At 31.4% G+C, this 72,089-nt stretch overlaps 2 protein-coding genes, 2 long non-coding RNA genes and 2 pseudogenes across 17 annotated transcripts; all 6 read right to left on the bottom strand.

Annotated features, from left to right (window-relative positions):
• Positions 1-14,156: 14,156 nt before the first annotated feature.
• Positions 14,157-15,015, bottom strand: LOC114381079. Its single transcript, XR_003659937.1, has 3 exons — positions 14,906-15,015; positions 14,654-14,734; positions 14,157-14,507 (listed from the first exon to the last, which is right to left on the bottom strand). It is a non-coding gene; the product is annotated as an uncharacterized LOC114381079 (long non-coding RNA).
• Positions 15,016-15,398: 383 nt separating this feature from the next.
• LOC114381889 lies at positions 15,399-20,745 on the bottom strand. Of its 2 annotated transcripts, XR_003660113.1 has the most exons (5): positions 20,251-20,745; positions 18,669-18,801; positions 18,370-18,542; positions 16,494-16,762; positions 15,399-16,038 (listed from the first exon to the last, which is right to left on the bottom strand). It is a non-coding gene; the product is annotated as an uncharacterized LOC114381889 (long non-coding RNA). The 2 variants fall into 2 exon arrangements; XR_003660112.1 differs by lacking the exon at positions 18,370-18,542.
• Positions 20,746-23,392: 2,647 nt separating this feature from the next.
• Positions 23,393-24,409, bottom strand: LOC114381680 (ATP-dependent DNA helicase PIF1-like). Its single transcript, XM_028340915.1, has one exon. It carries the CDS (start codon positions 24,407-24,409, stop codon positions 23,393-23,395), a length of 1,017 nt encoding a protein of 338 aa, XP_028196716.1.
• Positions 24,410-32,423: 8,014 nt separating this feature from the next.
• On the bottom strand, positions 32,424-36,891 carry LOC114381219 (annotated as a pseudogene).
• Positions 36,892-46,354: 9,463 nt separating this feature from the next.
• LOC114380909 lies at positions 46,355-51,301 on the bottom strand. Of its 12 annotated transcripts, none has more exons than XR_003659889.1 (13): positions 51,032-51,301; positions 50,674-50,699; positions 50,345-50,441; positions 50,204-50,263; positions 49,863-50,072; positions 48,869-48,991; positions 48,726-48,783; positions 48,514-48,587; positions 47,984-48,072; positions 47,828-47,900; positions 47,028-47,418; positions 46,850-46,922; positions 46,355-46,590 (listed from the first exon to the last, which is right to left on the bottom strand). XR_003659889.1 is itself a non-coding variant. In XM_028340025.1 (11 exons), the coding sequence occupies exons 1-10, from the start codon at positions 51,131-51,133 to the stop codon at positions 47,831-47,833; spliced, it is 909 nt and encodes a 302-aa protein (XP_028195826.1). In that variant the 5' UTR covers positions 51,134-51,301; the 3' UTR covers positions 46,355-47,418; positions 47,828-47,830. The 12 variants fall into 12 exon arrangements, 2 of the variants coding, with proteins under 2 accessions (XP_028195826.1, XP_028195828.1); XR_003659892.1 differs by having other exon boundaries at positions 46,355-46,922; positions 47,028-47,086; positions 47,258-47,418; XR_003659893.1 differs by lacking the exon at positions 46,850-46,922 and having other exon boundaries at positions 46,355-46,845; positions 47,028-47,086; positions 47,258-47,418.
• A 1,708-nt stretch (positions 51,302-53,009) lies between these two features.
• On the bottom strand, positions 53,010-59,118 carry LOC114382567 (annotated as a pseudogene). The gene is made up of 10 exons (XR_003660266.1): positions 58,497-59,118; positions 57,483-57,621; positions 56,562-56,803; positions 56,220-56,447; positions 55,971-56,109; positions 55,826-55,893; positions 55,644-55,743; positions 54,599-54,665; positions 54,046-54,117; positions 53,010-53,463 (listed from the first exon to the last, which is right to left on the bottom strand). The product of XR_003660266.1 is annotated as an aspartic proteinase-like protein 1 (transcript).
• Positions 59,119-72,089: the final 12,971 nt, after the last annotated feature.

The raw sequence follows: 72,089 nt of genomic DNA, 5'->3' as shown, positions 1-72,089 counted from the left end.
GATCCTAAACCTTAATTCTAATATGATTTAAGAATTCAGTTGATCCAAGATATCTAGAAAGAAAATTCTTACATCGTGTCATATCTATAAACATACAATGAGATAATAAATGATTTACTTGATCCACCTCAATAAAATTTGAGTCAAGGATGGATAAAAAATTTTATGTGGAAAGTAAATGTCATTATCATCATAAAGAACACACAATTATTACTGACATGCGTAAAGATACTAAATTAGACACCACATACCACCTAGAGTTTCGTGCCTCATGAGAGTTATTGATACAATCATATTGAAGAGGTGGTAACATAGATCTTTCACTAGCCATGATTTGTGTATTTGCTTTTCTTATGTCAATTCTTGCTCTTTCCTCTGCCTGCTTATGAATTACAATGAATATTAGAATACCAACGTGGTTAACAAAGAATAATACAATAATGGTGTTAAGTCCAAAATGATTGAAACTTTTAAAAAATTATAGATAAGATATCATTAAAATATTAGTGAAATAACAAAGTTGATATCACTTTGGTTAACATAAGAGATTTTCTGGGTTGAGAATTGTGTGTTTTAAAACTTCTTAATTCAACAAGTTTCATAAATCTACCATCTAAGTTTTGCATTGCCACTTTTGTTAAACCCATTTTCATTGTTTTCTAGAAAGGCTTTTAAACGAAATAAAAAATCAATTAATCTTTATTGTTATGTTTTGTAATAACCGTTTTTCAAATGACATCACTATTTGTAGAAAAATATTTTAAATAATTGTAGTAATTGGAAATATTTGAATTGAAGACAAATGGATAGACGATTGGTGGCTAATGTCACTCAAAAGTATTGTTTCCGGTGATATTTAGATCCAATACCTGACTACTTGATTGGTTTTCATTTGATATAGCCAAACCTTGAAACCTATGTACAACAAAGAAATGTAGAACATATATTATACGTAAGTTACAATAAATGAGAAAGGATAACACATGTATCGTACATGTACAAAAACTAGTTCATACAATGACACAAGAAAACTTACATAGGTGGATTGTTTAGAAGTTGATTAATAAATGGATCATAGTGTGTGGCTAAATCTTGCTGTTGAATTTGTGATCTGGTTTCTCCTGATATTAATCCCACCTAACAAATATGAACAAAGCTATATATTAAATAAAAGAAAAAAAATATTAAGATTTAATTTAAGTAAAATAATCTTGATTCCTCCATGTATGTGTATGGCCAAGATTTACTCTAATCATGTATACGCATTACATTGTTTGTGCACACATGTATCTTTTTTATATGCTAAGGGGATACAAATAATATGATACAAATCATCTATCCCAATCAACTAGTATAAGCCATCCACAAAAAGGTAAAACTAACCACAAAACAAAACCCCCCAATGCTTAAAAATAATAAACAGGACCTCTTACATGTTGTATAGGAAATGGCAAGAGTTACAATGTTGTTGTCAATAATCTTATGTAGCACCCACCTAAGAAGGCCACTCGGTGAACATTAGTACCTGTACAAGAATTCCTTCTCCTAAACCAAACTCCTTTGCATCCATGTGACAACCAACATAACAATTCCAATTCACAACCCTAACTATGTATGTAAACACACATTATATGTATGAAAGAAACATAACTACATCTATGTGCATTGCACCATATCTAAACTCCTATGTTACTAATTGCATGAAAAAGGCATCCTAATCATTCACACATAGCTTGTTGTGATTAGCACGAGATACCGATCCACTATATGCTAGTGTAGAAATGCTCAAGCTAGCTTGTAGAAATATACATGCAATCACACCTTACATCTATATTTACTTCTGCCCAACCATACTTCTTATTCTTCACTTACTATATTCCAAACATGTTTTAATTTGGGATTTAAAAAACAACTCGAATGAGAACAATTCAATCCATATCTAGCATTAATCCATTGCCAAGATTGTAATTTAACCGTTTCCACAATTTGATGAATGTCTTTCTAGTTGTGAAAAATTTGAGCATTTGGAGGCAACCAAATAGACCAAGCACTCTCACCAGACCATAGAAAGAAATGACATTCCAAAGACAAATTTCTTGTACTTTCCTCTGTAGTACCACAACCCTTACATATCCATCATGAACCCCAACATCTAATGAGAATATATATTTCCTATTGATTATAAGTTTGATTTCAAAAACCTTTTGTTCAACCTATTTAATTCTACAAAGTAAGCAAATGACATGCATATACGTGATATAAAAATGGAAACACATCTACATGCATTCAAATTTATATTATGTGTGATAAATGCACATTAATGAAGACATGTGATCAATATTTATCAGGACATGCAAATGGCTAAGTAATAATGTTAGAATAGTTTTATATTATGTGTTTCATTAATTGTTAGAGGTGAATATTTTTTTGTGTGTGTACAATGACAATAATAACGTTAGAATAATTTAGAATATCAGATAAAATACCTAAATTCCTACTATTAAACCAACTCTTGTGGATTAGAGGTGAAGAGTTTAGTTACTAGCAAGGTCATCCAAATAAGAAATAGAACCACCAGGTTTCAATAGATAGAAGAGTTAATTAGAGCTTGGTTGTTTCCTATATCTACTAATCCCAATGAGTTTTGAAACTGCACATTATTATAAAAGGAAAAACATGTACATTATATTTGCTTAATAAGTGATGAAAAACCCTAACAAACAATTGCATCGTTAAGAAAATGATGGAAGCTTCAACGAAATCAATCATTAAAACCCTTCCACACCCAAGTCTGGCTAGAGGTCAAATATCTAAGTTTGGGAGCCAATATCCCACTTTATTACGTTATGTAATTCTTTGTGCAATGTGCATAATGCTTTAGTTACATTATAAAAAACAAACAACTCAATTAATCACATCAGTTATCTTCCAAGAAATGGTTATCATCACAATATAATGAGGATATTTGCACAACTCACATACTCTGGATATATTCATGTTAGTAAGAAGGCCACTAGACTTTAATTCTTTTACTAGTCAATCAATTAGAAAATACATTATCATGATAATTTTTAAGTTATAGAAATCATAATTTGGTGCAAAACACACACACACCGCACACACATATATTTAAAGGGTTGTATTACAAGAATGAATAAAAGCTTACCTGGTTCTCTGTAGAGAGAGGAGTAGGTAATGCAACTACATTTTCCTCCGCATATTGGGAATCAAGAGTTTCATTGCTGATTGATTTGAACTGATTCAAATAAAAGGCATACACTTAGGTTTAGATTCGAAGGAAAGGGAATTTGAGGATAATAATTGTATCACATTATTATAAAAAGTATAAAAAAAAGTTTTGATTTCCTATAAATATAGCTTCACTTGATTTTAATCTTTAAAAAATCATTAGACTTAATTTCTTAAAATTATTTAAAATAGGCTTACTGTTATTAAGTAATGATGATGTGAGATACAAATACTTATACCATGCATGATTTTAAATGACTTTTAAATTTTCCATAACTAAATTATGATCACAATTTTAATTGCATCTATTTAGATTTTTCCAAAGTACAAATGTGATTGAAGTCTCTAACTACAACCACATTAAAACAAGATGTATAAGGAAATGCCGATGAAATAACTATCTTTATACTAAGACATAATTACTAATGGTTAAAATTTTGTAAGTTAACTAGAATTAAAACTAATAACTTTATGTCTTAGAACTTTTAAAAATATTAATTTTTTTTATCATTTTAGATAATTACAAAAAAACAATCATATATTCCTTACATAGTGTAAAAATGATTTATACTATATTAAAAATGTAAAGTAAATGTTTATTTCATTATCATTTAATCATTTATTATTATATAATTGAAAATTATTTAGTTTTATTTATAATAACTGTTTTTAAAAGTCACATTTAAGGCCATTTGTATCTAGTTAATAGTGTAAACATAATTTTTATACTAACAGTATATCAAAATCAAACCATTTTATTATCATATCTTCTATTGCTATGTATATTGGTATATATAATGCTCAAGAGATTTTCCTGGACTCCTTTATTTACTTTTTTTGAATCAACCTTGACTAGTTAATTTTCATTGCTAAAGAAAAAGGAATTGAAAATTGGGTAAGCTGAAATTTAAAAGAAATTCTAATACAAGGGGACACATCCATAATAACTTTAGTATATTATTTATCTTTTCCCTCTACATATTGAAATCTCTCTCTTATCCTTCCATTCCCCTGCTTTTTAAAATTAAACATTAGCCAACAATCCGTTGCTAATAAAATTTAATTTTTGAAAATTTAACGTAAATTCTTCCAAAATAATTATTTTCTATGATACTTGACTATTGAAAATCAAGACCTGTAGTGATGATCCATTACAACACATACTTACCGTACTTGAGGAAAAGTTGCAACAACAACATTCTAATATATGTACAATTTTTTTTACTAAAAACCAATAAAACATATATAAATACATTATACGTATATAATTTAAACATGCAGACCATATTAAAAAGAGTGAGGAAACTCTTACCAGATTATCCATAGGAAATACCTGAAGAACACAAAATATAGATCGTCAAACGTGGAAGACCGTGGAGTTGTTTCATACATATATATGAGACTTGAAGGAATTTCTAAATTTTTTCAACTAATGTCAACAAAAATGAATACTGATTGGATCTTACAAAAGTAAATTAGTTTAGACTTGTGGATATGATCCAATTTTTTGATTAAAAGTAAAACCATTGGATTTAACCAACACTCAGCAAACAAAAATGAAATATTTTGTTTGAGTCTCGTTAATAATTTTTTAGGGTAAATACTAGAGTTTTGAATTTAACAAATGCTTAAACATATCTTAAATTAAACAATACTGTTATTCAGTAAAAAAAAATGTTACACAAAACATACGAATTATTGTGTGGCGGGATTGATTGTAACCTGTGCGTTAGTACTAGACTCTTGCATTGTGTGTGGGAAATTTTACACCGTTAGATTTATTTATATTTATATCATTGACTGATATTTTTTATTTTTCTTTCCCAATTTTTTCTCTCACACCTCTTCTTTTTCACAACGTGCTCACTCTAGATTATTTTTGTAATCCTAGATTCTATGTATTTTGTTCCAAATTTGATTTTGATCAGGTTGTTCCAAATCAGAAGCGGTGGTGGGAGGGATTAGAAATTAGCAAGAGGAAGATGAAAGGGCAATGGAAGAGTAAGGAGAGACAAGAAAGGATTGGATAAATCGGGAAAAAGAGGAAAAAAGAAAAATAAAAAGAAAATTAAATAATCATTTGACGTTAGTGTGATGCATTCCCGTGTGTTTGTTTCATTTTAAAAGAAATTTATATTTCAAAATTTTCTTAATAAACATAATTTTAAAAGAAGAGAGATTATATGTGTTGTGCAATGATATTATACAGTTCAATTCAATGTTAGTACTAACTCAAAAAGATCGTCTCTTGTTGTGCGGCCTCTCCAATCCAAAAAAACAAAAAAAAAAGACAGAAAATAAACAAGCTATTGGCAAAAAATGAGAGAGAGAAAAAAGTAGAGAGAATTTAGAAAAACTAATTACATAGGATTGATGTCGAGGTAGGTACTAAAAAAAAGTGACATGTATGAGTATGTTATGAAAGATATTAAATCTCAGCATTTAATATTGAGTTTTATATTGACTTTTGAAAATTATGTTCAAAAAATGTTTTGAAAATAATAAAAAATATTTTCCAAAATAAATGTTTTAAAAACTAAAAAACAGAAACAACAAGAAATGCTCTCATTATTATTTTCGTATTTTATTTTGTGGGCCAAACTCAAAGGTTTAGGAGTCCATCATGTGATGAGTGTGTCTATTTTCTTTGTTTTTTAAATTAAAACAATTTTTTTTTTAAAAATCAAACACACTCTTAATATATATATATATATATATATATATATATATATATATATATATATAAAAGAGCTAACGAGTCCCTATGTCTCTTCCTTCTTTCATCAATAATAAATATTAAAAATTTATAGAATTTAACGGAAATTATATCATATTTTTCTTTTTTTCATTTCTATTTAAATATAATTGTCTATAATGAATTAATTTTTTCTCTCACTTTTTTAGTTTTTCACAAATACTATATTTAAAAGAAATTAGTTTGAGAAACACTAAATATAAACATGTTTTTTTGAAATATAATCTTCTGTTTGATAAGAGTGTTATTTGTATATAAATTTGTGTTATCTATGGTTCCTCTTACAATACATTCTAACACATTTAATTATTATGAAGATGCAGTGACATAAAAATTGATGATAGGGAAAAAGAATTAGACTAGAGTATATATGTTAGTAAAGGATTTTGGTATGGACACAAATAGATCCCCTCACACAAAATAAATCAAAACTGAAATGTTTGTCTATTGTAATGGAAACTAATAAGGACGAAGGAAAAACAACAAATATAGAATTTCAATCTATAAATACTATAAATGCAAAAGTAATACCTGATAAGAGGAGCTACATGTCAATACAACTTAAAGTATTGGATGAAGGGAAACCTTTCAATATGTTGATTTTCTTATGAAGTTGCAGAGTTAAAATAACAAAGATTATTACTTAAGAAGACAAAGAAGATAAAGATTTCCTCTAGAAGGCACTTTTTTCGAACTGGCTAAAAAAGAACTCACTTGCTCAATGGCTGACAAAAGGGCTTACCCTACGACTGCTAGAGAAGAAGCTCTTAGGGAATCGATCTAGACTAGATGAGATGCCGGTGCCATTAAACTAGCTGCCAGAACGAGTTCAAGAGATTAGGATCCAGGTAGTTCAGTCACCCTCGGGGGAAAAATCATTCCATTCACTTGTTTAACTGCTAAGAAGAATAGCTTTTTTCGACTGGGAACTGCTTACCTTTGGTGCTTTATATTTATATAAGTAGTAGTTGATCCCGTAGAGGCAAGGGCGAATCGAGTTAGCATCCCGCCATTCATGCCATGCCTTGTCAGCTAGGCTAGTTAGCTAATTCCTTCCAAGACAATCGATTCTGCGATGATGCGCGTAATCGATCTCTTATTAGCTTATTCAAAAGTCATTTCTAGAGGAAATCTTTATTCAAAAGTTATATATGGAGCCAACTTACACAAAAAAAAACTATGCCTAACCTTGATGTTCTCATGACATCTCATAATTTCTACTACTTTTCCCTTGGTTAAATAGGAAAAAATTAACAAGAGTGAATTACTTTTTCCTTTGTTTATATATATTTTTTAAATATTAAAAGATTGGTGTTGATTAGTGTTTAAAACTCATTTAGTAAGGAATTACAAAATAAAAGAAAATATTCTTAAATGTTACCTTTTTATTTAATATTTTTTTTATAATACGAAGTTATTGTAATTTGAAAACATTCAATATACAATGCATTCAAAAGATGAAAAAGACAATGTACTTATTTATTTCTAGTAACTTATTCATATTTAATTTTGGTGTTTAGTATTTAAGAGAGCTACAAAGGGACAAAGTGACACTATATATCCTCTCTTATATGTCCCACTATAATTTGTCTCACTATGAATTAAATATAAAGTTTTTCATTCTTATCAACACAATATTGGTTTTTGTTAATAAACTTAATAAATTTATCATGTATACGTCAGAGTCGTCATTAATTAAGTCAAACATTAACGCTTGATTTTTCACAAAAATTATGAGTAACGTTGATTCTTATCTGTATTCAGCATTTTTTTCCGAGAGCAAATTCTCATCATGAGGTTGTTTCTACAAAAGAGAGGTAACATCTATGAAAAGTCAATCCCCTATTAGTTATATATACATTTTTATTATGAAACTTTGTAACTAAATAAGAAAAAAATTTATTATCTCTTTGATTTCTTTTTTTTGAAATCCATTTAGATGAAACAATTAAATAATAAATTAATAACATTATTTGCAAAATATTATATTAAATAAAATATTGATTATTAAAGTAATGGAAATATTTAATGAAAACACAAATTGAGGCATGTTTCATGAAAGAATACTAAAATAGTCAAACAACCGTTTTATGTCTTTATTAGGTTCAATTTTTTCATACTAAATATCTAGATCAAGTAAAAAAAAGTTAACATCATCAAATATAGATAATTGATTAGATAAATTTATTTCCAAAATAAATTAAAATAATATATATATATATATATATATATATATATATTATTTGAGTTTATAACAAAATAAATTCATATATTCATATGATCCTTTTTATAATAAGCAAATAACTAATTCATTACTACCAATAAAAAATAATCATGTGTTAATTTTAATTAATGATGTCTTAAATTAAATTTTTATGTTAGGATTTGTAGGGATCAAAATACTCTTTTTAGACTCAGCCATTAGCAACAAAATATATGAATAAATAAATTAGTAGAATCAAATATAAGTAAATTTTAACTATTTCTATCATGTTTAATGATGTCATTCAATTAGTTGAGATTCTATATGGACTAATTTTTTTTATTCTTGATATCAACTTCTAATGAATGACTATTTAGAAAGACAACTTACTTTTTAAAATGTGATTAGTATTATTACATGATACCAACATACTTTAATTAGCACAATTTTATTTTGGCTTATATTTAATGCTGAAAAGGAGTATAGTTTAAGTGATAAGGGGGATTTAGTTGAAGAGGTAATAAAAAGACCTATTACTGAAAATTAAAATTTGAGGGACTTCATAATATATATAAAAAATAAATCTAATGAGTTAAAATGACTTATTATCATTGATCATTTTTAGTGATTTACTATGCACCACTTATGAGGTGGTTCATCCTATCTTAAACCGAGTCTTGAAGAAAACGTTGAAAACAATAATATTTTAATTTCAAATTTAAGCTTGTCTATAAAAATAGTTTTTAAAAAATGTTGTCAAATATTTAACCAAAGATGTTTTCACTACTATTTTTTATATTCATTTAAATAAAAAATAGAAAATGAAAAAAAAACAAACAATGACTCTTATTTCCTCACAATTTGTTATTGTCTAATCATTTATTCAAGCTGTACTTTATATAAAAAGTTAGAATAGTAATTTCATATAAAAGTTTTGTCAACTAAGAGTTTTATGGTCTTAAAATTCAATATGGGATGCACATGAGATGCATTTATAATTATAAAGTTGAGACAAGATCAAATTTGATCCAAGGACATGCAACTAAAAAAAACCATAATCACACAGGAACCTTTGAATCTTAACGGTAAATTTGGGTATATGGACTCAAGTCCATGGGCATGCCCATTTAATCTATAGCTTGCAGGAGCCTAAAACAATTGATTCATTTATGATTCTGAGTTTTTAAGCCCAATCTATTTAGCCTGTGGCTTAAACTAATTTACTTACTAGCTAATGGCCCTACCACTTTTTAATAATTTCTTTTAAAGAAAGTAATTTCACAACTTAAGTCATCAGGATTTTTTTAATCCATATATTCACTATTTTGTAACTGAGGATGACCATACCCAATAGAAATTTTGTGTCTAACATTCATAATTCACTGTCCTACATACATAATTATATTCCATTGCAAGTTTCTACTAGTTTAGCCACAATTAGGGGTGGAAATGAGTCAAGTCAAGCCAAGTTTTACTAGGCTTGAACTCGACTTGAGTTGAATACGTAAGGCTTGAGCTTGGCTCATTACCTGTCATAGGCTTTTTTTTAAGGCTCGGCTCGGCTTACATAAAAGTCTGGCTTGACCCACGAGCCTATTTAAAAGCTTGCTTAAAGACGTCTTTGATTAATTAATTATTTTAAAACCTAGTGAAATATTAACTAAAAAAAGAAACTTATAAAATTTTGTATAAGTAATGTACAAATCCAAAAATAATTGATAAACAAAATCATATTGAATTCAAGTCGTTAAAGTACAAAGTATATCAAAAGAAAATAAAAAAAGCATAATATTAAAAAATGTATGGATTAGAGATGGTTTACACTAATATAGCCAAACAAAAATTATTATTAGTTAAATTAACAATTTTTAATCCAATTTTTGAATATATAATTATATTAAATATTTTTTTAAAAAATATATCTACAATAATTTCATCTTAATCTACTCAAGTCATATCTTATATACTATTGATCGAGGTCGTACCCGAATCAAATAAACATTAAAAGTGCAATATCTAGGAAGTGATCCTAGGTCATCTCCCAACAAGCAATGGTCAACCAAACGTTTATAACAAATAGTAATAAAACAGTAATGAATTGGGGGGTTGTTTGTTTTTGTAAATTAAACAGCAAGTAAATTTGAATTAGAAAATAACATAATTAAAACATGTTTCCCCTTGATTCACAAGCAAGTCTCTTATCCTAGGTTAGGAGAATTTATCCTTAATCAGTTCAACCACTTAATCCAACCCTAAATTAAATTACTAAGCGAAAATTAACATAAGGCTGTCATTATGTGATTAAACAACACATACACTAATTAATCATGAACGAAATTGATCATTAAGCATGAATGTAAATTAAGCGCAGAGACAATTAATCAAGCACTAAGCATGCATCAATTAATAGCAACAAATACAAAGTAATTGGTAAAGTGGAAAAACTGACCTGTACTCAATAGTAATAACAAAACATCAAAGAGAGTTGTGCTTGATCCTCAAGAGAAAACAATGTTGGAGACTTAGCCTTCCATTAATCAGTAGAAATGAAATTGTAGATTGAAGCCGAAACGAAATTGTAGAAAACAAATTTTATTCTACGTGAACAGTGTGCATGAACAGTAATAAAAACTGGAATTCTAAAATCCTAAAATTATTCTCCTCTCCGAAAAAAAAAACTCTCTAACCTAAAACCTTGGTGTTGTTATATAGGTCTTCAACCCCAAAGCTCACAAATCTATTTTAAGTCCAAGCCCATAAACAAAATAAAATAAAATATGGACAAGATAAGATAAGATTGGATAAAATAAAATCTAGATGGAATAAAATCAGGATAAAATAAAATCTAGATAGAATAAAATCTGGATAAGATAAGATTTGATAAAATAAAGTTATTATTATTATTATTGTTAGTTAAACAAGCCGATTTGTCAAGCTTAACAAGTTTTTTTTTATAGTTTGAGCTTGGCCTTTTTTTTATCTAAAAAGGCTTTTTAAAAAGCTTAAGCTTGACCTTTATAGTAAACAAGCCGAACCGAGCCGAGCCTTACATAGGCCGAGCCAAAGGCCCTCGACAAGCAGCTCGGCTCATTTCCACCCCTAGCCACAATAGAGTGTGACCATATAAATAATAGAAATACAAATCTGTAAATTTAATTAAAACATTGTAAAGTAATGCATGCATGAGTTTTGATTGGTGCATTGTGTGGGATCCACCAGTGTTTAATGTTGAATTGAATTGAGAGTGAAAAGAAAAAAATATAATAAACAAAAGGCGAGTAACTTGTGGGTGCACAACAAAGCATTCCTTATTTTTTATTGTGTTTTTCTTTTAAGAGTGCAACATATCCCCTCTTATATCCCCCACTAGAATTTTTTTCACTGTTGATTAAATAAAAGGTTTTTTATTCTTATCAACATAATATTGATAAACTTATCCTACACATGTCTGAGTCATTGATTAAGTCAACCTTAAGGCATGATTCTTCACAAAAAGTATGAATCAATGTTGATTCTTGATTATATTTAATCTTTTTCAGAGACCAAATTCTCATCATAAGGTTGTTTCAACATAAGAGAGATAACATCTATGAAAAGTTAATCACTTTAGTCTTATATACATTTTTATTATGAAGTTTTTATAACTAGATAAGAAAAAATTTACTATCTTTTAATTTTGATTTTTTTTAAACCCATTTAGGTGAAAAAAGTAAATAATAAAATTATTTGTATACTATATTAAATACAATATTGATTATTTAATATTGAAATAATATAAATATTTAATGAAAACAAAAATTGAGACATGTTTCATGAAAGAATACTATAATAGTCAAACAACTGTTTTAAATCCTCTCGCACAACTAATTTAAATTTGGCAATATATACTCAACAAAGTGAAACATAGAAAAAAAGGCTATTTGTAGCCACATTTTTTATTGACAAGTATTCAATATTGCTACAAAAATTACTTTTGCCAAGGAGAAAATTGATGTTGCTACCACTCTAATGCTTTCACAATGAAATTTTCTGTTGCTACTACTAGCACTTTCGCAACAATTTTTTTTGCTGCTATTACTTATACATTTGCAACGAAAATTATCGTTGTCATGTTTTCACAATGTAAATTTTTGTTGCCAATACATGTTTTTACAACAAAAATATTTTTTGCCACTACTTTGGTTTTCACAACAAACATTATTGCTACCACTACTTCTACTTACACAATGAACACTACCGTTGTCACTCAATCTTTGCACAACTCAAATTTTCGCTGCCACTACTTAAGGTATCACAACAAAAATTTCACCGGCACAACTTTTACTTCCACAACAAAAATTATTGCTATCACTACTTATGTTTTCACAATGAACATTATCGTTGTCACTTTATGCTTTCACAACTAAAATTTTCATTATTACTACTTATGCTTTTACAACAAATATTATTATTGCAACTACTTATATAAATAAAATAATTTAATTATCATAAGTAATTAAAACAACATCAATGTAAAAGTAATAAAAACATATAGACTAATGATATCAATAAAAGATAAAGACAATGTATGTAAACTTGATTGAATATCATGAAACATCATTCTACATAATTTAATGATTCAAAAAACTCATTATTAAGAAATAACGAAGTTAAAAAAGAAATAACTTAAATTTCAAAAAAAGAAAAATAATTTGTCCAAGTAGTGCAACAATTATTCCCCTTTTAAGCTTTACTTTGAATATCCCATTATGCAATAGTTGAGTGACCAACAATTGACCTCCAATTTTAACATAATAAATTATTAATTCAACATAAAACTAATTATTGCTTTGAAAAAATAATTATTCACAACTTAGTTATGTTGCGTCGTCACATTAATAATAACTTCAACTCTGTGCATTATCCATTGTCGGGGAAGATTATCCAACCTATATAAATCAATAAAACATCTATTAATTAATAATTCAATATATTGAGCAAACTTTTAAAATGTAAAAAAAAAAATATTGTAACTATATACTAGTTAAATATTAATCATACTTACCGAAACAGTACGCATTTTTTAAAATATATGTCATTTTTTCTTCAATTTGTTTTTCTAATCTTTCTTCAAATGTCATTTGACTTTCTTCCAAATGCGCTGCCATTTCTTCTCTTATATTACGCTCTTCTTGAAGTTGTTCACATAACCCTGTAATAGATTTTCCCTTAGTTGGTTGAATGCCCGCACCAACACCATGACAATACCGTGACTGTTCTTCTACAACTGATTGAAAAGTTGCATTAACAATGTGGTCTTTATCGGTCTCCTCATTGTCTTGTAACTTCTCAAAAATAATTTCTTGAACCCTCATCTTTGTCTTGTAACTTCTCAAAAATAATTTCTTGAACCCTCATCTATTAATTCAATAAAAAAAATAAATATATCATAATTATAATTTGTAGTTAAGAATAATTCATCAGGTATAATTATGAGTCATTTTCCTTAAATCTCAAAAATTAGGTGCCTTTTGAGTTTCGGGATTTCTCTAACGAAAAAAATTAAACAATCAAAAATCATTATCAAGACTAATTTAGCTATGCAATGAAAAAATCACAATTAAATAATAATAAAATTACCGCATCAAAGCTAATAGCTTGAATTGACTTCCTTCCACATCTATGATTAATAATTTGCTTTGATTTATTTCTTGTGCTCATTTCCTAAAAATATACAATTTAATATCAAACATACATTGAACTTAGAACTTGAATAGTAATTTACGAGATATTCTTAATCTTGAACACTTAAATCATTAGGCTTATTCTCCAAAGTCAATTGCGTTGTTTCATATTTTTTGAAATATTGGTGAAGTCTACATCTGTGAATTCGGTATAGTCTTTCTGCCGAAAAAAAATAAAATAATATCTTTAGTGTGCTTTGCATCAACGCCATCAACATCAAAAGTATCATGTACATGATAAATAAATTAAACTAATTAATGTCAAGTTAGGCTAATAACACGAAAAAAATAAAATAAAAAAAATTATGTGTACAAAAATTAAATTTACCAAAACTTTTGTAACTATCTTTTCTTTTGCAACTTCGGGAACTTGCTTCCACTTGTCAATGTTAAAAGGAGTATGCTTTTGAACAATAATAAAAATTTCAGTGACAAAATCTGCAACTCTTGGTCCAGCAGCCACCATCTTATCAAGTAGAATGAAAACACACATTTTGTTTGTAGTACTCATCTTTTTTATTTGCAACACTTAAACCATAAGTTACTCCCCTTCCAACTTTTCTTGTATTTGTACGTCCTTTTGCATTTTTCACCGAAAAAAGTTTATAAGAAAACCACCATTATGATATGAAAATTTAAGAATATATATAGAAGAAATTCATAACCAATAAAAGGAAATAGAAAAATAATTTAAAATTTGAAAGAAAATAAAACTATAGGTACCTTCTTCTTCTTCTTGAGTCATGGTATGATTTGAAGAATTTGGAAATTTTGAACTTTAAACGTAACTTGAGTGTGCCATTACTAAATACAAATAGGAAAAAAAATAAAAATAAAAACTTAAATTTTACCTTTCATTATTGTTTATTGAGAATTCTTACACAAATAAAACTAGAGGCGAAGCTTGGAAAGAAAACTTATGGGGGGAAAATATGCTACTATAATCACTTTGTTGAGGGAGAGTTATAGAATTACCTTTTGTTGTTGTTGGGGACAAGCCAAGAAATATCTCATTCTTGCACCATTTTTTTTCTTTCTTCTTGTTTTCTTTTGTCAACGAACAAAACATATTGTTTCTCAACTGTAAGCATCAAATATATTAGTCAAAGAAAAGTATGTATCATGCATAAGGAAGATAAATATTGCCGTTTTTATAGATTATATACTAAAATATATTGTTGATATTATCTAAAATAAAATACAGTTAAAAATATATTATTTTTTAGATAATCCTTTTAGAATTTTTTTAAAAAAATTAAAAAATTGAGAATTCTAAGATTACTTTTTTAAAATCCGTCTTAGAATGTAGATTTTATAAGACGATTTTTCAAAAGAAATATTTTAGAATTTATTTTTTTTAAAATTAAAAATTTAAAATAATAAATTATCATATCATGAAAAACAAAAATTGTTATATGTTACCCATAAAAGAAATATTAAGAGACAAAATACAAATGAAAGATCAGAATATGAAAGACCAAATTTTCATTTCATGAAGAAAGAACCTCAAATATATTAACAAGAGAATATTAAATATAGCTTGGACTAGAAACAGAATCAAAGAGAAAAAAATATAATTAAAATTAAAATAAAATAAAGCTTGTAAGTTGTAACAAGGAAAATAAAGGAAACTAAAAACATCATAGTTCATAAGGAGTTCTCTGACGTTTGCCAATTCAATAGGGGTGGCTACTATAGTGTTATTGCACCAAAAAGATTTGTATTATAACCTAAAGCAAGGGCTGCCAAAATACCAGGAACACCACCTGCCTTATGCATGGCAAGAACTGCGGAGTATAAAGCCCCCACGTGTCCAGTCTGACTTGCAAAAAGGTAGTGGATGAAGAAATAAGCTGCCTGAAGAACAGCTACTGAAGCCGGCCAGCTCAAAGAGAATGACCGAAGGTTGTTGGCCACACAATCAGACATCCAGCTCACATAACCAAGGTTTGTCAACTGGCTTGCCATACCTACCAAAATGGCAAACCAAGCTAAGGTATCCCATGCTGATTTTTCATTCCAACAGTTATTCCAGTCAAGGACTCCTAATAGGAGGAGTATTGATAAACCAATCATTGCAGCTACAGCACTTGCTATGCTGATAGTGTCTTTGCAAAATAAAAAAACACAAATAATACAGAATTCAACCAAGAGAAATATTAAGAAAAAACAACAATCTATACTGCTCAACAGACATGTATAATTCTTCATAGTCATCAACAGAAGGTGAAATGACCTGCATATGAATAGTTTGGGTCCGTTGGAAGACATCAAACTAAAGTTACTATTTATCACTAATGACATTACTTTATTTTATTAAGTTCATATACATATGGAAGAGTTCCTAAAGTAGCATCCATAATAAGCCAAAGAGCATGAAGTAGGTGGCCAGAACATTGATAAAAATTAGAAAGTATTATTTAAATAAATATTCTTCAAATTTCTATATTTCCAGCATCTCCACAAGGATCAAGTTCTCCACCCAAAAAGTCAACAAACTTAGAAATCAGTCCAAAAAACATTCATCCATAGGAATAGATATAATAGATGGCAGAAGACATACCCAAAGATCCATAAAGACACTGCAAGAAGCATTGTGCCGACCATAATCCATTCGTTTTTAATGACAAGGCCCATACTTTCCAGTTTCTTGGCAGCCAGGGCAGGAGCCTCTGGTGTGTCTTTGATTTCAGGGGGATAGAGCTTGTACAAAATCAATGGCATAAGAAGACAAACAATGGCAGGTAAACTAGCCGCCTTAAAGCAAGTAACCCATGGGTTAGGAACTATCACCCCAAGCTCCTCTGCTAATTTGAGACAGTAGATTTTGAGCTGCAACAGTTAGGAAAAGAGCACTAGAGTTACCAGCAGACTGTCATAGGTCACAGAGGCAATGCACAAGTCACTTCATTATTCCATGATAGTAATTTGCAAACAAGAGAACATAACTTCATTATTCCATGCTAGTAATTTGCAAACAAGAGAACATAACACATAGAAGAAAATTCAGCAACATCAGAATATACGCACACAATCATAATGACCATGTCTCAAAAACAAAACAAAACCAAGAAAAATAGACCAAGCTGGCAATATCCAAGATAGATTTCAATAAGCACACATGGGTTATGATATTTACACGGGCATGAGTGTGACCTTTTGTCTGGCATGAGATTTACAGATGGTCCACTCCAGTGAATTTAAGTCCATGTTCTAACTTTTCAAATTAAACCATACCATAGCTATTATGTTTAAAACATTCTAGAATCTTCGGTACAGTTAGGTAGCTGTGAACATGCTTAACTACTATTTGTTTGAGCTCTACAGTACGGTTCATTGCTTATCTCATCATTACTATTCTAGCATCTAGCTTACTATTCTAGCAAAGGATCATACTGAAGTGCCACAACCGCAAGCACAAGCACAAGACAAAAGCATATGCATGCCACAACTCATCATATATACAACTATAATATATATGATTGATGCTACTTGTAGCAGAAATTATTACATAATTTTGAACTATGATGTCAATATATTCTATATATGTGTTGCATAATTGAGGATTACTAACTCTTTCTCCTGTATTGAATTGAAAAACTCAAATTATATGTAATTTTGAGATTAACTGTGAATATAAGAATGATTATGAACTATCTAATAATAAGTAATATTCTCAAGTTGACTTGTGGAAAGAGAGAAGAGTATTCTCAAATTCTAGAAGAATAACTAGTTTGCCTACCCTATACCCACATCAGAAAACAAGACAACAAAGAAAAATATTAACACAAACAAATCGAAAAAACATATAAAATAAGACATTACTATTTTAGGTGTCTAATTAAATCTAGAGATTTCAGTCAAGCAATCTAAAGCCAATTGTTGATTCAAGACAGCAGAACATTATAGCAATTATTTTGTAAGTTTTGGACTTTACACACATTTAGAAGTAGAAAATTGAATTTCTAAACATAAGCTTATTTAAAAAAAATAGGTTATATAACTTTTTTATTACATTAGGTTATATAATTTAGTTTGACAATTTTATAACCAAATAATCTATTCATTCTAAAGATGAAGATTAAATTTATTGTAAAATTGATAGATTTAAAAATAAATTAATAAAAAATGGCAAAGTAACCATGAAAGTTGATAAATATTTTTTTTAATTTATAAAAAATTTAATATACCAATTTGGCCAGCTTTGCAATGAAATGACTATTTTTTTTATAGAAATTTTAAATTTTAAAAGATTAATGCTCGTAATATATTCTATTTTATCAGTGTAGAATAACAAAATGTTAAGTAATACTAAAAATACTTACAAATATATTAAAAAAATATTTTTATTAAAACAATATTAATGATTCTATCATGGAATTTTTAAAAAGAAAAGAAAAATATAATCTAAATATTTCTCAAGAGAGAAAGTTATTTACTCTTGTTGAAATGCATTCTTTGCCTCGAAAGCATTTTCCTCCTTGAGCAAGAGGCAAGAGCATTCATACTCTAAGAACTCCCATGTACTTTGTCTTAACATCTCCAATGTTTTGTTTGCTCAGCAAGCATATCTAGTTTCCCAATCATGACCAGGGGGTCTATCACATAGCACCTCAATGAATGTCACAAAGAAATTATCAATGTTTGGAGCGGCATGAAAATTATCTCCCCTACTCTTGTTGCACCTTAATTCTGTTACTAACTGAGCAATAATTCAGAAGAATTTAAGTTAACCAACCTGAATTAAAGGGAGATGAGGCAGAGAGAAAGGTGAAGATCACTGATTGAAATTGAAGACTTGTTGAGCAGAAAGAATGTTGTTGAAGCTTGTTTGGATTATATTACTTCACAAGTAAAATGCTAAAGTCAAGCTGAAATAGAAAACGTACCACAATAAGGTGTGAACCCCAAATCACATACATGCCAGTGTCATGCATAATTAATAAAAAGAAAATAAATTAAAACAGATCAATGTTTATTTCTAACCATACGATCCATGAATGTTAAATTCAAGTGCGCATGTAATTCGACAATCAGTAATTCATAAGAAGAACGGAGGAGAAAGAAATATATAGCATGAGAAGGTACTGACTAGCATGCAGTATCTAGCAGCTGCTACAAATTAGTATGATATTATTAAATTATTTGACAACTTGCAATGGTTGTGCTTATTCAAAAACTAAGGAGTCCAAAAAGTAAAAAAAAAAAAAAACAGAAAGAAGTTGAATTGTGGTCCATCACAAATAGGTCCAAGAGATAACAAAAAACACTGAAAAAAAAGAACCATCTAAAACCTTTTAAAAACAAAGCAAAATTCATAACGGGTTATTTTCCTACTAGCAAATTACAATGAATTTACTCTAACCTAATCGATAATACAACACTAGCTGGTCAGCACTAGAATTCTCAAACCTCCAGTTTCCATCTGCAAACCACTTAAGTTTTATCTTAACATTACTTTATAGAAAAATAAGGTATATAAAACAAGTTCAATTATCAAATACAATGAATTAGGCAAATGACAGAGGAAGTATCTGAATGTTTATTACCAAAGTAAATGGATCAATTGGAGCCTTTCATCCTTCCAAACTACATCTAAATATGTTCTTAACGACTTGCTAACAAATACCTGATAGAATAATCATGAAATTATAGTACTAACACTTGTTTATCAATTAAAATATGAGCTTGGGGAAAATGATGAGCATTTCAACTTTCTACCAGTTAAATCAATTGCATCTTTCACACTGTTTTGATTTTAATTTAACATAAATAAGTCCTAAGGTCACCTAGTTATATTTACTTTTTTTTTTTATAGAACCTAGTTATATTTACTTGAAGGAATTCTTTCATGAGCCTAAGATACCAATAAAAGAAACCAAATTCTCGGTATAGGTTCACCATAACGGAACATTGAACATCTAAAACATGTTTGTCTAACTTTTCACAAACCCAACTACCATCTCCACCAATTGTCAAAATTCCAGAGAAGTTTTTCACAGATATCACCCATAGCTCTCTATAGAGTAATAAATTGAAATTAAAAAAAAATGAATTCATACTTCAATTATTACAATCAATTGAGGAAGCAAGCCTTACATTAGTAAAATGACAACAAAATTGAAAGGAAGAAAAGAGAGAATATTGTTTGGTGAGAAGAACCATATCAATGCTTTGTCGAGAAGTAGTATCAGCATCGAGAATCTGAAGACTCAGATACACATTTGCTCCGTAGAGTTTCTTAAGGATGAAAAAAAATTGAAATTGATTTCTACTCTAATCGGAAAGGAAAAATGGCAGAAAGAGAGAGTGAGAGAGACCTATCTGTGATGAAGAAAAGAGTAGAAGAATTGGATCCTAGGGTACCACGTCGGAAGCACGCAGCGTAACAGAACACATCCTTTACCATGTCACACAGTAGATTGTGGTATGTTTTGGGAGTCGGGACAAGCACAAGCTCTTCCGCTATTGAGGGCGGCGGTTCTTGGGGGGGGGGGGGGTACAAAGAGTTGGAGCGTCAATGTAGATAAATGGGACACAAGCGGGATAAGGAGGTGGCAAGGTCAATGATGGTTACGCGACAGTCACGTGATTCGGGCATGGCTAAAGGGAGGAGAAGCAAGAAAATGTGGTGGTGTCATTGTTAGGGTTTGTGACTGTGTGAGTATAGGCACTGCTGGATTTCGCGAGAGCGAAAGGAAAAAGGGCTTCAAAGCCCTGAGATGACAACCATTCACTTCTAACCATCTTAGAATGATAGTCTTTTAAGATGATTTTTGTAAAATCGTCTTTGTTGAAAAATTCTGTATTTACAAAAATGCCACCTCCATGGAAACCGTCTTTGAAAGTGTGTCATAAAAATTGTTTTTTTAGTAGTGAGTTGAAGACTCCATGGATGCGAAGAGGGTCAAAGATTCTTTAGATTTAGAGATAATTGAAGACTCTATGGATGCCGAGAGAGTTGAAGACTCTTTATATTTAGAGAGAGTTGAAGACACTTTGGATGAAAATGCTAATACTCTACTTATGTCTTTTTTATCAGATAGGGAAGAGAGGGAAATGCAGAAAGTAATTAGAGACATGTTAAAGCTTTATTGTCCATATTTTTATTAAAATTTATGAATTTGTCTGCTTAAATTAATTTTATTGTTTGCATTAATTTATTTATTGAAATTTCTTTTTTAAATACAAGAATAAATGGAACTTTATAGAGGAATAACCACAAGCTTGGTTTTAGATTGATTTCTCTAGTTGTTTTCTTGCAACTTCTGTAATATTTTATTTGTTGTGGATTATATTGTTACGTTTGTAACTAAATTTAAATAAGATTTAAGTAATTTTTTTAAAAATAATTTCAATAAAAATAATAATTAATCATCATTATTATATTATACCATAAGTTTTGCAAAATGAAATGAATTTTCCATGTTCCCAATAATTTTCATTTCTACATTCTCATTCCGGTAACTCTTCTAACCTCCACAAGAACCACAAGCTTTTGTTTTTACCAAGTGAAGTCAATTTCTTCAAGCAACACAAGTGGACAACCTCTGTACACCGGAGAATGAAAATGCAAGATTTTGGTTAGGTTGTGGAACATGCAACTGAAATTCAAAAATGAGAAATTCCTTCAATTGAAGTGATAAAACTAAAACATTGCATGAGAGAGTCTAAGTATAAAGATTGCATGAGGTGTAGATGCATTTAGTGTAAAACTAAAACCTCTTGGTTGAATGATGTTGTTGCATCAAAACATCAGTTGATTTTAATTAGTTACACAACAACGATGTTTGAATTCAATTAGGAACAACAAAGTCTTACACTCTCAATATAATATTGCACACAGTAATTAATAGACACGTATAGTCTTAAACTGAAACCAAGTAAAAAAAGCATATCTAAAAACTCATGTTCCATGGTTAGGATAATCAAGTTGTGACAAATTTTGTATTCAATGAAACTGTGAAAAAAGTATGTCATTTAAGCTGTTACAACCTTACCAACTGTCATACCTCTTCTGTAAAAAGTATATGAAACTCATGGCTACACAATTATGATGCTCTTACCAACTGCTAAAAAAATTGTATTATGACTGAAAATTGAAGGCTGCATCATTACACTATCATACCATTTAATCACAATAAGGTATTTAATATAAAGTACACTACACTTGAGTTACACAACATTTGTTTAAGACACTAACTATAAGCATTGCATTAAGTTTAGATGCATTCAGTGTAAAATTGAAACCTCATGGTTGATAAGCATTGATTCCTGAAAATATCAGTTCAATTTACTTATTCATGAAACAATCAAGTATTTATTTAATGAGTAACACTGACAGTACAATTTTGCACACAATAACTTATAAACACATATAGTTTTAAGCTGAAGATGAAATAAATAAACCATATATAAAGAACTCATGTTGCAAGGTTAGCAAGATGAAGCTGAGGTCAATTTTGTTATGTATCAAATTATGCAAAAAGTAGATGTCATGAAGCTATACAACTTTTAGATTTGTTAATAACACTACAGTTAACTGCACATGATGTGATTCTGATTGCTTTGGAAATGTATTTATATCAACACAATTGCTCATCATATATGCAGCAGAGTTACACCACATTTGCTTCAGACACTTAGTATAAAAATTGCATCAAGTATACATGCATTCAGCGTAAAACAGAAACCTGGTGGTTGATAATCACTACTGCATCAAAATACAACTTGGATCTACTTAGGCATACAATAGTTATTCTTTTATTCAATGACTCGCACAAAACTGTTACACTTACAATACAATATTTCATACAGTGACTAACAAACACATGTAGTTTTACACTGTTTGCAAGTAAATAAACTAAATTTATAGAACTTATGCTGCAAGCTTAGGAGGATGAAATTGTACTGAATGTTGTCTTGGTGAAATTGTGAAAAAGTAGAAGTCATGAAGTTGGTCCAATTTACAATGCAGTTAATAACCCTGCAGTTAACTATAGATTTTGTAGTACTTCCTTGAAAACTACATTGGTTGTTGAATTTAGTGGTTTATCTTCTTTATCATGAATAAGAATTTTTAATCCAGCTTTGCTCTGTACTCTTGAGAATGCCACATAAAGTTGGCCATGACTGAAAACTGGTTGAGGAAGATATAATCCAACACATTGAAGAGATTGGCCTTGAGATTTATTGATTGTCATGGCATATGACACAATAAGTGGGAACTGTCTTCTAGTCATCTTGAAAGGCTAAGGAGATTGAGATGGTGATAATGACATTCACGAAATGTAAACCAAGCTTCCTACATTTTTTTCCAAAAATTATTCGTGCCTCAATAACATGGTTGGCCATTCTAGAGATAATTAGCCTTGTCTCGTTGCATAGGCCTTCAACTTGATCTAAATTTTGAATCAACATAACAGGTGTGCCAACTTTCAGCCTAATTTTATGATTCGGTATTCATGATGTCTTTAATGAATGTAGAAACTCTAGTGTAATTGCTTCAAAAGCTTTAGTTGCTGCAGCATTTGTCATGTCAATTGAGTCATAGCTGAAATACCCCTTTTCTTCCCCTCGGATAATGTTTAATACATAGTCATTGATTTGGTCTACAACCTCATTTTTTGTAGCAAGTATAGATCTGGATTTGAGAAATTCCTCATCTTTATACTTCTTCTGGATATCTGGGTAGGTATGGTTTACAATTGCTTCAATAGGATCGGTGAAGCTTGTTATTAAAAGATCAGGTGGAATTTTTATCTCATAACAGCCATCATCACTTTTGCCTAGTTTCCCATCACCAACATCTATCAGCCACTGGGAAAAGCTCTTGATTTCTTGTGAATTTGTCAATGTGAGGTTCGACTGCAAACACATATTTTTTGTCAGCTTCAAGACAGTACAGTAGTCCCACAGGTATGAGGCATTTATAGTAGCATGCACTATATCTGATCTACTTCCTCTAGGAATGTCAGGAAGAATTTGCCTGAAATCACCTCCAAATACTACAACTTTTCCACCAAATGGAACATTGTCAGAATTAGACATACACATGATGTCACTCAATGTCTTATCTAATGCCTCAAAACAATACCTATGAGCCATAGGAGCCTCATCCCATATAATCAATTTGGTTGCCTTTAATAGTTCAGCCTGTTCTGTACCTTGGTGGATATTAGACATTGAGTTTTGTAATGTAGGCACAGGAATAGAAAATTTTGAATGTGCAGTTTTGTCATATGGTAATAACAATGATGTTATCCAACTTGACGCAATAGTTAACATAATATCACCTTTTGAACGTAATGTAGAAGCTAATGTCTTCCACATAAAGGTCTTCCCAGTACCTCCATACCCATATAGGAAAAACATTCCACCAGCGCCTCTATTGACAGCATTAATGATACTATCAAAGATATGCCTCTGTTCATGTGTATTTGCATAGAAAAAAAGGAAGGTAGCTACTACATGAGCCATCATTTTTTCTACTGTATTAATACTACATAATCAATTAAAAAGAACACTAGTATTTGCTAACCTATTAGAGAAGCAAAGTATGTTTCAAAATCTTGTTGTAATTGAGCTTTGTCATAATTCTATTCAACATATATATATATATATATATATATATATATATATATATTACCTATATGTGACAACACCACATGTCTTGGAAAAGGCATGGCTGGATAATCCTTCAATGATTTTTTGTTGGATTGTAATATATCTTCAATCTCAAGCAATGCCAAATTCTGTAACTCTTCTATTTCCAGTTGCAAATCTTTGCACACAAAAAAAGAAATAGAGTATTTAAGTTCTGAACAATAATTGTAATTGGAAAAAGAAGCCATGGTTTAATATATGTTACCAGGTATGTTTCTTATCCTTCTTTGCCAATGAAGGATACCATCAATTAGGCACTCACATGTTTCAGACCATACATGATTTGGTCTCTCAATGCTGTTTGATAACAACATTGTTACAAAGAGTCTTCTAAGGAATTGGCCTTAACCCCAATGGTATGCTTCTCTTAAAGCCTCAATATATTCCTTATCATTAACCATGAAACCCATAGCAAAGCAAGCTTCTCTAAATGTAGAATACAATTGACCATTGACTATACGAATTTGTTCATAAGTTGTTGGCCCTTTAACTACATCCAACATCATCCTAAGATAATACAATTCTCTAGTACTTGGAGGCACCCAGTTAAGCCTTCCAATTGTATAGCCTCCTTTATGTGGCTTCCAACATCTTTTATTGGCAATGTATGTAAATTTTGTTATGAATTGTAGATATGTAAGATCTTTTGCTTGTTGGAAAACGGCATTAGCTTGCAGTCAAAAGGTAAACATGGACTCTTTAACGAATGACTTGGACAGCAAGGCATCAATGTTATCACCATCTTTAAATATGACTGAATTCTCACCAGGCAAATGAAAGTACAACCTTTCAACAGCAGGTGATCTCTTGTGAATCTGGAATGAAAATATTCTTCAGCAAGCTTCACAAGGAGAAATATACCTACCATTAAGATAATGCTTAATCTCATGAACAATTTGTTTAGTTGTTCCATCTTCATTTTCAACGGGCACAAGAGCTGCGGTTATGCGATCATAACCTTTATTAATGTACTTGAATAAATACTTGATAAACATTGATTGATTGCACCATTCTATGTTGAGGTGAGCTTGATATTTCAACAATAAGTATGGATTGTATGGTACCATGTATCTATTGTCTAGTGCTACACCATTTCTGTCAGTATATTTACCATCATTACGCCTTTTATAAATAGGATAGTCGTCTTGGTCAACAACAGTTTCAGCTTGCCATTTTTTTTGGGAAATATCTAGAACACTTTCTATCTTTCATGCATGGTGGCTGCCTATTTGCATGACCACATAGACCATGCATCATATGTTTTTTGACACACTCTTAGAGTTGTGATTGTTCAATAGAATCTGGTATCTCAATTGATATGATATGATCAATATCTGTAGGAGATAGATATTTGCTGCCAACATCTAGAAACAACAATATATGAACATGTGACAAACCTCTCTTTTGGAATTTGGTGGTGTAAATATCTACAATTGGAAGATGGATAGGTTAATCACAAGTATACATGCAATGATAAGTTTAGCACTAAGAGCATTAGGAATGAATAACTTACATGCAAGCATATTTCCTAAAAAATTTCTGTCCTTTAAGTCAGACATTAATTGTTCTAGCTTGAGTTTAAAAACTCTTGTTACAATGTGTGGCCGATCTTGTGCAGATAAATTAAGAGTTGAAACAAATCATTGAATCTCAGGCTAGTACGGGTTGCAAGTGAATGTTAAGAGCAAACCTGGAAATCCAACAGTGCTACAAATGGTCATTCCATCAAAGTACAATTGATCCATATATCTATGGCTACCAAAAAAAGATGAAGGTAAGCCAATACGCTTTCCACAATTGGCATGCTGATTTTCAACTGGTGCTGTGAGTTTTTTAAAGTATTATATTGAACACAACGCAACTACTTCTGATGAGATCTGATAAACAATAATCATTCTGTTTCCATCATTGTATAACCATCAACAATGAATTGCTAAAACAACTTCTAGACCTCAATAAATTTTGTGTTTCATCTTTTCTAGACTGCAGCCTAAAACACAAGAACTCTCTGATAGTTAGTTTGCTTCTCTTCCTTTCATAAGAATCATCTGTATCTCTATGTTTGATATCACCGCGGTACCCATCTTCACCATAAGGAAACAACAGAGGATATTGCAATCCAAGATAACCTGAACGAAGCTCATTGATTCTTTGTAATCGTCCAATTTGCTTTTCAAGTATTATGTCTTGATTTATAGGTTAACTTGCATCACCAACAATAACTGCAACCACCTCTGAAACTGTGGGCGAATTATAAATCCTTCCATCCTTCTTCCTATCTGCAATCAATTGTAGGTTAAGATTCTTTTTCTAATAGTTATCATATCTGTCTTTCGCCATCCGAAAAGACTTAGAAAAGACATTGTATTCATCAAGCATATCTTTTAACTTCGACACAAGCTTTGAATCAAGTAGATTTGCCTTGCACAAATACTGAAAATGTCATCAGTAACATAAACTAAATAATTCAGTCCATCATTTACCTGTGTGACAACTGAATAAAAAGCGTCATTTAGCCATTCAAAGTAAACAAAGTAAAAAAAAAACACATTTACCTAATTGCACCAATTCTGTTTTCAATTTCATTTTTTGTTTCCAATTTCATTTTCTGTATCATATATATACAGTTAGGCAAATTTTGGTGGTTTCCCAACCATTGGTAGCAGGCTTCCAATCAAATGGCATGACTGTCCATGAATTTTGTATATTGCTAGACCTTTTCCTTTGAGCAAACTTGTATCCATCTTGGCCCTAGGAGAGCCGAATGCAATCATCATATTATAAGCCTTGATATATTGTTGGTAATTTCTGCTTTCGCGTGATTCGTCATCACATAGTAGTTGTTGCAAAAGCATTGGAGGATTCTTTAGAAAAGGAAGTTGTATCTTTCCCATGTTGTAACAAAGACTATATTTGGAATTAGCTTGCTTTCTATTTTTCCTCGTTCTTTCTTCATACCACATAGCAGCTTGACAATATGGACATATTTGAGAAGGGTCGCCTAGATCAACATATCCTACAAAATAAATGTTATTTAGGGGCAAAGGGAATAAACTATAAAACATGAACACCCACTCAAACTTAGCATATTTCTACCATCCACTACACTGCAGCCATACCAGGTGTTGAGGACTAGAGTGATTCAACAAGAAGGGGAACAAGTACAACAGTGGTTGATCCAGGGCTTCTAGTTTCATGTCCAAACCTAGCCCTAATGTGTCGAATATTAACTTTTTCCTTCTAAACATTAAATCCATACAAGTTTCAATTAATCTTAGATGTAACCTAATAAAGAAATATATCTCAGCACTTATCACCCGTGCCAGTGGAATAAAATTATACATGTTTTATCATTCAAAAATCAGTCAAACAAGGTTGAAAAACAAAGATTTCAAAACATTTGTCATTCTATTCTATGAAAATTATTGAATTCAAAGCCAAAAAAAAAATAGAATACAATATACGTCACAGAATAGCCATAACAGAACTAGACCAACATCATTGGTGAGAAGAGTAGCTTGGGTAGTTTATTGAGAATGTGGAGCATCTAAGTTTAACTGAAATCAATAGTTTTGCTAGCTTGAGCATTGGGTTTATGTGGCCTTGTGCTAGGTATGGGATGCACACAGAAAAAAAAAAAAAGCAAAGACAAATCAATAAAAGTAGCAACTTAGCATAAAAAAAACTATAAAACATGAACACCCACTCAAACTTAGCATACTTCTACCATCGTGCACATAGGTACAACAACCCACAAAGAACACGAAGTTGACCTATGTACCTCGTGGAGAAAGCTTTGAGCTTTGAGCACCCACAAGTGTTTCAGCACCCTAGTACCTCGCGGAGAAGTGACAAACATGAACTGTTTTAGCACCCTAGTACCTAGTGGAGGAGTGTATGTAGGGTTTTCTTCGAGCCACAGTTCCAAGAGTAGTGTAGGGTTTTCTTCGATAGGGGGTTCTGTGGGTTCGAACGAGCGGTTTTCAGCAGTATTGAAAACAATGTGGGACAATGTCGGTGTCAAGCGAGCGGTTTCCGGCAGATTTCAAGCGGGAGGAGAAAGAGAAGACCGAGTGTAGGGGTTTCGAGCGCGCGGGTTGTGAAATTTCAACGTTTTAACTTATAAACATAACAACATCGGTTTTTTTAAGGATAACTGATGTTAATTGAATATAGTTAAGATCGATTTTTAGAAAACTGATGTTAACATCAACTAGGTAACATCGGTTTTTTAAGGATAACTGATGTTAATTGAATATAGTTAAGATCGATTTTTAGAAAACTGATGTTAACATCAACTAAGTAACATCGGTTTTTTAAAAAACCGATGTTAAGATCAACTCCTTAACATTGGTTTTGTCACAACCGATGTTAACTATATGCAGTTAACATTGATTTTGCCAAAATCGATGTTAACATATTCATCTTAACATCATGTTCACATCGGTTATTTAAATAATCGATGTTAACATGAAGTAGTTAACATCGGTTTTTCTAAAATCGATGTTAAGTAACTCCATTTATTTACAAAAATGTTACCGTGCTTTAATTAATATCGGTTTTCACAATAACCGATGTTAATTGACCGATGTAGAAAGGTTTTTTTTTAGTAGTGAGAGATTAGAAACAAGTAAGCTGGTAAATCCCAATTGTTTGTTACTTGATGTTGTGTTTAATCAAGCCAGGTCTGTCATTTACATGCACTTAAAATGAAAGCCCCTTCTTCCTATATAGAATTCTTAGAGAATGTTAACAAGAGTACCATACAAAAATACAAAGTTATTTAATAATATTTACATTTTGAGTATTCAACTTCAATAAAATGTATCAGTTACGCTTGTACATTTTTTTTAACAAAAATTAGTTACACTTTAATTAGTTATAAATCGTCAAAATCATATTATCTAGAACTTTCATGCTTTTAAGAATAGGATAATCTCTGTGTACTCTAATTATTATGCCGCAATGTATTTTTCTCAAATAGGATAATCTCTATTTGCATGTCATATGAATTTTTATATCACCGTAAATAAATAAATAAATTATTTTCCTTTCCAATTAATCAACAATGTTTATTTTTATTTTTAATTACTACGTAAATATCTTTAATCAACATTAAGTATAATACAATATTTGAAAAGTCACCTTTAATAACGTATTTGTCTAATTAATCTAATTACTACGTAAATAGTTAGGTTCTTGTGTAGGATTAGCTACTTATAAGAGGATTAAAATGTAAAACAGCAAAAAGAAAGAGTAAACGATTGATTTCATCTTTTAAGTATTATGTTCTTAACAAAGAATATATAAATTCATTTGGCCGAATAAAAAAAAAAAGATTGTAATAGTAATCCCTTTCTAGAATGATGTTTTATTCCAATATTTTGTTAGGTGCACCTAGAAATTTGTTCTATTGTACCTATTTTTTTCCCACTTTGTTTGATGGATATCTTGTTTGCCCCCTAATTACACTACTCCACTTTCCTCGGTAATAAAAATAGTATTTTTCTGTATATGAAGTCTTGCTGCTGAGATTCTAACTTCTAAACTCAAATCATAATTAATCTCATTGTCATGTATCCATTTTATAACTAATAACCAATCGTTTACATTTGTGACTTAATCCAATGAATAAGATGTAAAGTAAGTCACAACTTTTTTAACTTTTTGATGAAACTATAAATGCGGAAATAAAAAGAACAAGAGAAACTCAGTTAAATTAAATTTCAGAGACTAAGTTAAATCTCAGCACAAATGTATATAGTTTGTTTGTGCCTTGTTCAAGCTTGAAGCCTGAAGACCCTTGTGTGAGGAGTTGTATAAATATACAAATTTTTACTAGGCTTCCTCCACCTGATAGATGATAGGATAATCTTTTTAGAGGGTTGGTCTTTGACACCTGATAGACGATAGGATGATCTTTTTAGATGTTGGTCTTTGACAATAAGTCAATTGGTGGGAGAGAACAAGGAGATGTGAAACTATGACCTATAAAGAAAACATAATGTAAAATATGCAAAAATCAACATTGATTTTGTTGAAAACCGATGTTGTATATGACTTTCAAAATCGGTTTTTTCATAATCGATGAAGAAAGTGTTTCAAAATACACAATTCAACATCGATTTTTCTTAAAATCCGATATTTTTTGCACCACAACATCAATTTTTCTTAAAACTAATGTTGTTTGCACAACATTGATTTTTACAAAAATCGATGTTGTGAGTGCACCACAACATTGGTTTTCAACAAAATCGATGTTGATTTTCGCATATTTTACATTTTTTGGTTTATTTCTTATAATATGACATCAGTTTTCTTAAAAATCGATGTTGTGTAGTGTATTTTAACATTGTTTTCATAACCGATGTTAACGTTGATACTTTTAACGTCGGTAGTTTCAATATCGATTCAAAACTAATGTTGAATGTCCAAAATAAACGATGTTAAAAACTCTTTTCTAGTAATGAGACTTGATGGTGGGCTTAGGGATCCAACCCTTAATCATTTTATTTATGTTTTATATTAGTTGGGACTAGCTTAGGGATTATATATAATTATAGACCTATGTTGTATTTATTCCCTTAAGGAAATCCCTTGAGATTTGTTTTGGATATCTTATGATGTGTTGATGTTGTAGTGCTCTAAAACACAAGTAGATTAATAGAGTCTTACTAGCCAATGTTCTTAAGAATAGTTAAGGAATTAAAAGGAAAAAATATATTTAATGTGTGAAAATCATAAGATAGCTTAAAAGAATTAAGTTATGGATAACACAATTTTGCACATTTTAATAAAATCTTTCTCATTTTAATTCATTAACCAATGTCGTAAGAGTAGAGCACTAGTTAGCATTTGCTTTATATTTTATGACTTGATGACATTTATTTGCGATTATTAGATGACATGCTTGAAATTGTGAAAAATTCATGATATTTTCATTAATTAAATTAATTCAAAAGCTTTTAAAAAGACTAAAAAGTAAATCTTTATATGTGATAGTTTAGTGTTTATGTAATGAAATGGAATTGTTACAAGTACACCTGAAAGGCCCCAAAAGCGTTTGTAATCTTAGGCAACCAAAATATTAGCATCCATGCACATAGCTTTAATTTGAAAACTTTATAATTCCTCAAAGGAATAAGTACCCAACGACTACAGCATTCCATCTGTAAAACCATTTGTTGTATGAACCCGGTAGCCGTTGGTTCCAATCCTTTATTTTAGGTCACCCCAACATCCATACTTTCACACCAAGAATGTCATAAAAAAAATCGTGAGAACACAAAGGTTACATTTTTTACACAGTTGCTGTAACATTAAACCTGCAGCATGATAAAGGATATGAAAATCCACCTCTGGTAGTTAGCCATCTCCATGACAAAACCTTCAACAAACCTCCCATATAACCATCATCTCAGCCAATTCTTGCTTCTTTGCTTGGAATGCACAAGAGTTCATGTTTTTCCATATAACCCAAATAATCACAAACCAAACAACCTCCCATATATACAAGTATTTTCTTGTACAGTTGATAATTATCAACAGTACAAGAAAATAACCAGTTTTGAATAAATAACTGGTTATATAATCAGTTTTTTAAAAAATAAAACTGATTTTACAAAATCATGATCGGTGAAAAAAAAGTTAGGGTTATGATTATAAAAACTAAATTGTTATATGTTATTATATTGTTATGATTAAATTATTTAAATAACTAATCGTGACAACCTTTAATTGTCGTAGTAAAATTTGGTGCAGTGAATGTAAAAGAGAACAAAATTGTTGCTTGTTGTTTCTTGTTAGCTATTCTATTTTTTTTCTTTGGTAATACAAGGACCATCCGAATTACATTTTCTATGCACATGATCATCATGTATGTAATCTTACACATAACAAGTTAATAGGGCATTTTTGAAGCTGGCATGCTTCGCATTTATATCTTAAAAAAATGAGTAAGAATGAGACTTGGCATCTCAATGGTAATAGCATTAGCCATTATGGTATGTGTCATTGAGCATTAAGTTGATGATGAGGAGGAGGTTGTTTGGACTGGTCATATTCTACAGATTCATTCTTAGGTTGTTCCACGTGTGAGGGAGTGATTGGGATGTTCACCTGCCCATTTGGCATCATATCTGTCATGTCGGGTCCCACCATGCCATGCTGAATATGATGATGAGGATACAAGGTGTACCCTAGAGGCCATGCTTGAAGGTTCCCATCACTTGGATTTGACACGTGGCACTCCCCCATGATTCGTGGATTAGCATTTGAACTTGTCCCTTGGGAAAATGAACCATACACGGTGGAAGACAAGTCCCTGGATATGTATCATCGTCATTTTATTTTTATTACTATATTAATAATATTATACAAATGTTTTCTTTTCTTACGAGAAGTGTTTTCAATTTTACTAAAGGAAATCATCATTAATCAGAAAGTATAAAAACATGAAATTGAAACCTCAAAGGATCTAAAGGAGCAGATGCATCAAAAATCTGGGTATGGTTCTGATTCCCATCCTGCAACCAACCTACATTCTCGAAAGAGGTCGGTATCCCCTGCCAAAATTATATAATCCTAATTAATCAAAATAGCAGTGTATTAAGAGTTTATCGATAACAAGATGTTTATAGTGTAAATCAAACAAATATCATTTTCTTTATTATTTTTAAAATAATTATTACAAAATCTGACAATCTTATTATTATATATTGGATAATTGTGTAAAAAATATTTATATTGTCAATATATTTAAATTAAATCCTTTATATAATAAAATTATACATTATTAGTGTAAAAATTTCACATTGTTAACATATCAAAAATTAGAATGACTTGGAATAGCAATTATAAAATTCGATTAACTTAATGACTATATATTATAATTTTTAAATGAACGAGTGTAAAAAAAATAGCAATGTAATTACGAATAAATTATTATAATTAATTTTTTTTATATAACTACATGACCATATTAAATTTGTCTTCTAGACTTACTTATTGTAAAAAAAAAAAAAAAATATTCCTTAGTAATTGAATTCATTGATTACCTGAATACCAGATGGATCATACGAAGATAGATGGTTGCTCAACAAGTATTCCTGCAACCACAGTTAACAAGTTTTCCAAATAATATAGATTTGTACAAAGTACTAAATCACTAAGACCCTAAAGATTGATATAGATTATTATAAACCTTTCTCTGTATGACACGTGTCAAGACATCTACAAGATACTTTTCGCTGTTTTCAAGATCCGCCATAGTTGACATCTTTAATGGGTCGGGTTCATATAACCTGTATTTATCCTTCCAACATTAAAAACATTATTGAAAAGCATAAAAGAATAAACAAATACTATATGAGCTAGTAATAATATTTTTAAGATGAAAATTAAGTGTGAAGTAATTTTGTTGTCAAGGAACCTTATTTGCTCCTCTGTCATTTGAAGTTGTTGCTGTAACTTATTAACTTCTTGTTGGAGTTCCTGGTTAAGAAGAGATTTTCAATAATAATTTTGTGAATTATAATGGAAATAAGAGTCTTATTTTAAAAGAAGAATGGATTGCATAAATCAATATATGTCGGTGTGAACATGATGTAACTAAAAAGTTAGTGTTTAACATAAAATATAGCATGGTTTGTTTAATTACCTCAATCTCAGAGTTAATGTCTCCCGGACTTGTTTGAAGCATTAGGAAAGAATAAACAAAAATTAGCACTATTAGATCATCCAAAATATTTTAAAAAATTATTAAAAGAAATTTTAAACATTTATACAAACTTGGCCAGTTGAAGAGCTATGTCATTTTCACTCCTTAGTTGCTGAAGGGTCCTAAGCAGATACTGCAAAATGTCCAAACATTTATGGAGTAGTCATGTTAACAATAAAAAACAACTAGGCATTTTAATTCGAAGATTTGTAAAATATATCCAATCCTAAGCTAAGTCAAAGAATGATTTTATTTTATAACTTCTTAATAGGTGGTTGACTAAACTTTTGAAAGTGACTTATTATTTTTTGTACAAACTCTTACAGATCTTTTCTATTAAAAATAAGTTATGAATTTATATGTATTTTTAGTATAAAGACATTGTGGATCAATTAGAAATCATTCTAAGTGTGGCTTTTAAAAAAATTATAAAAATTAATAAATTTAACATATATAATAATTTGTAAATTATAAATATTCATATGATAAGCGATACATTTTTAATTAAATTAGTTACTCAAACGTCAAATATTCATGCTTGAAATATTATTGTAAAATAAATTCTATTTTTTCTTGGAAAGGGTTTGATTTTTATATAAATTTAGTAAGTGAAAATACCTCCTTATTCTGAATACCCCTGCCACAAATAAATATATCAGGAAAAGATTTAGTGACCTGGACAAATTAAGTATTATATGGGAAATAAGGCAGAGAATTCTTGAAATTATACCTGCGGTAGGGTAGCTCAGGAAAACTTACAGCGCTACACGAAACAAATTACAATAAATAATAAAACCTCAATGCAATAAAAAAAAATTTATAACCACCATATCACATGAGAAATCAAGGTTCAGAACTTACTTATCTCTTACTTGATCAGGAAGATTAATGTAACGAGTGAAAACATCCTCAATCCTGAATACCACAACAAATAACAAAATGACTATAGCTCATTATATGATCAAATAATGAATCTCACATTCATTATATAGAAAAATATAAATCAATTAAATCAAAGACCGGAAAAATTAAGAGGTGGAAAGAGAAGATATCTTTAAAAAATTGGTAACAAGCTGCGTATAGATTAATGTCATGCACATTATATTTCCGAAAGGCTAGTTAAATATAAATAAAGTATAACTAAGCTGCGTTTAGATTAATGTCATGCACACTATATTTCCATCTGTCAAACATAAGTATAAATATATCTCTACAAGGTTAAGAATTTTATTTTTAAAAAAAAAACCATTGGATGGTTTAGCTTTAAATTTTACTTATCAGGTTACTTCTCTTAAAAGAATAACTACTTGACATTTTTTTTAAAAAAAAAATTTTGGGCAAAAATATTAGTTGCTGTTTTTCAACAAATTCAGAAGGCCAACGATGATGAAGCAAAGATTCAACAAAAAATATATCTTGCTTAAGATCCTAATCCTCAGGGCAGAGATATGGCCATTCAGCTAAAAAGGTAGAACACAACTTAACAATCTAACTTCCAAGAAGAAAAAAAGCTAACTATTGTTTTAAAAATAATCTAATTATTCAACGAAACTGGGACAAATATAACTATTTTTGTTATCTAACCGTGCGCCATCGCATGTAAAACATAAACAAGACATTGTTGAGGAAGAGAATTAAGAGAAATCCTAATTCCCTGATGGGCAATATAGAAGTTTGAGGGAAGCTTATGAAAACTTGTTGTGTTCTATTAAGACGAATATCATCCTCCAAATTAAAATAAATCAACAAATAACATGACAAGTTATTAATTACACTCATGAGTTAAACCTTCGAATGTAGAAATATAAGAAAATGGAGATAGAATAACTTTTAACTTTCTGAAAATGGATTGGAAGCAACCAACCCTTCAGATGCATTAGTTTCCTTGTTATATTAATTCTGGAGATTAATTTCGATCTATTTCGTTCAAATGACGACACATCATACTCACTGCCAAAGCTTTATTTGGTGAGATCTAATTCCTGATTTCATTATATTAGAATTTTTCAGAAATAGTACTCGTTTTTTCGTGCTGCTTTATTTGTTTTTTGGGAATGAATTCTTTAGTATTTGATAGAGGATCAATTGACTTTGGGGTGCCAACATAGTTGGACGATGTCTTAGTCAATTGTGATACTTTCATATCAATGTTTACGAAAAATAAAATGACTACACAATATACATATCATTATACATAATTAACAAACAAATGTATGAGAAAGGAAATTAATTCAAATCCAATGTTTGCAAATTAGAGAAAGAGATTAAGATATGATCAAGGAGGAGCGTACCTTCTCCTACCGGAAAAGTGATTCACACGTCCTGATGGAGAAAACATTATAACGGCAATATCAATGTCACATAAGATTGATAGCTCGTATGCTTTCTTGATGAGGCCATTTCTACGTTTAGAGAATGTAACTTGTCGATTTGTGGGGTTCTCTATTCTCTTTATCTCAAGTTTAACACGACCCATATTCTTGATCGATGATTTATTATTATCTATAAACTGTAAAGTACGTTGTTGTATTCACGATTGCAAAAAAAGTAAATGAAGAATCTGAAGGAGGAAATCTAAATTGCCCTATCTTTTTTTTGAATCGGAAAACAAGAAAATTTTAATATATGGAAACATGCATGACGAACCTTAAAAGAAGGACCCGTTGGATAGGAGAGAGAAAGGGAATGGTTATAAACGGGAGAGAGGAGAAAAGGAAGGGAGGCGGAGAGATTGATGAGTTTATAAGGAAAGGGTCGTAGATGCTTTGGGTCATTTCATATTGTTTATGAAATATAGAGTAAAATTAATTATGCAAAGAAAATTATTAGTTTGCAACATATACTTTGGTTCATTGACTGATCAAAATACTCTTGTTCATTGAATAAGAAAAATGATTCGAATTATGATATATTTATGTTTCGGCCAATTTCTATGAGTGGTATAGAGAATATCAAGTATTTTTAATTTTATCCAAGTTTTATTAGTTTTTTTTATAAATTAAAAAACTCAGTAGCATATTTCATATGGAAATTGGTTGGAACTAATAAACAGATTATGACTCTAAATGAATATACAATAATAGTCTATCTAATCTGTATATGTATATGTGCTTTAAAACTATAGAGAGAAATATGTGTGCGCTTTAGAGTTCGAAGTGTGAAGAATAGTACATTAATTAAATTCATAATTCACCATTTCATAAAACTACGAATTATGAAAAAAAAAATGTCGAATCACTCATATAAGCATCTATATTCAACAAAAAAAATCATATAAGCATAGTCTGTATTAAATATTGATTATGATTTATTACTTGTGTCCTTATTTATTAATAATTTAACAGTCATATAATATTTTTATTATTATTATTGTAGGAAAAAAAAGGAAAGAAAGAATATTCACCACTCAAAGTACGTATTAAAATTAAAAATAAAAAAAAAATGCAACTGCAAAATATTTTTGACATTAAATGTTTTTAAAAAAAATCAACATTTGAAATTTCTAATCTGCTCGATCGAGCAACTGTTACAAATTAATGAAATATATTTTTAATTAAAAAGATTTTATTTTATTTTAAAAGGTACAAACACCGATGTTTAAATAAGCAATTGGTGCTTATTTACTTTTAAAAGTATAAGCCTCCAACAGTTTTTGCTACATAAGCCTCAAAAGTACTGTGATGCCTAATAAGAAACCTCAGAGATGAACAAGACAGTTAACTGAAATCAAATTGGTTCATTAAAATAATTGTTCTCTAATCGAATGATCATATTTCGTGTGCAACCAAAATAGCAGTAACGTATAGTAAGGTAAAAGAAACACAGTAGCAAGTTATTACTGCTTCAAAAATTAGCACTTACAAGGGTACTGGCTAATTAAGTTGCAAAAGTAATATTATTATTTTGACATTCAAATTCATGAGTGTGTTTTCCTTAACATTAATAAAACCCATAGACGCTGTAGCATGTTCAATTTCTGAAATCCTCTCATTTGCAGAACATTTGGATGTATATGAAACTTTTTTTCCACCTAGATGTCAAAAAATCTAGTTATCTTAAGCAATGGTCAAAAACAATTTCAGAAGTATCGAATTTAATTTGGAGAGAAGATTTATGTATTGTTAGTGTCAGTAATTAATGAACAAGGAGTAGGAGTAGGACCTCACTGGTTTGGTGACTTACAAGCATGCACTGAAGCTAGCTAGGTCCTTAAGCACACCATGAAAGAATAAAAAATGCATGCATCAATGTGGCTCAAAAGTGCAAGTTGGCATCAATGTTTCCAAATTCCATTATTTGCTTTGTGTGCCTTTAGTGATCAGAAGTGTGAGAGAATAAGTTATTTTTTAAAATCAAAGAAAGGAGGAGAGGATGGGATTGTGTAGTGCATGTAGAGAAAAAAAATGTGACGGAGAGTGGTGTTGTCGGCCTCAAGAAATGTGTATATATGTTTGTGTGCCTATAAAAATATGAGCTTCCTGTGAAGAGGAATATGAGTAATGCCTATCCTAGGTTGTTAGTTAATTATGGTGCCCATCATGCAAAAGTAGGATTGTCCCCTACTAAGAGTTGTGTTTGTTTTATCGTTTCAATTTGTTGGCACGTGTTCTGATGCATATAATTTTTTTAGAAGCAACAAATTGTTACTTCTCCTTGAATTACGTTTGAAATTTATTCAACGGAAAAACAAACACACACTAAGTCATGTGCAGTGTTAATTGGTTTGGATTGTAAGGTTCATTGAGTCAATCTGATCTAATTAACACTCTATGGTATTCCTTATCAAAGTGGGTAGAATCACTTGAGTCATAAAACTTTTTGTAAGTTATTTAACATAATTGCATATCTATCGAAATGTAGAGGCCATTTTCATATATAGTGCTTCCAATTAAAACACCCTTTTTCATGTTTCCATCATCAACCAACCTTTTGATCCTAACTGCTAGACAACCAATTGCTTTGTAAATTTGTCACCTTCCAGCCTTGACATGTCACGGTTTCGGATTTTGGTAAGAACATTTAGCGTCCACCGTGGGGACATGATAAAACAAACCCAACGGCCTCTCGTCAATCCTTTCACATCCATGGTTAGCAATAAGTCTGGCATCAAACGCGAGACCCCCCCTCGCAAACTCACATCCTCATCCAGCAACTATGAAAGACACGAACACTCTACAGCAATTCTAAAACCTCATTGCGGAGAAAGAGCGATGCCACGAGAAAGAGTTGACAAAACTAAAAGCTGATCATGACCAGCTAGAGGCTCGTGTCAGACGTCCCCAAGGTGACGAGCAATCCGCCCACACTTTGCCTGAACAAACCCAAGGGGAATCACACCCCCGTCGCACAGGCAACACTTCCGACAACTTAAGTCTCTTCCACATGCACCGTCCAGCTGGACGGACCATCCGTTATAGAGGTAGACATACTCTTAGGGTGGAAGTCACTCAATCTCAAGCAATGCAATGCGACAATAGACCCAGGCGAGCATCTGGACGCCTTCCTGACACAGACAAACCTCTACACCAACAACGATGCGATTCTACATCGTGTCTTCCCTACATCCCTCAAGAGAGCGGCATTGACCTGATACGGTAGACTCCCACCAAGGTCCATAGACAACTTCGACACCCTTTGTCGAATGATTCAGTACGTAGTACGCTACTAGCAGGTCTCACAACATGACCTCGGCCGCCTTAGCCAGTATGTAACAAGCAGACGACGAGTCCTTCAGAAAGTTCATGGACAGATTTGGGCGCACGGCCATCTAGATCTGAAATCTCAATCCCGAGGAAGCATTGCCTTCCATGCTCCTCGCCTTAGGCCCAGGCAAGTTCATAAGCAATCTGTGCAAAAAAAACCACCCGGTAGCATGGACAAACTGCGCGAACGAGCCAAGGGCTACATCTAGATGGAAGAAATGTCCAATTTCTGGAATGAAGTCCGCCAAGCCGGATAGAAGCGCGAAGCAAACACCAAGTGCAACTCACACAAGTCGAACAATAGGCACAAGCCAGACAAGCACCAGCCTCTCTCCAAAGGGCCCAGGTATTAGTGTTACACACCCCTGACATCCAATCGTACCACCATTCTCGAGGAAGCATTCAACCTGGAGGTACCCATCCAACTACCCCAGACGAAACCTCCGAGGCTGAGGTCAGATGCAATTAAGTACTGTAGGTATCACCGCCGTATTGGACACAACACCGAAGACCGTTGGGCCCTAAAGGACAAGATCGAAGAACTTATAAAGGCTGAATACTTAGCCTGATTTGTTAAGAGACCAGACAATCACCATACAGGAGCAAGACCTGGAGGACATCAAGAGGAGCAGCTCAAAAACTAGGAAGCAGATAGGAGAAGAGCGGAAGACTGAGGTGTAACACCCTCTACCCCACACATAAATGTACTAATAATAAAAGGAATAAGAAATTAGAATTAATTCAAATTTTTTAAAACACATTTAAATAAAAGCTTTTCAAAAGGGTAAACGGCTCACATTCACTTTTATAACATCATAATAAAATTTATCCAAATAAATAATAAAATCATCTCGGCTCAAAATAAGGTCGTCCAAGACTTCATGATATTAATGTAAAAACATATATCCTAATGTCACATCCTATCAGAGCATTGTGTTCTCACGTCCTATAGCATGAGGTTCTCCATAGCCATCCACCTAACCATCTGCTCTCACGAACACAAAGTTCAAGATCATTACAGGATCCAAACACAAATAGCACATGGGGAGTGAGTTATCACATTTCTAGCTAATAGAGAAACGGGACAACATAGATGTACATATCATATAAATGAGATACAACTTACTTAAACATAGCTCACGTCATTCCACCACTTTGTCGCGTAACATCACATCACAACACAACATGTCTCATTCATTTTTGCAACATTCACGTACTCAAGGATCAAAACACAATATTACTATATCAATCAATATCGATCAATACACAAGTGTTATACAACAAATACACTAAGACTCAATCCTATATGCAATGTGGTACCATGTCAATGAAAAACCTCATCGGGTGCCTAGGAGTACATGACAAGACAAACCACACACTAGTAAGTCAGGTCACTCTCACTAGGTAAAATCATAGGGAGATCAGTCAAGGTCACGTTGTTTTGCAAGAATGCTCTAACCATGTGGGATCGGCACAAGTTTAAAGGAGCACTCAAACAAAGTGTATTTACCCCCAAGGCCTACACTCCGAAGAATCTATTAGGACCTCTCCCTCCTGATTCAGGTCCAACCCAGAAAGCATTTTAGCACACAGACTCTATCTATGAAATGTACAAAACACATGACTACTCAACTGTTCTCAAAATAATTTTATCTCGTCATGCTTATGATTAAATTCGTCGGGTCTCCACAGTGGTTCCCATCACAATACTCGCCGCGTATTAACTCGTCGCCCTTAAAGGGTCTTATAGTCGTGTGATTGTACGATTCATAGCTCACAACTCAATGCACACAACATCCCAATGCACATATATATATTGCAAATCAATACATACTCAATTTATTACATACACTTGGTCTCAATCACAATGGTATAATTCCAAAGTAGCATATTATCACACCTCAAGAATCATATGTACTTTACTTATGAACTATGCAATACACACAACTACTCAATTGTTTTCAAAATTATTTTAACTCGTCGCGCCTCAAAGTGATTCAACTCGTCAAGTTCTCACAATGGATCCAATTACAATACTCGTTTTGCAAAAACTCGTCGTCCTTAAAGGTTTTTACAATTGTGTAATTACACAGTTCATAGCTCACAACTCAATACATACAACATCTCAATACACATGTATCTTTTCATTCATCACAGGTTCAATTTGTCACTTACTCACAATTTGAATCACCATCTCATAATCCCAATAAAACAATTTATACAAAATGTTTCTCACAACATGGGGAGTAAAACCCCTTAAACAATTCCACACAATCATATTAAAATCAATGAATCAAAATCATAAGTCAAAAATGCGAAAACACTAAGAGCACTCAAGTTTATCTACCAATTCACATCAGAACATCAATTGGTCCGTCAAACACAACAATATTATATTTATAATCGTAAAGGAAAATTATAATTCAATAAACACCCCAAAATAAACCCAAATTTAATCCTTTAAGGATCTCTGCACACGTTCATTCTAACCCCAATTGCGATAAACTCATCCTTTACCTCTAAGCAGGTTCACGTGTGCATCCTGACAACAATAGCGACATCTATAGCAATTTCTTGAGATTCCTCAAACTTTTCCTCTTATTTGCTCTGATAGGGTTTCCAAGCATTAGAGAGAAGGAGAAGAGATTAAAGTCTTCATTTTGTACTGTCTTTGTGCGATTCACTTTTCTCTCTCCATGAATAATATTTTGTAAATTCCAATGGTGAAGGCATGCGGAATTGAACTTCGAACCAGGTGTCTAAATTTCATGATAATCCAATGGTTAACAAGTCCAGGATCATAGTTTTACTAGACATGTTCTGAGACTCTATGGGAAAAGAGGAAGCTACAACGACATTTTTTTCCAATTTCCAACGGTGATAGTGCTCGGAAATCAGTTTCAAACCTGGTTCTAAAATATCACGATGATCCAACAGTTAACGAGCCTAAGATCATCGTTTTATTAATACAGGTTTGAGTGTGTGCAGGAAAAAGAGAGGGTTTTGGGAGGGGAAAAGAGAAAACGAAATTGAGAGAAAAAGGAGGTGTAGAGCCTAGTGTCAGTCTAAAAATTGATCTAACATGTCTCTATTTATAGCTGGAGTACTCACAATATATTATTTACTCTATTTATTTATTTTTATTATTTTATAAAAAGGAACTCTATATTTTATTTCCTATCAAATGAATAAATCAAATATTTTTTTATTTTCGTTCAAACCATTATTTTAATACAGTTATTTCTCCTTACTTATTTAATTATAAAAACCTCACTATTTTCTAAAACTCTATTTTTTAAAATAAAAAAAAACTTTTTAATTTATTTAAGAAAAAAATGGGATGTTACACGAGGTAGATAAAGACAACCGCCACAATGACGCGAGCAACTATCTTCACCAGAACAGGAACTCGCCCAGCACATCAATGGTGTAATCAACACCATCGTTAGAAGCTTTCCTATGCCAGACAGTCTAGCTAGTCCCAAAAGTGACACCTACACGTCATATGGGACATCAACATTAATCTTGCTGACACTCCCCTACAGCGAAGTCTCATTCCTATCATGGACAACAACTTCATGGGGCATCAATCCCGTCAACCAAGACGACCCCGTGGTTGTCTCCATCACCATAGCAAACTTCATGGTGTACATGGTCCTTACCGACCAGGGCAGTTTCACAGACATCTCGTATTGGAAAACCTTCCAAAGAGTCGAGGTCTCACCCGACATTGTCCACCCTTACACTGATCTAAACCTCGGCTTTGTGAGTTCTTCAGGGAACGCTTACATACAATGAGTATTGATGAACTCATTTAGCGCAGCATGCTCGCTTAGCGAGTTCATCGCGTTTTTCAAAAAATGTAGTTCGTTTTCTTGCACTATTCAAGCCTCTAAAAGGCATATCAAACATGCAATGTGTGCGTCATACTCAATACAGTATACAAGCGTATATAGCCCTAATCTTAAACTAAATCTAACAAAACATAAAAACCCTAAAAATCTAAAACTACAGTTGAAGTCTTCTACCTTAAAGTTAAGACAAGAAAAAAGAGAAAAAGAATCAAGGAACTTACTTGGATTGTTAATTCTTTAGGATTGGAAGTAGACAACGCGAAGAAAAAGCACAGATGCAAGATGTGTAAATTTTTTGAGAGAGAGAGTGTAGAAAGGGGTAGGCGAAATCTGGCAATTGTGAGTGTAACTACCATTACACTCACTTAGGCATGTTTCGACACTTTCGCTTAGTGGAAAGCTGCACTAAGCAAGCCAGAGAGACGTTTGGTTTCTCAACAAGGCTCGCTTAGCGGATACGCGTGCTTAGCCAACGTTTCAAATTCAAAGAAATGAATGAGATATATAAAGTGATAATTACATAAAGAGTTAAATATTTAGTCATTAAAGAACAAGAAATGTTTTCACCTATCTTTCGCAAAAAAAAAACAACCACATGTTTTCACCTTACATTAATATAAAATTGAAAATTTATATAAAATAGACAATATTTAGAGGATAAAAACTTGAAATAATATAGTAAAAAAATTGTTTAAATATCTTTTTAGTCCTTGCAAATTAGAATTGTTTTATTTTTCGTCCTTGTAAAAAAAATTGTTTTTAATCCTTACAAATTATATTTGTTTTGGTTTTCATCCTTAAAGTGTTTTAAATAACGCTTTAAGCAATAAAAAAAAGTGCTATCTAAAGTAATATAAGGACAAAAATGAAACAAATATGATTTACAAGGACTAAAAACAAAAACAAAAAATTGGAAGGACGAAAGACAAAAAAAATATTAAATTACAAGGACTAAAAAGATATTTAAGTCTTTCTTATCATAACCCTCTTATTTGAACCAATCGGGTTGATTTTGTTTTTATTCGTAAAAATTGAACATGATACCAAGAAAAGTACAACATTCACACGCCTTACTCAATCAAATGAACTAGACTTCCTTTGTCAATCGAATTGGTTTGATCTCATTTAGATTGATCCAAAGAAAATTGAAAACCCAAAGGTTTGATTTCATTTAGATTGGCCCAAAGAAAATTGAAAATCCAAGCCAAACCAAATTGTGGTTAGTTTGTATTTGATTTTACCCTAAATATGAGTAAATCCAACAAAAGAACAATCCTAGGATTACTTTCAGTACAAAATACTATGGTTTGTACAAAAAAGAATGCATGTTCAAATAGAGAAAAGGAACAAATAAAGTATAACTATCTAGATTACATTACATTCTGAATTTGTAAAGTGTTAAAGATTCTTCACATCCAAATTATGTCACACCATTGATCACTTTAAATATGTATAATAAATACCAAAAAAAGTATATCATTTTAAATATGTATAATAGTGTAATAGTATATCATTTTATACATACATATATATATATATATATATGAATAATAATCAACTAGCCTTTTACTCAAAAAAAATAACCAACTAGCCTATGCGAAGTTATCCATTTATTTAGTGAGTTAAAAAAAAATTATCCAATCCTTTTAACAGTTCATTTTTTAATGTTCTACATCCATTTTTAAATATCAAACAAGAAACAAATAACTTTACATTATCCCTGGTCTTTACTTTTTAACAAATTAAACGCGCCCTTATTTTAACTTTCATTAGCTTTTTCACTTCAAAACTCATTTTGTCTAGCTAAATTTGAAAGATTTAGATGCTTAAAACTTGTGTTTAATCATACCATAAGTAAGGTACTCATATTATGAATGGATTAGGCAGAAATGATATTGAATAAGCTATAATATAAGTTTTGATAAAGATGAGATAAAAAATAGTAAGATAAAGTGTTGAATTGTGTTTTTAAATCTTTTAAAAAAAACCGTGTTAAGTATAAAGTAAAAATATAAATTACTACTATCATTCCTTTGAGGATTTGTTCCAAGTATCAAATCATAAATTTATCACTATTTGAATTGATAATTGGGTAAAAGGGACATCCGAAATTGAATGATTCCAAAAAGAATATATAAAAAGATTACAAAAATAGAACACACAACACTACAGTTCACAATGATCATGATTGAAGTCACAACAATGATTAACAATGGCTAGGGTTTAGATTTCTCTATATTCTCCTCTCAGACAATTCAACTTAGTTCTCAATCCAAGTAATTACCAACCAATTAAAGATCAAATCCGCTGCTTTAGACTAAATCAATTCCTTCACATTTAACTCCTTTGCGTTAACCAAGAATCCTAATTTCTTAGGTGTTCTCCACTAAAATAAGCATTAAGCTTGAGAATTCTAGGAGATCTCACAATTATTAATTTATATATTAATTAATAGGAAATCAACAACTATGGTCAAATTCCTTAATAAGATTCAACTCAATAACCAAGTTTCCAATTAAGAGATTGAATCTCATTATGAACAGAACAATCCACTCAGTTGAATGACAAAATCAAGAATTAACATGAAACAAATCAAATCACATGAGAATTGAATAGGATGACGCTTTTTGTGCTATTGTATGTGCCTTACGGTATCCAAAGTACGGTCCTCTCTGCTTCCTATGATTGAAGTGAAGATTCACAATGTCTGCTTTCCATACTCTGACAAGTAAGCAAGTCAACTACCTTGGTAAGAAGAAAACAAAAAGTATTTCACAATAGAACTTGAGGCTCGAGGCGTCTCCATTGAGAAAATAAAGTATGATTAAAAAATCAAACCAATTGTTAAAGCTGGCTCGGATAGACAATCAACATGATTGGTCCTGACCCAGTTTAAGTAGTGATATGGGAGTGCAGTTCTTCTATCTAGTTAACTGAATGCAAGTAATAGATCAAGAAAAGAAAGAATATGGATACCTACATGTGAAGAATAGAATTAAAATCAGAGGAATCAATCATTCTGCTTTCCCCAACCTATGAATTTAGTGATACATCTAAAAAGAACCAAAAATCGATAGAAGAGATCATAAAGAAGTGGTATCCATTAGTAATTTCATGAGATTGGCCCTTTGAAGTTTTCAAGTTTGATATGCACAAACCTGTATTCCCAGAGCGGAGAATAGCAAAAGTGTTTTGTGTGTTACATAGTGTTTTCCACCTATCAAAAGTCTACAAAGTTAGGAACAATTTTTTGCATCAACCTAAGTAAACTGAGTACGTTTAAATGTCCCGTTGGACGACATTTAAATGCACACAGTCAGTAGCTAAATCTTATCAACGTAGCATGGGACGTTTAACTGCACTGCTGAGCATTCAAATGTTCACTAACCAATAAGCTCATCTTCAATTCTAACATGAAGATAACACTGTTGAACTGAGTACGTTTAAAAGCACCATTGGCTGTTTAAATGGCTTCCAAAACTTGTGTAATTGTGCTCCAAACCAAATAAAAGTCTCTTCAGTTCATCCTCAACTAGTCTTTTAGTGGCCCTACAATCAAGACCGAGAAAAGAATAAGTTTTTGAGAATTTTTTGTATAAAACAAGTGTTCCTACTTTAATTTTTTTAAATTTTTGCAAAAATAAATTGCTCTAATTTTGTACCTTTCAAACTGAATTACATGTTAACTTGGACAGCGTACACACACACATACACAATAAAGCAATGTGAAAAAACAAGAAAATAGGACCAGTTACAAAGGACAGAAAGTGAATAAATAGTACATTAACAACTTGTACACCAAATGACGGAAAAAGGCTGTGACCACAGGATCCTCAGAAATAATTGACAATCCACATGATATTAGTCCACTGTTAATTAATGGCAATTTTTTTGCCATTGCATCCCATTCTATCATTTAATTACCATGACGTGCCCATTTAAAAGAGATAAAAATTACCAATCATGATGGTTTTGATTTCCATCCAGCTTTTGAGATCCGACGAAGCTCTTGGGTTCGACTCTTCACATCACTACAACTTGCGAAATAGCATCATGAAATATTGGTGTAAAACCTTGAATGGTTAAATCACATTTAAAAATATAGAAATGGTACCTTTGTACCAAATAAAGAAAAAGATAGAACACAGGAAGTAGCACCAAGATCAATGCTCCAGCAGCCAGGCGGAAGAAACTACTTTGATCCTGCAGAAGCAAAATATCAGGATTGACATATAACAGCTTTATTGATAGGTAGTGACTATCATAATAAATTAGTTCTAATGTACCTAAAGTCTTAAATTGTGGCATAAAGAATTTAAAAGACAAAAAGCTAATGCTTAAAACTTTTAAGCCTTCCCAACAGAAAGGTACAGTATAACTTCAAGTTTTGATAGGTATGACTGCAAGTTTTGACATTAGAAGATAATCAGAGCTAGCCAAAAAAAGCAATCATTAACCTAATGCCAATAAGGCTTTTTCTTTTTTACCGAGCGACTTTGTGAATAGCACAAGGCCAAAAACTTCACAAACAAATCATCTGAGTGGAAGTATAAATCTCCTTATACTAATAGAGTTAGCAATGACAGATTTCTAATAAAAGGCATATTCATAATAAATTATCCCAATGAGATAATCAGGCTTTACCTTGCCTCCTCTAGAGAAGGGTTTATGTTTCCCTGAGCAAGTGTGAGCATCACAAAATTGGTGCAGAAACAATTCTACCAGTATATCAGGAAAATGGGTAAGAAATAAATGAACAAAGACCTCAATATAATTAAATTAAGTGGGAAAAAAGTGGCAACAAACATCATAATGGAACAATATGGAGAAAACTTTAAAAGAAATTATAAGTATACCATGAAGGCGGCCTGCTGATGGACCCTCACTTATAGGAAAACAGTTGTCAGCAAGATTCTGAATAAAGAGTGCATATGGGTTAGGTAGAATAGTTGACAATACAATGAACAGTGAAATCGAAAGAGAACAAAATGAAAGCAACCTCGCATAGATGACGGTTTCTTGCAGCAGCTGCCGGATTGCACTTGCTTCTAGAGGATTTGAAATTCATCACAGCATCACAATGCAATGCGCCACATAAATCACCCAAGCACTTACCATGACTCTGCATTTAAATTAGCCCACCCATGGAAACAACATTTTCTGATAAATAATAAAGCATAAAAAAGAACTGCAAGTGAAATTGATGCAAGACTTAAAAACTAATTGAAACTCCCAACAAGTTTATTTTTGTGTCTATTGATTCCATATCCAATATAGAAATTACTTAAATGATCATACAGTACGAAATACTCAGATGAGACAACTGTTTACTCCCTCATGGTATTGGAAGCCATCAAATAAATTAACTTATTCACAGAGGCAAAGCATAAAATTATATCTACGTTGTAAGAAAAATCTTTGTAGGGAGTTGGGGGTGGTCCTGCCACCAACCCCCTCCCCCCCTCTCTTCTGCATCCATAACAGGGGGGACAAACTGAGTGAACAAATCAGATAGCTTCATGTGTGTTTGGGTATATCTATATTAGTAATTTAGTATATCTTGGATATTGACCTCAGGTATTTAAAAAAAAAAAAAAACTTCAAGTTAACAAGAACAAGGCATGATGATAATAACAAAAAGGATACACTTAATTAAAGCTTCAGATTACAGAGCCTAATATTGACATAATAGAGAAAAATAACAAGAAATAAGAAGCATGACATGATTTGGCATACATAACAGTAATAGCTGCGAATTTATTCAATATGAGCATTCTAGCCAAAAATAGGAAAAGTGACACTTAGTAGAAGAGAATTTTTTGGTTTGAATGTCTTCTGAATCATGAGTATATATAAGCTCTATGAAAAAAAGGGTGAGCGGGGAAATTAAGAACTTCAAACTCATTCGATAACTGATAAAATTAAAAGCTTTAAGCGCACAGCACATTATGTATCCTCCAAACACAATGAGAAAAGGAATGAAATTGACATACTAGATTCAGAAAATTGTAGTGTCTGCTGTCAAAATGCTGATCAAGAAATTTTTCTTCACGAAAGCTTTTCTTACAATATCCACACCGCCATTCATGTCGATCTATGTAAATTTTATGCTCTTCCTGATCCGTGAATATATCATTTTCAGGGTGAAGTTTGCACTTACTTGAAAGTTGGTAGTTTTCTCGTTCCATAAATGGTGTCAAATACTACAAAATCATATATAAGAAACATATTTGTTCAGATAGAGAACAAAGAGAAGCATGTACTGAAAATTTGATACTTACATAAAGAGTATGATAAATACAAAAGTTACAATTTTCCTAATTACTATATTTACCTGATATACTGAAACTACGTGTTTCCAAATTAGCACATGTTTTAAACAATATTCATGGATCTGATTCAAAAATTTGAATCACTTAATAGTTAATACTGCAATGTAGTAAATTCATAATGATTGCCAAAGGAATTTCCATACCTCCTCTATCACTTTCCGAGCTGCCCTACTTCTCTCCCTGGAGCAATGCACTTCTTGAGCATGTTTCTGTTCCTGTTCCTGTTCCTGTTTAAGATTTCTACAACAAAAAACACAACTAAGTCCTGCACGAGACTGAATCATAAGAGACAAGCTAAAGTATAAAGAAGACTACTGGAAAGCAAAAACAATAAGTTCAATACTTATTAATAGCAAGGAATGAATCTGTGTCTGCTAGAGATAAAATCTAAATATCAAAGTAAATCAAACCATCTAGATATTTGATTGAAGTACTATTTAACAAAGAATAAATTGTGAATCCAGTACAATACCTTCCACCAGAAGATTCCTCATAGACCTAGAGCAAAAGATAAAAGAAAACGAGTATTAACTTCGTAAATCATGGCTCAAATGAAATGTAAGCTTAACATAAAGATTCTAATTAAATCAACTAAAACTTATAATCTAGCACTGAACTTGAACCCTAAAAACTCGCTATTCCAATTTCCTTATCCCGAACTCGAAATCCTTCGTAGTTAAGCTGGTTGTTATAATGCAAATTCAGTCACCAACCAAAAACGAAATCTCGATTAATCAGAATTAAGAATCGAAACACAATCTCACGCTCATCTCAACACACCACGCACTTTTAGTTAATTCAAAGTACAATACGTAGTCATGCGCCATTACCTGGTGTGCGTACAAGAAAGGTGACGAAGAAACGTGGATGAGTTCTTGGAAACAGAGCATCGAGATCACGAAGATTGAAACGATTCTTGTGGCCTTCTTCATCTGCGTTACTCTATGTTCGAACTTGTGCTCTTTATTGCGCAAAACAAAAAGAAAACGTGAAAGAAATTTCGAAATGATTGAGCTTGGTTGATGGCACGATGCATATTAAACTCCTCCTAATTAGGGCGTAGAAATCAATAGTCACGTTGTTAGAGATGTATTGAAAATTAAGGACCGTTTAACATCAAACTTTCTAAAAGCATCTACTTGTTTATGGGAATTTTATGTGTCCTATAATTTTATATAAATTTAAGAATTTTAAACAAAAATTTATTTTAATATTAAAATTATTAAAGTGAATATTTAAATTAATTTTATAGGTTTTATGATACTTTATTTGGGTATAATATTGTTAAATAACTCCACATTATATGCTCTATTGGGACAAAAAAACTTAAGCAATTCAGTAAACATTTTCATTAGAAATGTTCTAAGAACATATGCTCGTTGCTTACCTAGTTGTTTATATTTAGACATTATTGTCTAATTATATTTTTTTTACATTAGAGATGATCTACGTGTAATATTAGATGGCTTAAAATTAAGGTCTTTGCTTACATAGGCAACAATTGCTTATGAATAAAAAAAAAAAATTCTTGCTATTTAAAGAACATTTAAATGGAGTAATTCAAAAATTGTTTAAAACTATAACATTAAAGCAAAACATATGAATTGCTGTAAGAATCAATTAACATAAAGCAAACAACTCAAAATGGGTCACTTAAAGTGCACCCATAGAAGATGCTCTAACACACTTTTGCAAGCACTCTTTGTTATTGATAAAATTTTATTTAAAACTAAAAAATATGAATTAAATATACTAAATGAGAAATGAGACTAGTATTTAATTATTTTTAATAAATTGCAATGAATAATCATAGGTTAAAAAATATGTTAAAAAATGTATGTTTAAATAGTCTTTTGATCCTTATAGTTGTTCTTATTTTTCAATTTGGTGCTTATAATTTAAAACATATCAATTTGATCTCTATAGTTACATTTTTTTTATCCAAATTGATCATCACCATAAAGTCATCTTACGTTGTTTGATCAACCACAACATATTATTGCTTATTGAACTTCCCTAATCTGTCCTTGATGACTCATTAGACTGTTCATCCATCGCAACCTTCTATAATCGCAATACACCACCACCTAAAACAATTGTTGTTGTGGAATAAAAGACAACATTGATCGAACAACCATTATTAACGGAGATTTTACGAGGACCAAGTTGAGAAAGAAAAAAAAAGCGCAACTATAGAGATCAAATTGACATGCTTTAAATAATAGGTACCAAATTGGAAAGTACAATAGGAGCCAAAACGACAATTTAACTCTTTGATTTTCTTTCGTATTTAAAAGAGCATCTTGTTAAGCTTGTATGTTTTGATTTAGTACAATATACTTCACTCTTGTATTCATTTAAATTACAATGGCCAATTTTAAAAAATACACATTTTTTCCTAAAAGTTAACATATTTTAGTGTAAACAAGTCTGTTAATAGCTATAAACTACTATGGATGTACCTTCTAAGTTCTTACAATATTTTTCTTTTTTCCAGCTTCAAGGCCACTGACAAATGTAGAGAGAAAGAAATGAATGTGGTGAAATGTTACCGTAGAAGTGAACTAACATATAGATGACCGATCCATTAACATGATCAAAAAAACCAAGTCAGTAATCACAAATTTTAGTGGAATTGGAGTTGACATGATTGGACATCACAACTCCTGGATTAACTAAGTTTAAACTTTATACTCTATATGGTATGATTATATACTTATTTTGCTTTTTTGAAAGAAAATAAAAGGCTCTAACGGGGTCCTTTTTTTCCAAATTAAGTATTTTGACAATTTTTCCCAAAAACGCTCATAATCAGAAAAGCCCAAGAGAAGAGGTTGTGCACTAGCAGAATCAAATGATACATAGGAAAGAGAATAAAAAGGGACTACAACCGAAAGAATATACCAAAAGAAATAAAAGTACCTCACCTAGACACTAACCCCAATAGATACAACAGCCTACAAAATTGAAAAACTGAGCCTCATATAGATTTGAGTCTGGACACAAGATAAATTTACAAGCAAATAAGATTAAACTTAACAAGATAACCAAAGCCAAAGGTGACATATCAGTAACAATGAAGCTAAGGAATGCCTAGAGGTAGTAACAAGTCCAGGTGTGGCTGCAGAGGGTTTGGGGGACGTGTGTCCAGCAATGGCAGGCGGTACACCACGAGCATTAGGGACAGTCTGCTGCTGATTTGCCGGTAAAGGGTTTGGTGATCCCCCATTGGAAGGTGATGTGAAACTAGCTCTATCTTGGCCTGCAGATTCTGAGTGATTAGCATGAAATACAAGTTCATATACTAGAAGCAAATGAAAAGGGTGGAGATAGCAATAGAACATATAATGGTGTGTTTTAGATATCAGAGTAGATTATAAAAAAAAATGTGTTTTGAGAATGAAATTTTAAAAGCAAAATGAGATGACTTTATAATATCTTCTTTGAATAACGTTTTTTATAAGTACTTATAAGAAAAGAAAAGAAAAAAACAATTGAACTTCATTAGTTAAAATCAACTTATGCACTTTAACTCTTCTTATTTTCTTTTCCCAAGTGTTTATAGATAAATTCAACCAAACAAGACCTCAGAAGTAACACATTATAGTGTAGACTTTACCATGTCTATCAATTACTTATGTAGTTTATACCCCAAAACAAAATTTTTGAAAAATTATCAGGTCTATCAATAATTCAAATTCTTGTTTTGCAAGTCCCACTCTTCTCCATATAGCAAAGCAAATTACCAGTAAAAAAGAATCCAAATTAAACAAGCAGCAGATCTTTTTAACTAAGATTTGCAAAAATTAAAGGTTAAAAGTTAAGTGAAAGAAGACAGACTCACAATTCCATCTAGACCAGCCAAACCTTAGATTCTCCCGATCAAACACCAATCGATAACCCATCAGGAAGTTCTCTGAAACAAAAGTGTCAAATAAAAGGCAACAATCATTATCAGCCAGTACAAGGGTGTATGTTCATGTGCATATGATAGAAAGTGGAGCAGAATTATAGAAAAAATGGGGAAATTCCCCAGATTACAGTATGATCACAGAGCTTCAAGGGTCTGCACCTCCCAACGCTCAAAGACACTAACTCTTCTCAATTAACAGGATAAAATCCCTCAATGGGCCTAATCAGTTGCATCCTCATTCCCCTTCTTTCTAACATAACCCATTGTGTTTCTTTGACTACAGAATTAATAACATGACTACTAACTGACCTATCAGTGTACATGTGTGAGCAGTAACATGTAACTGCTCTTACAAACATGTCTGAGCTACCAGAGGACAAAAAGGAAAGAGAAATATCTTAAAAAATTGAACAGAAAAAAAAGAGTTGTCAAGATAAAAGGGGGAATGTGATTAGGTTCACGTATGGCAGACAGTGATACTCACGTCCAATGGCAGCGTAGTCATCAGCAGAAGGGCTTACAGGCAAACAAAAGATGGTGTATTCCTGTTCCTGCACCAGATTATGTTCATATTTCATCAAAACTATAACCAAGTTAGGAAATTGTTTTGGGAAGACAAGAGAAGAGATTCTGCAAGGGAAACTAAGAAATTTAGAATTTTAAACCACAAAAAATCCCTGCTGATCAGAGGAGAAATTTAACAACGGACACTTGAGAATTGTTCATATGATATCATGGTCACTTGTTCAGCACCATGACAACAGTTTTCTCCTCTAAGAGTCAGAAAGAAATAATAAAGAAAAGCAGAAACTTGTTTTAGGACAGACATAAAACATTTATATCCTAGAAGTATTGTAGAAAACAACCAATATCAGGTGAAGCATATATATGCTTTGTTAGCCATCAATGAATCAGAAAAGAGGTTAACATAAAATGTTTTCACAATCCACTTCAACTAGTCAATTTCTGATAGCAGAACATACAAGTTACATCAAAGATTAACATTTTTTATTCATAAATGACCAATGTTTACATAATATAAGATCATTCAAAAGCTCAATTTCAAACCCACACATCACTTTCTCTATTTCTCTTACATACTCTCCATGGATTCTGCACACTAAATGCTAATTATTTGCTCTGAATTTAATAGAAGAGATTTTCTTTCATCTTGAAATTTTTAAGCAGCAGCTTAGGAGTTAGGAATTGCAAGGTGGGTTTTGTTTTGGGTTTGATTTTTCTTGAGAATTCAGGGAAAACAAGGAACTTTATTCAAAACAAAAAGTTTTTTTTTTTACATAATTTTTAAGCTACCACCAAACTCAGCCTCATCATAAAGATTCATTTTCTGTCAATGGCAGTCTCTAGATGCCAAAGTACTGCTCATCAAAAGACAAAAACCATCTACCACTGCCCTATATACAAATGGAAGGTTATTTTTTTTCAATATCTAAAGATGCACTCAAGTTTCAATCAAATAAACACGCACACCAAAAGAGGGGGCGGGGGGAGTTGGAGATTTAGCGTACCTGACTAGCAGGATCATAAAAAATAGGATTTTGAATTAAAAAAGTTTGATTCCTAGAAAAAGCGAGTTTCAATGGTGGAATGTTAACCAACTCCTGTGAACTGTCACATGAAAAACAGCCATGAGTTACAATTAAATGTAAGATGCTTATACGCTTAATTGCCTGATCATATAGTACCTAACCTGGCATTATAGCAGTACTCCCATGAACTTTGGAGAACAATCCTGGACGCATTTACTTGTTTGTCAAACTGTATTCAGTGAAGATTTCTTTTAGCCTAGTTTATGCATGACCATACACCTCTAGATTTACAGTAAAAGGAATTACCTCTGTTACAACTTTTTGATAAACTTCATTGGGAAGAAATGTGAAAGAAGATCCACTGTCAATAAGTGCTTGAAACCTAGTTTCCTTGAGACATAAGCTCCCAACACAAAAGCTCTCTACTCCAACCATGTAGGCAATACTGCAACAACCCAAACAATTAACATGCAACACAAAACAATAAGGTTTGGAACAAGTAAAAATTGCATCTAAATTAAGCAGCAGGTCAAGGGCATTATATACAATCCATACAATTTCCCATACATGGGTAAGAATGGTGTAGAATGTTGGGTGACATGACCTTGATCACCAAAGATAATTCTCCCCGATTCATTCTCATCTAGACAAATCGAAAAGGAATTCTGAATAAGTCCTGCCTTTGCCAGTAAACTTGGGACCGAAATGTTTCCAGGTCCTAGGCCTAGAACACCATCAGGACCAGCTCCATGTAAATAGTCACCAGTTTGTTTCCTTCCACAACTGCACTCTCATACAAATCAATTATCATTAGCACTTGAAGCTTATAATCTTTGCCCAACACATCAAACCTCAAAGAACAAAAAACTACAAAATTTTAAACAATAATAAACATACCCTAAAATGATAGAGGCTTGCACAGAATTTTGTTCTGCATGTTTGCCATCGGATGTCAAATGTAGTTTGTCTTCAAAAACATATCCAGAACTTGAGGTATTAGCTGAGGCATACTGAACTTCATAAGGGCAAGGATCCTTAGAGCCTTTGCAAAAGGAATGGACATCACACAACTTATGACCACAAGGTAGATGCCTGCTGGTGTTGGATAATGATGGTCTATACTGATTCAGATCCCTGTCCTGCATCAGAGATGCCCCCATATAAAAGGGAGCATCTGCCAATCAATCATTGAAATTAACAGCTAAATTTCTTACCACTCTTGCGAGAACTGTTGTTGAAGTCCAAATATGAACATTCAAAGTATATTATTATTTACTCGTAAAAAAATTGATCCTACATTTTAAGGGAGAATGTCACTAAAAGATAGCTAAGAAGCATGGATGCAGTGACACAGGACATGACACAGATACTTGTACTATGATAGCTATCCTAAAGTATTTCAAGTGTCATTAGAATTTTGAGTTGCAACATACAAAACATGCCCTTGTTTTGAAGTGTTCTTGACTTAACTTACCAATAAAAATTTCCATAGGGCACATTATAATTGATAACAGAAAAGATGCACATACACAGAATGGGCTTTCTTCTGTTATCCCCTAGCATATCTTAACCCTCAACCCTCTCTACCCCACCTGTGTCCGTATGGCTATAAAAGAGATGCTTTACAGCAGAATCCCACACACTTATGTGATGAATGATAAACAAAATGAATATTTCAACAAGAAAAACAGAAGACAAAACTTGAAGCTAAATGAAGTGAACATGAAGTTCGTCATAGCAATGACATAACACAATGATTGAGAGATGAAAAAGTATTGAAAGAAATAAAGATAAATGGAACTCATATCACAGACTTACCAACACATTGTAATTACCGGCCGACAGGGAAGCACATTCAATGCAGTCACAGGGAACCCAAAGCATGTCACTTCCAGCATCTAATGCAACAAGAAATGAAACATTTGGAGTCCCTATATCAATCCATGTGTAATGCAACCTGAAATTCAACAATCAACAAGTTCTTACACACCATTGCCACCCTTCTTCAGCATCCACTCCAACTCCCTTCTATCCCCTATTTCTACTCATTTAACCAATAAAAACACAAGCATTTCACATTTGCCTCTTGAGCATGCACCTAAATAACAACTCATAGTCCTAGTAAAAGCCAGTGAATTTCAACCAAAGTTTCCTTTTCAAAAAAAAAAAAATTAAATCTGGTGTTTTTGGAGATTGCACATGATACCCACCTTTTAAACCCATACATTAACTCCCTTAATTGTGTGAAATATATGACACCTACAACCCTGAAACCCAAGAAACTCATTACACTCATTACCCAAGAAAGACAGTATTGTGTCCAATCTCAAAAAACACTGGGGTGTGAGTATAATTGGCTCTAAAAAAAGAGTCCTTTGAAAAGAAACTTAGGAGTGTCAGTATAATTTTCTCTATAAAGAGTCCTTAAAAAATAGGTTAATCGATTCATTTTGGTCCCTATAATTTTCTCCATTTTCAGTTTTAGTGAGAAAAAACCGTAAATTTCAGTCTCTAAACAGTTTTCTGCCGCTAAAAAATGTTCTCTAGTGTTAACACTCAACAACAAAGACCAAAACTTAACATTAGCAAGACTTAAAACTTACAGTTTCTATGCAAGGACTAAAACTTAAAATGAGGACAACTTCAAGTAACAAACGAATAGTTTAACCAAAACAATAAACCAAAGCTTGTTAACTTAATTCTTAGTTGGTATAACATTATACCCCTTTATAGGATCATACGACAATAACAACAAAGCATGGAAGAACAAAAAGACTCAAACTTTATTTTTCTGATAACATTCCCAGAGACCAAACTCACTCACTCACTCACCAATAAAGCGCATTGCCAAAGAAGAAGGTCTGGCCTCCTTCAGAAGGGTAAAGAGTCTCATACTGCGAGCCAAGCCTCATCCTCTGCCTTGCCACGTCACTTCTAAGAAGCAATCTGAAATACTCAGAGCTGTTCCTCTGAGGCCACGCTTGAAGAAGCACAGAACTTTTGTTGCCCCTTGAAGCCAAATGAGCCTTGGCCTCCTCAGAGAACCGGTGAATGAGCCTTGAAGAAAATGTGGCCCCCACAGCACCCTCCATGGAAAGACCCTTGGCCAGTAACAGCCACAGAAGAAGCCCAATCCCCATGGAAAAAGAAGACAAAAAGCTAAACCCAAAGTACCCAACTAAGGAAGGAAAAAAAAAGTTTAACTTTAGTTCCAGAAGTAACTGTTACACGAACAAAACCCAAATGGGTATGCGGAAAAGGAGTTAAATTTTGGGGAAAAGGAGTTCTGATCCTTGAATTTGCAGGTGGGGTGGTGCAAAGTTTGAAACTTTGAAGCTTTTTTTTGTTCTCTTCAGGGGAGAGAGAGGGTGGTAGGGGTGGGGTGCGCAGTGTGCACCTTTGTGGGTTCCAATAATGTTTTTCCGTGAGCGTGGCGAAGGGATAGAGGGGAGAGGCATGTGCTAACCTATTGTATGTAGTCTCTTGGATATATAAGATTCAATTATTAATAATTTATTTTAATTAAAAAATAGTAATACATTTCTTTTAAATTTAAATTTTTTAAAAAATTATTATCATATTAAAGAATTTAATTCAATAAATTGAATAAGATATTTAAATATTATAAAAATAACTAATCCAAAAATATATTATAAATTAATTATAATAAGAAATAAGTATTATTTTAAATTTGAATCTGTAAAGAGAAGCAGAAGGAGCATAACTTGGGATGCCTATGTCTATGTAATGATTAATATTATTATAAATTTATAAATAATAGTGGTCTTAAAGTGTACTAAAAGGAGTGTGGCTGGTTGCAAGACAAATGGCTAGAGTTTCATTATATAGATCATTCCAGAGTACATATATATGGCTAGGATAATTTATTCTACATTAGGTAGACGAATGTTGGTACTTTTTAATACTTTTTATCATCAAGATAGAATTCATGAGGTTGTTGATAAAGAAAATTACATGACGAGAGCCAGGTTTTATTTGGAGGTACTTATAGAAAGAAAGAAAATGAATTAAACCAAGATTTTTGGTGTTGGATTAAATTAAGTTAAAATTATTTATAAACTTTATCTCTATAGATTTTCTTATAAAAGTCCTTTAAAAACTTATATATATATATATATATAAATTTTTATAAAAACAGTTAATTTTAATTTATAAAAAAATTATTTTATGTTTTTATTTTGTTTCAGTCATGAGAAATCTCCAAATGATAACCTAAAGATAATCTATGACTAAAGTCATCAAAATCAAGATACCTTTCAACAAGAAAATCATGATAGCTCATTTGACTATCAAAATTTACAATACTTTAAATATAGTGATTCGAACAATATTGATGAACTTGAGATTAGAACGGTAGTCCTAACAAGTATGTATCATTATACGCATATCCTCTTATCTTATTTTTATTTTCTTTTCTCTCACCTAAATAAACATTTGGTATTAAGTTCATACGCGAGAAACTTTCTTTAACAACGTGTTAAAAGAATTAGCTGTATTTACAAACTATAAACTAACATGACTTCCTAATTTAACCCACCAGTCGTGCCTGTCTTTTTTTTTTCTTCGTATAGCATGACTTTCCTTTTTTTAATTTATTTGCTTATTTAAGGATTATTGTTTATTTTGAAACGAAAGTAAGATGAATAAGACATAGGGAGGGAGCATGGACATTGGACAATGACGAAGCGGTTGTTAAGGAGATTGAAAGCACGAGGAACGAGGTTCGACCTGAAAACACGTAATCGATAACACCACGTGTCTATCTTTAGAAAACAAGGTGCTGTAGTTGTAGTTGGTGAGATTCTGATTGATTTTTCAATCGAGAAGAGGAAAAGAGTGGAAACTAGGAACTTTTTGAATTTCGTTTTAGAAGAGGAAGAGAAAAGTATCAACAACAATCATGACGCGAGAGGGAATAGCCAGAGCCCAGAGAGAAAAGTTCTTTCCTTTTCGTCCATAGCAATGGCCACCATGCTCCTAATCTCACACCCATCCAAGGACCAGTAGGGGCTACTTATGTTATATCGCAGGAATATAAAATGTAAGTGAAAGTGACTCATTAATATGTTACTGTATGATTTGGGGATGAGAAAAAGTGGGAGGAAAGAAAATATAAAAAGAAAAAATATAACTTATAAAATATTTTCTTTTGTTTGGTTGAAAGCAAAAAATTTAACGGACAAATGATAGCAATTAATGTTTCTTAATTAAATAATTTAAGATTGAATTCTAGTTAATTCTTAAATATAAAATAAATTATGTTGAAACAAAAATATTTTTTTATATATATGTTTACAATTTCAATGAAAATTAATTATCACTTTTAATAAAAATTATTTCATACGAATATCACATAAAAAAATCTATATTATTATTAGGAGTAAGTTTGTTTTAATGATTTTTGTGGTAGTTTTGAAATGTGCTTGTGTTGATAGTAAATTTTGTTTTAAGAATCTTTCGTTCCGTTTGATTAGTACCGGGCACATAAAATCAAAATATACTTTGAGCTCTGTTATGTTAATTAGTAGGGTCTATTTTCTAGTTGAATCACTTGAATGACATGTTTATGAATTATGACTCCAATTTTTAATTTAATATTTTGATAGAGACTTTAATTTGTAAATAGAAAATTAAATTTGATTTTGTTATTCTCTCCGGTCTCTTTTACGAGTGAAAAAAATTTTCGCACTCATTAAAGAATTAGTTAATTTTATTAAAATAAATATGTTAATTCCAAAACAAAAATAAGTTTTTTTCTCAAATTATTCTTTATTAAAATTTGATATCAAGTTTTTTACTCATATTAAATAAATAATATTTTTAAGATAATCTTATTAAATAAGGTACTAAAGTTAGTCAACTTTAGTTAATATTTGAGGAAAAAATATAACTTTTATTTTGCTTTTACAAGAAATTGGTGGGAGAATTATATAATCGAATTTTATTATGAATTTAAATTTTTATTGAATAATTATAATTTTTGTGCATAAAGCATTGATTTAATTTAATTCATTGTTGTAAATCAAGTAAGTAGGAACAAGTTGATTATGGAAAGGTGTGTTTTTCTTTAAAGTAATGTGAATTCTTGAGCTTAAGATTTTATGTCTATTAGATCTATTATTATTATTTTGTTTAAGAGTTTTTGATGTTGGAGGTTAGATTTTAGAGAAAAAAAAAAACTTTTAACAACTTCTCTTTCTTAAAAGATATTATTCTTTTAATATCATTTGAGATAAGAGAGATATTTTAATTTTTATGCAAGTAAAATTTAAAAATTTAAATTGAATTTTACTATTAAATAAAAAAATAACAAAAATTTATATATTTTATATGACATCATGGGACATAAAAAAATAATCCAAATATTCAAAATTAATTCTTCCCAAAAAAGAAATTGCCCTTATATGCTTATTTGTTGCACACCGTACGTGTAGTGTAGCAGGACTTGGAGTTGGGAAATCCTCCTAGCATTGGACACAGCAAAATATCTGCCGAAGACTTGCTAGAGCTTCTACTATTCGTCGGATGCTCCCACCAGTGGTAGTCTAAAGTTAAATTATGATGGGGCTGCAAGTAAAGGGTGATCTCAAGCAAATAAAAAAATAATATTAGATTTTTTAGTTTTTTAATTGTTTATGGGACTTATTTTTTATATAACTTTTAACTTGTTCGTTCTTATTTTTCTTTTAATAAATTTAATAAGATAAATTTTTACGTCTTAAATTAATAAAAAAATTAAAATTATGTCTGAAAATAAAAAACCTATGTATCATTAACTAAACAAGTAAGGAGTCATTTTACAACTTAAAAAAAAAACCAATTTAGAAATACAAAATAAGGTAAGGTATTATTTATAAGATTATGTTGGACAAAATTAACTGAAAAATTAGTATAGGATTTGGAAAGCTAACTTGTAACTGAAAATCGAAAATTTATTTTATTAAATCATAAATGTTTGGTAAAATTATATATTGAAGTGGATGAAAAATATAAAATTATATCATGGATAACAATAATAAAAGTTTATCTTAAATAAAAAATATTAAAAAGAAAATCTAATAAATATTGAAGAATAAAAAAATAAATATGTATAAAAAGTTAAAAACTATTATTTTAATATTATGTTTCACAAGTCATTTCAATTAATTTTTAATTTTTCTATTAGTTAAAAAATTTGTTTAATTGTTCGATCAACAAGTTTTTTTTAAGTAACTTCTAGTATTTTCTAATAGCTTCTAATATTTTTTAAAATATTATTTGAAATAACAATTTTTTAAATATTAGTTTCAAACTTCTAGTTTTTTATATTTTATTTCATTTTTATCCTTAAAATATTTATTTAATTTTGTTATTATCTTTTTTAAACATCTCATTTTACATATTATTTCAATCGCTAATTTTATTGAATACTTATAATTTAATAAACTAACGTAAAATACTACCACCTAACAATTAAAGTATATATTTGTATACTTTAATTTGTAGAGGTGCTTTTCTAGGAGGAAAAATAATATATGAATTATGTTGTTCAGCGTATTCGATTATATTCATCTGTCTTTTTTAAAAAAAAGATTATAATCATGTGTCTAGGAATATCAGATTTCAAGATACGAGTGTATTTATGAATTTAAGATATCAAATAGTGTTCGTTCTTTTTAATAGTACGTACATTTGTGATGACTGATGAGCATTGATAGTGAATATCATATGATCCATAAAACAAAAATTAAAGTTTGTTATTCATATAGAATTTGATTACCTGACGGTATTAAATGTGTGAAGCCAAATAGTTCAGGAGTGAAAATTCAAATGCATTAATTATCTCCAATACTGTAGTACTAGTATTATTTTATCAATTAACTATATTTTTAGTTTTATATATTTTATTATTTATCATGAAATTAAAGAAAACTGAAAAATAATAAACAAAAAACCAAAAAAAAATTTAAATCCTCCTATAATTTTCATCAACATTTTCAGTTATTAGTATCTTATTAAAATACTTAAATAAATTACAAATATTTATTCTAACTCTTTGACTATGTCCTGTAAAAGAAGAACATTTTGAAAATTTTTTATGATTACCATATATTTTTTACTCAAATTAATAATTTTCTTAATATTCTCTTTTATTTCCTGTGTAATAGATTTGCTTTCACACTTTTATTTACAATTAAGAAAAAAAAAAGATAAAGCTCTTTCTCATTTTTTTTACATTAAAAAGTACACGATAAAAATATAAGTTTTTTTCCCTTAATTTTAATACCTGAAAAATTTGGTAGAATGAAGAGGCAAAGTTATTAGATCGGGAGTTACATAAACTGCATTTTTTTAAAAGAATAATTAATAAAAGTATGCAACAACATGATATGAAAATCAAATTTGATCTCAATCATTTTTTATCTTCTCCTCATATTTAACATGAGAGATATCTATGTCACCCTTAAAATTTGGCCCTTTTTACGAGTACATGATCATTATTTGATGCTTACCTGTAATCTTAACCTCTTTATATAAAAGGATATGTGTTAGTGTACTTCTTCCATTTGTTTCTTCACATGTAATCTTAACATGAGGAATCAATATTTGTTTCTTCCATAAAGTTCACTCCCCCCTTTTGTAGAAACTCTTTTGCTATTAACCTTGTCTTGTACTTAGCAATAATTCTATCAGGCATCCTTTTAATCTTGTAAACCCATTTTACTGCAATAGGTCTTTTATGTTGAGGCAATGAAACTAGTTGTCCTATGTGATTCCTCTCAATTGAATTCAACTCTTTTTTCATAGCATTCAACCACTTCTCATCTTTAATTGTCTCCTCAATGGTAACAGGCTCTGCTTCTATGAACAAGGCTAGATGGACCAGATTTCTTTCTTCTGTCACAAGGTTGTTAGGCAGCATCTCACAATCATTCAACCTTTGAGTTTGTTGCCTATTTCTTTGAGGTCTTCTAGCTTGAATAGTTTATGATAATTCAGGATCAGTAATCTAGTCCTCAAGTAATCTCATATCCCCACTAGCTTTGGGATTGCACTAATCCTAATTCCACCACTTTGACTAATCTACTGTCACATTTATGCTCATTACTATTTTCTTACCTTTTGGATCATATAGTTCCAGTTGGATGATACCCAATGAAGATCATTGGATCACTTCTATCATCCAGTTTCTTCCTTACTTGTTCTGGAATATACTTATAGCAAAAGGAGCCAAAGATCTTGAGATAAGACATACATATGGTTTTCTTCCAGACCAAGCTTCTTCTGGAGTTATCTCTTGCAAACTTCTTGTAGGACTTCTATTCAGAATAAAGCAAGATGTTGACACAACTCCTCCCCAAAAATACTTAGGCAATTTCCTAACTTTTAACATATTTCTCTCCATGTTCATGATAGTTATGTTCCTTCTTTCAATCACCTATTGTGTTGGGGTGTATTGGGAGCAGTTACTTCACAAAGCATCCATTCTTCATCACAATATTTCTAAAAGTCATGTGAAGTATATTCACCTTCACTATCTGTCCTTATCACCTTAATTTTCGTTCCACTTTTTTTTTCACACTTCAATTTAAACTTCTTAAAACACAAGCAACACTTCACTTTTTCTTTTTAGCAGATAAATCCACATCATCCTTGTATATTCACCGATGAAAGATACAAAGAACTTGTTACCTCCAAAGAGATTGGATCTCAAAGGGTCCACATACATCTAAATATATTACTTCTAACTTGTCCCCTGATCTGAGAGGGGCTTCGGATTTGAATGCATTTATGGTCTGCTTGCTCACACAACAGTCTTCACATATCTGTTGTGCTTCCATTATTTATGGAAGACTATGTACCATTTTCTTACTCTGCAGTAGGTTAAAACTTCTAAAATTCAGGTGTTCAAACCTATAATGTCACAACCAGTGCACTTCATTCAAGGTGGCAACAAGGGACTCTTTCTCAAGTACTTGAATTCCAATCTTGAAGGTCTTGTTCTTTGACAAAGGAACTTTTAGGATCAACTTTCTACTAACATCATACACCTTCATTGAGTTCTATTGTAGACTCATAAAATATCCATTTTCTGCCAATTGCTCAAGACTCAACAAATTGTTCTTCAATTTTGGAACATAAAGAACATTGGTAATGCAAGCCTTCACTCCATCCTTTTTTTAACCATCACTTTACCAACTCATTCAATATCTACAAAATTGTCACCAAACTTCACCTTGCTTTTCACCTTTTCATTGAGATCAATGAACCACACATTTCTTCCTAACATGTGGTTTGTGCAGCCTGTGTTCAGATACCAATGATCTGAAGAATCACCTTTAGATTTTGTTGTTAACATCAACAAGACATGTTCTGAATCAGAATCATCATCATGTGCAAGTTGTGCCTTATTTTCTTTATCTTTCACTTGTTTGCTTCTACACTCATCAACAAAATGTCCCTACTTCTGGAAATTATAACATTGAATTCCCTTCTTGTTTGCTACCATGATATGATCTAACGTTGAAGTCAAGGTTTTCATGACCTTCTCAACAATCATCAGAGTTGTCAGTTGTTCACCATTAGTTTTCATCTGGTTTGTAATGGTCAACAACTTAATGACGTACTTAGCAACACTTTCACCTTTATTCATTTGTAGTAGCTCATACTGCCTCCTTAATATATACAACGTCACCTTCTTTAATTTATCAGCACCACCATGTGCTTTTTCAAGAGTGTCCCATGCCTCCTTCACTGTATTGGATGAGACAATCTTCTTAAAATCATTTGTATCTACACATTGATGAATGATGAACAAGTCTTTTCCATTTCTCTTCTCCGCATCATGATGGGTTGCTATTTGTGCATCAAATGAATTTTTCTCCACTTCTTGGAGCCCATCTCTCACTATTTTAGTGACTTCTTGAAATTGAAAGATAACTCTTATATGGGCACACCACCTATCATAGTTCTTGTTGGTTAGAACAAGTAGGGAGGTTGGAAGATATCCACTTGCGGAAGCCATATTTTCCTAAAACTCTCACTCCAAGATTTCAAACAAAGCTCACAATGCCAATGTCAGTGCAAGAACACTATATATATATATATAATAGAAGAAAAGGAAAAAACAATCAAATTGATATTGCACTTTATACACATAACAACTAACTTTTATACAATTGACCCAAGTCCAACTAACACCAACTATCACACTAACAATTTGGGCTCTAACAAACCCCATTAACTAATATAACAAAAATTGACTTGACCACTAACTAACAATAGCAATCTAAATTAATTACAACAACCTCTTAATTCTTTTGATTTAATTTTGTTTATTTTTTGTTAGTAATTTAAATAAAATTATTCCTTCTTTTCGAGTAGTTTTCATTGTGTCCATTTTTTTGTTCTTTTCAGAAGAGTTAGTGGTTAGTTTGTGATGCAATCCTACCCCCCAAGGGCATTGGATAAAAGACTCCAAGAAGATTGGGCCAGAGAGGCAAGAGAAGGCCCTAGGGTTCTCATGAGCCTTAGGGTAGATTTCATTATTTTTGGACCTTATATTTAGAGCTCCATAATGTAGGTAGGATATCTTAGAAATGTAGGATTTTTTAGCCCTTGTATTTTAGGGCACCTAGACTAGTTTTTGTATTAGTGGTAGTTTTGTAATTTCACATGCATTAAGTGAATATTTGATGTATGTGTTGAGAAATAAATTTAATTGAATTGAGAGAAGGCCAATCCAATTAAATTTTAGAGGGGAGGTGAGCATTTGCTTGCTACACCCCATTGCCACATCATATAGTCACACTTTGTGCATGTCCTTCATGTTTTACATGTCTCATGACACCTAAGCACAATTAGTGGAGAATCTTGGACTTGATCTTGGATTAGTGGGTTGAACCATAGCTAAAATTCACTAATCATAATTATTGAAATTTTGGCTCTAAAATTTAACTCCACAAATTCAATTTCAAATTCAATTGAAATTTGAATAGAAATTCAAATTTCCCTCCAATTTTGTGTGACACTTAGGCTATAAATAGAGGTCATGTGTGTGCATTTTTTCAACTTTGATCATTTGAGAATTACACTTCAAAGTTCATACTTCATTTGAGGCATAAAATTTTGTGCTCCCTCTCTCCATCTCCCTCCACTCATCTTCTTGTACCACTCATCTTCTCCTACCTTCAAGCTTTTATCCATGGCTTCCTATGGTGGTGAACTTGTTCTTGACTCATCTTCTCCTTAAAGTGGCATCTCCAATCATCTTTCTTCCTTCTCCATTCCATTGCCATTGATCTTCAAGAAGAAAATGACTCCATTGATGAAGAAGATCCAAGGCCTACAAGTTCCACATGGAGCTATGTCATGTGGTATCAGAGCATTTTCATCTAGGTGATGTTCTTTTGCTTCCTCTATCTTTTTGTTCGGTCAATTCACTTTAATTACTTGTTCTTCATCTTATTCTCCATGTATATCCTCAATTGTCTTGTGGTTTGGTTCTATTTAGAGTAGATTGAAAAAAATAAACCGATTAAATCATAGATCTATACTTGTTCTTGCATTTCAATGGTTCAAATTTTATAGATCTACTCTTGAATCATGTTTTTGTGGTGATTTTAGGTTCTATCATTTTTCAGTCATAATCCTCTTGTGTTGAACCTTTAGATCTAAATTTTCTTCCAAAATATTGATTAGAAAAAAAAACACAAAAATCTAAGTGTAAATCACTTAATCCATGTTGTCTTAGAGTCATGTTTAGTCATAATAATTGTCACATTATGTTCTAAGTTTGTGTTAAATTTTTATTTTGTTGATTGAATTCTAGATACATTTGTTCATGTATTCTTGTCATTCTTAGCCTATCTTTTGAATTTTGAGTCTAATTCATGCATATTATTTAGTTCATAAAATGTTCTAAATCAATTCCTAGAAGTAGTCTTGTTGTTGAACTTTGTTTTGTTTTCTAAGTTTCCTATATGATGCCTATGAAGAACTTGAGTTGTGGCTGGATTTGTGAATCAAAATAAGTCTTAAGCTATCTTGAATTGTGTTATTCAAAACATTTGAGCATAAACAAACACAATTGTAATTATCCAAGCCTTAAGCAACATAAACACTACTCTTGATTTCTAGCTTGAAATCGTTGGTGTTGGCAGCTTGAACATACGTACTTGTAAAACTTATTAGGAATTAGTCACTACAAATTTTGAGCTGAAATTTTTACTGAATTTTCTAGACATCTGGAAAAAAATTACAAAAAAAGAATCAAGTGATTTGGGTAAATGGAAAAAAAATAAGAAAAATCATACAAGTTGTCAGGAAAATCAGTGTCAAGGAAAAAAAAGTGAAAGGGAAGTGTACTTGTTGTTTTGGCTCGAAATTTATTCTATAATTGGTGTCTATTTTATACCAATATTAGTTATGAAGTTTCAATTGAAAATTAGTGTGAAAACAAGTACCAAAACTAGAGGTTTCTTGAGTCTTATTTTTTTTTAGTTTTTTTTACTCTACTCTAGAGTCATTTTAGGTTTCTCTTTAAGTCCTAGCTTGTTTTTATGTGCTTTTCATTGCTGTAATTGTTGAATAATCCTTGAAAATTTGTCTTGTTAAAATTATATTGGTTTAGCTTTCATTTCATGTTTTTAGTCTTTGATTATTGTTTGTCTCTTTGTTTCCTTGTTTGTGAGTTGCTATATAGGAAATTGGAAAGGATGATTAGTGCCATCCCTTGAAGAATTTGAGTCAAGAAGCAAGGGACCAACCACATTAAGAGCTATTGGACTAAGAAGAACTCCAAATTTAGTGAATCACCAAAGGGAGAACAACCACCAAAATTGAAGACCCTTTTGTAATTTTGTAGTTGACAATTTACTTACCTTCATTGCTTTCAAGTTTTTGTAACAAAAAGGCCTTTCATTGGAAGTGTGTTGGGAGCCTCCAATAGGTTTCCAAACTTCCATTTGTGTCTAATAATTTTAGGCAATTTTTCCTTAGGATAGTGAGTGTTTTGTTGGGAACCTTAAATGTGGTCATCCAAACACTCTTAAGATTCGCCTAGTTTACATTTCTTGCACTTTAATTTCTTGCTTACTTTTATAGCTTATTTCCTTTACCTTCCATTGTCAAACCGACTAGATAGCTTGCATTTTACCAATTAGTTTTTACCTTATCTTTCATACCTCTTTTAGTGTTTATTTTGGCTAGTTTTAACCATAGTTTCTTTTACCTTTTGTTTTCAAACCTCTAACAAGAAAGAATCACAACTTAGGAACCAACATGAGTCTTCATTCTTCATCTAGTGTTAATGGTGAGGGTTCTACTCCTAAGGATCCCTTGTATAAGATATTTGATGAGTTGAGATCCCTTAAGTTGTGGAAAGAAAAACAAGAGAGAAAAGAAAAAGGAAAAAAAGAGTGGAAGAAATAAATAAATCAAGACGAAAGAGAGATAATAAAGGAAGAAGAAAGAAGGAAAATACTAAAAGAGTTAAGAAAAAAAACATGTCACCTATAGTAGTCATGACTCTTGTAAAAGCCTAGGTGAAGAACTTCGTGACTATTATGAAGGAAGACATAGGTCACATCTTAGACCTCACTCCCATATGAGAGAAAAGGAAAGAAAGCCTCAAGAGGCTAACATTAGCCTACCATACTTCCATGGGAAGGACAATGTAAAGGCTTACTTAGATTGGGAAATAAGGGTAGAACAACAACTTAAAAGAAAATCTACTTCAAAATCTTATGGTTCTCACTCTTATCCAAAGAAAGACCAAAGTCTAGGCATCTTAGGGGCAGCACCTTGTAAGCCCAAAGATGATAAGGGGAAGACAATAGAAAAGCAACCCCCTAAGGCTAGTATGCAAGAGAAGTCTAGCTCTATAAAGTGCTTTAAATGTCTTGGAAGAGGATACATTACTTCTCAATGCCCCATCAAGAAAACTATGATTATGAGGGGCTAAGACATTTATAGTAGCCAAGATGAGGCTACTACTTTACCTTCCTCTAGTGAAAGTAAAGAAGCAAAAGGGGAAGGATCTAGCAAAGAAATTTACCCCCAAAGAAGAAGGACAACCTTTAATGGTTAGGGATGAGTGTAAGGAGGTAAGTGTCTCCTCCTAGAGGTTAGCTAAGAAGGAAAGTCATTTTGCAATAAAGACAAATATTAAAGAACCCTCTTAGACAACCTCCATATCTTCTCTTTTGTAAAAAGGCACTTGTTAGCACTGCCTCACCTCTTGGGCTTGATATTATTCCTCAAGTAAAGGAGTTGTTGGATGAGGGTTTGGTTTGTAAGAGCTTAAATCCTTGTACTTTGTTGGTGCCCAAAATAGGTATTATTAGGCCTCAAATCCCTAAAATAGGTTATATGATGAATGTGTTGAGTGGTGCAACCCTCTTTTGTAAAATCACTCATGCGCCCAACATCTTCAAGATTCGTGTAAATAGGGACTTATTAGGTAGGTTTGTTCTTATTTTTGTTTTCAATACAAACCTAGGTGCTCATATGGAACACCTTAGGTTTGTCATAATTTTTTGTAGGAATAACCAACATGAAAATAAAGAAAAATGTATGTTTTATTCCATTACTTTCCTTAACTTTTTAAATAGTGATCAAAGGGTTCTCACAGACCCTAAGAGAATAAAGGTCATTCCTGAGTGACCCATTCCACCAATTTTAAGGGAAATTTGGGATTTCAATGACTTAACAAACTTTTACAAAATGTTTGTCCCATATTTTTCTATAATTGTAGCACTACTCATTGAGTTGGTAAGGAACCATGTTCTCTCATGGGAAGATGGCTAGGAAAGGGCTTTTCAGTCCTTATCCTACTCTAACATACCCAACACCACTAATACATATGTTTTTACTCTTTTTACAAGTGTTGAGGAAAGAATCCCTGAGTTTCAAGAACCTCAGGATTTGAGTTCAAATCCTTTTCAAGAAGGACAAAATGATGCAATTCTACCCCCCCCCCCCCTTAGGGTAGATTTTGGGACCATGAGCTAAGTATGAACCCACTTATCTTTGTAAATATTATATTAAGATTTCATTATTTTTGAGCCTTGTATTTAGGGCTCCACAATGTAGGTAGGGTATCCTAGAAATGTAAGACTTTTCAGCCCTTATATTTTAGGGCACCTAGACTAGTTTTTGTATTAGGGATAGTTTTGTAATTTCACATGCATTAAGTGAATATTTGATGTGTGTGTTGAGAAATAAATTTAATTGAATTGGGAGAAGTCCAATCCAATTAAATTTTAGAGGGGGAGGTGAGCATTTGCTTGCTACACCCCATTGTCACATCATATAGTCATACTTTGTGCATGTCCTTCATGCTTTACATGCCTCATGACACCTAAGCACACTTAGTGGAAAATCTTGGACTTGATCTTGGATTAGTGGGCTGAACCATAGCTA

Source organism: Glycine soja, chromosome 13 (assembly GCF_004193775.1).
Source record: "Glycine soja cultivar W05 chromosome 13, ASM419377v2, whole genome shotgun sequence".
NCBI classification, from domain to species: domain Eukaryota; kingdom Viridiplantae; phylum Streptophyta; class Magnoliopsida; order Fabales; family Fabaceae; genus Glycine; species Glycine soja.
Note: the sequence above shows the minus strand (reverse complement) of the source record. Positions and strands in the feature narration are given on the sequence as shown.

What these genes read in the sequence shown, in the direction of transcription:
- LOC114380909 (XM_028340025.1), bottom strand. Translation starts at nt 51,133, where the DNA reads ATGAAGAAGGCCACAAGAATCGTTTCAATCTTCGTGATCTCGATGCTC. An exon ending in CTTTCTTGTACGCACACCAG is followed by an intron (nt 50,700 to 51,031) that starts GTAATGGCGCAT and finishes CTTTTGCTCTAG; the next exon opens with GTCTATGAGGAATCTTCTGG. An exon ending in GAGGAATCTTCTGGTGGAAG is followed by an intron (nt 50,442 to 50,673) that starts GTATTGTACTGG and finishes TTTTTGTTGTAG; the next exon opens with AAATCTTAAACAGGAACAGG.
- LOC114381680 (XM_028340915.1), bottom strand. Translation starts at nt 24,409, where the DNA reads ATGGCTCATGTAGTAGCTACCTTCCTTTTTTTCTATGCAAATACACAT.